This window comes from Leptosomus discolor, chromosome 1, assembly GCF_034619465.1.
Source record: "Leptosomus discolor isolate bLepDis1 chromosome 1, bLepDis1.hap2, whole genome shotgun sequence".
Classification (NCBI taxonomy): domain Eukaryota; kingdom Metazoa; phylum Chordata; class Aves; order Leptosomiformes; family Leptosomidae; genus Leptosomus; species Leptosomus discolor.
Window position 1 is genome coordinate 160,483,414 of NC_141391.1, and position 72,089 is coordinate 160,555,502.

General features: G+C 43.4%; 1 protein-coding gene across 1 annotated transcript; it reads left to right on the forward strand.

Moving 5' to 3' along the window:
* The first annotated feature begins 3,872 nt into the window (after positions 1-3,872).
* ISX (intestine specific homeobox) lies at positions 3,873-46,692 on the forward strand. The gene is made up of 6 exons (XM_086461612.1): positions 3,873-4,173; positions 19,668-19,958; positions 28,447-28,689; positions 41,178-41,329; positions 45,566-45,682; positions 46,456-46,692. The coding sequence occupies exons 1-6, from the start codon at positions 3,873-3,875 to the stop codon at positions 46,690-46,692; spliced, it is 1,341 nt and encodes a 446-aa protein (XP_086317738.1).
* The last annotated feature ends 25,397 nt before the right edge of the window (positions 46,693-72,089 follow it).

Sequence of the window (72,089 nt, forward strand, 5' to 3'; positions counted from 1 at the left end):
GTGTAGCCAAAACTGACATACACTGCAAAATCATACGGTTCCTTCTGAGAGATTATGTGCCATGCACAATACAGTAAAAAGCATGGAATTAGATGTGACCGCACTGGTGGTAAGATTTGCTGGACTGGGAGCTCTTCATTTAGAAGATTTAGGCAGGTCTGAAATTTACTCTAGTGCTGCCTGTCCATGTGGCCTCAGCTAAGCCACTTCAGTTGTGTTTGTCACTGAAGGCAAGATGAGTGATGGCTCTTCTGCCAATGCTCCACAGACTTGCTGTGGAGGTAGAAGCCACAGCAGCCTGTCAGCTCTCCCACACCAACCTGGGTCAGAGGAGCGACTCTAGTACAGGCACAGCACCCCATCTGTGAGGCTTTTCTGGTCTGGGGCTTTTTCTAGTGGTCTCTGCACAGTACTGCCCTGGGACATTTCAAGGCCCTAGCTTGGTCAGGGATCTAACCAAGCACTGCTTTGGGTAAATGTTCTTTTAGAAATTAGAAGGATAGTCAGAAAATTTAAACAGGGGAGACATCTCTTTCTTGCTATGGCTTCTCTTGTCTAATTAAGCACTGATGGCTTCAAGGCTAGGACTCTTCCTTAGTGTCTGTGCAGTTACAGCGCAAGGGAGCTTCAATTTCAGTGGCAGCTGCTAAGCACCACTGCAATACATGATAATTAGTATGAATTAATTGTGTATACCAAAGAAACCAGCTGACTGGCAGGCCCTATGTACCCACTTCTGAAAAGAAGATTAGGCCCTTATTTTTCTCTCTGTTTATAAATACATACAAAAGTGTATATACATATTTATTTTCCACAGAAAATAATTCAGTGACTGATGATTTAAAAAATCACAGAATCACAGAATCACAGAATCACATTATGGTAGGCGTTAGAAGGGACCTCTAAAGATCATCTAGTGCAACCCACATGCTAAAGGAGATTCACCCAAAGCAGGTTGCACAGGACTGCATCCAGGCGAGTTTTGAATATCTCCAGAGCAGGAGACTCCACAACCTCCCTGGGCAGCCTGTTCCAGTGCTCTGCCACCCTCAGGATAAAGAACTTGTTCCTCACGTTGAGGCAGAACTTCCTGTGCTCCAGTTTGTGCCCAGTGCCCCTTCTCCTGTTACTGGGCACCACTGAAAAGAGCCTGGCCCCATCCTCTTGACACCCATCCTTTAGATATTTATAAGCATTGATGAGGTCCTGTCTCAGTCTTCTCTTCTCCAGGCTGAACAGAGCCAGGTCTCTCAGCCTTTCCTCATAGGAGAGATGATCCAGCCCCCTAATCATCTTAGTAGCCCTCCGCTGGACTATCTCCAGTAGTTCCCTGTCCCTCTTGAACTTGGGGGCCCAGAGCTGGGCACAGAACTCCAGATGTGGCCTCACCAAGGCAGAGTAGAGGAGGAGAATAACCTCGCTTGACCTGCTGGCCACACTTTTCTTAATGCACCCCAGGATACAATTGGCCTTCTTGCCCACAAGCCAGCCACTGCTGGCTCATGGTCAACTTGTTGTCTACCACAACTCCCAGGTCCTTCTCCACAGAGCTGCTCTCCAGCAGGTCAACCCCCAGCCTGTACTGGTGCATGGGGTTATTCCTCCCCAAGTGCAGGACCCCACACTTGCACCTATTGAACCTCATTAGATTCCTCTCCGCCCAGCTCTCCAGCCTGTCCAGGTCATAGTAAGGTATACAAGGCTTCAGATCTGGAGAGAATGAGAGGAATATTTCTAAACCATGACATTTTCAGGATTTTAAAACTGAGTCTTCCATTTTCTCAATTATTGCTGGAACAAACATACTAGGCTTTCATTACTGCTCAAGTCTTTGATCCATTAAGCTTTTCTTTTGAAAACAGAAAAAAAACTCAGTGCAAGGGGAAGAACTGGAGATCAGCTGCTACATAAGCAATTAAAAAAAAAAAAAAAAAAGATAATCTATATCCCTGGAACAGGTTTCCCCCAAACCTAATACCCTCCTTCTGCTTTCCTAAAACATACAGCTTGAAGCATTCTTTCATTTGTATTGCCTTCTGCAATATTCTGCTTTTGTTTTGGCCTACTGTTAATCTAAAACTTGCTTGCTCCAGTAGTCTGGACCCAGTTTTGAGGAGTGATGCTTCCTCACTGGCAGAACTTCTTTCTTCAATAAAAGAGGATGAAACCATAGCTAGAAAAGTGGTTACAGCTCTGCAGCAGTTTACTAATGACATAGTCAATAATCCTGCACCAAACAAATATTTATGCTTCTAATGCAAATACTGTTTCTGGGCTTTGCTTACTCGTTCTGTTGCCAAGACACCTGAAAAGTATGGGACTCTCTTACATCCCAAAGGCAAACAGTATCACATTTGTTTTCCTCAGGGAAATTAAGTTCTCAGCTCATGTCTTTACTCCAAGGTGTCCAAACACCATCATCTTCATTTCCCATTTCAAGTGCTGAAAAGCAGGCAAGGAGACTTATGCTCCTGATGTTTTAGTTGCTTTTTTGTCTGGGAAGATGATATGTATTTTGTCCTTGTGTTCCTCTGATAAATCTGATACTACGGAAACACTGTGACAGGAAGAAGTACCTCAGTTGCCTAAAGAATAAGCACCTAGTTCTCAACACCAGCTAAAGTTAGCTGAAATTAATGCCACTCATAGTCACTGCTACTTTCTGGGTAGCTCAAAGCTACCTGTTATAAGCTGCTCATGCTGTGCCTGCAGTCTTGCTTCAATCAATGCAACACCTTGCACAGTGAAACATGACCTAGCTAGAGGCAGAACTGGTTTTCGTGTTCTTTAAATCAATGAATTCTGCCATTGATTTTCCTTAGGACCAAAATATTTCCTTATCTTTAGCATAATGACATAAATATGGCCTTGCTTTTAACCAGCAAAGTCTGTGCAGCCCAACAGGTAAAAAAAGAATGTTAGAAATAAGCCTGGGATAGAGTGATTATCCTCATTCCCATATGACTTTCCAGCAGCCAGAAACTATGTTATTTCTTGAGCTTGTAGTTAAGTGTACATCACTCAAAAATTTACAACCTTTGTTTGGCCTAATGCCAACAGTTGTTGTTGTTTTAATTTCATTACATTTGGGCTTTCAAGATTTCCTGTGGCAGTGAGTTCCAGAGTGCCGTTGTCTCTTGGATACTTATGGTGCTTCTTTTAAACCTGATAATAAATTGTTCCCTCTCTCCAGCGAACCTTCTTCTTCATGAAGAACCATCTTCTTCATGAAGTTTCTAGTACTGTATTTTCCACACCTACCCCATACATTTTTTCATTCTGCCAGGAGACCAGAACTGCAGATTGCATTCAAGATGCGAGCACAGCAAAGGTTTGCATGGTAACAAAAAGTATGTGTTTTATCCTGTTCTCTATTTCTTTCCAAATAATTTCTAATATTCCATTTGTCTTTTTGACCACTGCTAGCTTTGAGATGATGTTTTTGAAGAACTATGTGTAATGATTCCCAAATCTGTCTTCTGAGTGGTAATAGCTCATTTAGAGTCTATCACTGTGAACGTATAGTTAAGGTTGTTTTCCTCCATGTGCATTACTTTGCATTTATTGACACTGAATTTCATCTGCCATTTTATTACCCAATCACTCAGTTTGTCGAGCTCCTTCTGCAAGCCTTCACAAACAGTTTTAGCTTTGACTGCTGTAAATAATGTGATGTCAGCAGCTGGCTATGCCAATTCACTATTCACCACTTTTCCAAAGACAGTATTTAGAGGCACACTGTGCCTGTGGGACCACACCAACAACCTCCCTCCTCTCTGAAGCTGCCCCTACCTTCTAAGGTCTCCAAACTGACGGTCCCCAAATTGCCCTATATCTCGGAGGCAACTTTCCCCTGCTCCTTCTAAAGACCCATGGTCACCCACAACTTCACCCTATACGTTATAGTTTGGACGCCGCCCAAGCACCCCGAAGAAGCTGCTTCCGCCCCTGGCGCGGGGGCAGCCCTCCGCGCCCGCCGAGCCCCCGGTGCCCTTCGCCGGCGCGGCTTGGCGCAGAGCAGCCCATCGGCAAAGCGCCTGCCCGGCCGTGCGCACGGCTCCCTCTGGCGGCGGCCGGCAGACATGGCTGCCCGGCGGGACCCTCCGCCGAGTCGGCATCGAGCACCGCCGCGGCGCCTCGGCGTTACTCACGGAGCGAGCAGGAAACAGAATGGTAGGCAGGAAGGAGGCAGGGAGGCTGCCAGGCTTGCGGCTGAGAGATGGCTGCGTGATAAACCCCCAAGATTGCACGGGCGGTGAAGGAAGCACTCCGGAGTTTGAAGTTTGAAGCTTTTGGAGAGGAGTTGGTTAGTGCCACAGTCCCAGATCTCTGATAGCAGTGTCAGTCGTCCCCTGCTGCACTCGCTGTCATAGTCCTTCCCAAGCCATGGCACTTTCACAGAGCTTTAGAATTTATGTGGATCCTAGCAGCAGTGGGAAGTTAATGATGTTACAGGAAAAAAAAAAAAAGGAAAAAAAAAACAACAAAAAACAAAACCCCAAAACACACCAACCTGTTTGCTGTTCTGTTCACATCTTCCCCAAAGGGAGGTGGGAGAAGAAAATTAAACAGAAGCTCTTGAAGAGGAATAGCTAATGAACAGGGAGCCCAGGACCCTGCCAGGGTAGTACTTTTCACCAGGGAACTTGTCTGCCATAACTCAGAGCTCAATCCTTTTGTTAGCACCCTGCTAGCTGTTGGCAGACTAGCTGTCTGTACTGTACAGTGCAAACTGAGAAAAGCTGAGAATGAAGTAGCTTTCTAGTTAATTCTTCACTTGCTCAGAGAGAGGGCACTGAGAATGAAGGGTTCATCTCCCTCACTCTGGGCAGCACTGTGTGTTGGTGCAAAAGCCAGTGCTGTAAAAGATAAGTACTTCATCAGGCTCATGCCACCGAACAGGACTAAGTAGTCAGTTTGAGACTCTGTGTTAACTGAGGTAGTTCCATGGGTATTAGAAGCAACGTCTCAGTACAGCAAAGTTCAGCACAATCCTGCCTGGAGGAACCAGCATGTTTGAAACTAGCCTGTACATCTCTGCATTGCATGGTGCTGACATGCCCTGATGTACCTAGAAGGAAGTTCAGATACAAATGCTTAAACTACAGCCATGGTTTAGCTCTCATGTTAGTACAGCCCATTCCACCAAAGGCAGCATGAAGACATAGAAGATTTTTGTAACATTTTTGCTTTCAGAAGATCACTGCATTAATTGAGCACCTCTCATCTTACACTCAGAAGTGTCTCCTTATTCTATACTTTTACAGCAAGTAGCAGAGGGAGGTTCTTTGGCGCTAAACGAGAGGTGAGCTGTAAACTCAGTCTAGTGCCTTGAGAAATCCAGGTGGAAGCTACATTTTGGAGAATTAAACAAACACAGACTGCAAACTCGGTGAATAATAAGACTACAGTCCCCAGGCTAGTAGAAAATTGCATCAGCTTGGAGCAGGTTTCCAAGCCCACAGCTTCCAACCTTTATTTGTGACTGCAGGCTACATGCTTGGACTCTGCATGGAGAGGACACACTGCAAGGTTGAATGCATCATGATGTGAAGGAGGATCTGTGATGACACAGAGCCATTCCCTTTTCCTCTGACCTAGCACATGTGCAGTTTGGCCTGGGTGAAACTTCAGGTGGCATATTAGCATTGAATCATCCACAGTCAGAAAGCTTTGTAACAGTTGTTATTGTAAGCCAAAAAGCAAAACCTCACCTCATCAATATTCCAGACCAGCCAACACATGAATCAGGTGCATTGCACAAATCGCAAATGGCTACACTCCTTTTGTCCGTGTTCCTCCAAATGCTCCCACTGCACTGTATTAGTGGAGCCAAACCCTAGTGCTTTTCTGAGCCATGAACTTAGTCTATACCAGAAATGCAGGAAGTCATTAACCTTATTTTCTCCACATGTGAAGGTCTCTAGTGCACTTGAAGTCCAGTATTTGAGCTGCGGTCCAGGGATGCTCAGCCAGCATCCCAGGCAGGAATCTTCACTGCATGGATCATAAAAAGCACACAGATCATTTGTTGGTCATGTTTTGTCATGCAGAAGGTGTCTAAGGAAATGCTTTGTCTTCCTCTCTCAGGAAGCAAATAAAAATACTCTCAGGCTGCACTCATCACAGCTTCCTCATCACAGACACAAGCCTGTGCAAACTCTCTCTCTCTCTGTGTCTTTAAACCACTGTCTATGTATTTGGTCTTCTAAAAGGTCATCAGGAAGATTTGTCAACAATTCACTGTGGAGACAAAAGGGGGAGGAGAAACTGACTGTTAGCACTAAAAAGCAACTGCAAACTGGGCAGGTACAAGTCAGTTTAAGCAACTAGCTTTTACATGAGGTTTAAGGTGTTGTTTCTCTATCTCCCTGCTCCAGCTGCAAATAGAAGAGATATGCAAACTGGATTAATCTTTGTTATAAAAAAATGGAGTCTGGTAGGGTCCACAGACTATGGACCCTTGCACTCTCTTTGGACTGAAGTATCCTGGATTTGATTAGATCAGTTACACATGGTGAAAAGTTCTTAATGGAAAGATTTTTCTGGAAGGCAGAGATTGTCTTCCTTGAGGGTGAAGCAGGAAATAAAAATATTATGCTGCAGCTCTCCTTGATTCTCTGCATGCCCATTATCCAGGGGGGGATATTAACTGTGCAGAGTCACCTGTGGACAGCATGCTCCACATGAACAGCTACTGTATTTCCACATCCAAAGAGGACATCTGCATGGTGCTGCATGGTCCCAAGTGGGACATTGTCTCTGTTGGACATTGGTTTGAATGTGTCTGCACTGACATGGTCTCTCACCACATCATCTTCTCTATCACATCCTCCCTGCATGCTCTCTACCCTATTTCAAATGCATTCAGTACCAGCTGTCTTACTGTTTTTTCTGAATTGTGTTATGCCATCTGTATCACTATTACCTTGCGTTATCAAGAGAAAACGGTCCTTGGCTATGTATAACTGTGTTTATTTGTGTGTGTACAATTTTTTTACTGCTGTGTAGCTGTGATGTATTAAGGTGGAGCCAACTGAATATTTAGCCATTTAGCTTGTTATGCCTGAGGTTGATTTTTATTGGAATGTGATATTTCTATTATAAACTATAAATCCCAAGTCCAAAATGTGCATCTTCAGAACTCTTGAATTCAAAATACAGTCTCAGAAAATTAATACTTCAGATGCATTTGGTAGTTCTAACACTTGTGTATTAATGAAAAAGAATAGACATACTGCAAGCTTGATCCAGCCACCGTTTCAATCAATGGGACTTTTATGGGAACCAAGTTGGGCCCTGAACACACAATGCTTCAACTTTTTTTGAATGTTTAAGTGAAAGTATAGATCTTCCAGTATAACCAGGAGGATGCTTGAATGTAGCATTCAAACTCCTTGACAGTAGAGTTTCGTTTATTTTATACAATTCCTAAATAACCGAAACCAGAATATGAAATGTGATCTAGAAGTACTTCCTGTGTCACTATTGTTAGTCAAGCGACAGATTACATGTACTGTTAACTGAGCACTGATTTAAAGGTGACAGATTTAGAGATGTAAAAGTAATGTGAGTTTGCACTCCATATTCTTCATAGTTCCTCAAAGGAGTAAAATAAACTTATTATTTAAAATAGGAGGTGATGGGCAATTATAAACTGATTCTTAACCTCATCTCACCTCTACCATTAGTGTACTAGCATGTAAATGAAATTTAGAAAAGCATTACCAAAAAAAAAAAAAACCTGACAAAGCTGACAGTGACTGTCTTGTGTATGCACCTAGTCATGTCGACAGTATAGCTATGGCAATTAGTATGTGGTGTCTGCAGGGAAGTTCCTATGGATAAAGCATATTCAAGACTGTACCTGCCTTTGCAGAGCCAGACGACCAAATCTACATGATACCCAGGACAGATTAATGCACAGGCATGTGCCTGGGGCTCCAGCTCTGTTTTGATGACAACATCATCTCTGTTTTCATTATTGAGAAATGCTTTTAGCCCTTCTGGCCATGAAGGAAAGCTGGAAATGGCAACCTGCATGTTATGGATAGAGCAATGTCTGCTTGAATCTGCGGTAAGCATCTATCAGAGGGAAGGGCTGTACCTAAACCTAAGGGGACATTATGGGGACTTTTTTTTTCCTAAATAAATAAAGAAGACAGAAAGTAGTTCTCATTTATAAAAATGTTGTTTCATGAATTTCATAAAAAGAGCACTGACAATCTGAAAATGTTTTCATTTTTCAAAATTAACTCCCATAATAATACAACTAAATGGAATATTTCAGCCAGTTAGTTTTATTTTTGGCAACCTAAGCTGCAAATAAGCTTCAGTATTCAGTCAGAAACGAGACTCACTGTGCTGTTACATTACCACTAGTATAGGCAGGGGTGGGGGGAGAGGGAGACCCTGCACCAGCTGCCCCTAACAGCCCTCACCCATCCTTGACCAGATTTCTCTTTGTGCAATGGGGCTTCTCAGTGCCTTACTCTGGCCATGCACAGCTGAGCTCCTCTGCAGTCTGTTGATGGGGGGGGGGGGGAGGTAATCTTCATTTTCTCCTCAGAGCAGGCCATGGAAACATTTACTGGATCAGAAAATAGAACTACTTTTGTATCGCTTTTCAGTGCCTCGCCAGTGACTGACAGCTCATCACCAAAGGAGGCTGAATGAGCCAGGAACAAACCACAGAGAGGGGTGATCTACCTAGCAGATCTCGTCTCTTGCATTCCTGGCTGAAAAATGCCCCTTCGTCCCTCTCAGAGGCTGTCTGAACCAGGCAATCGTCATCTGCCACCTCCTCCTCCTCTTCCCCTGTCTGCAGCAGTTCCGTGGTGCCACAGCCGCCATGGGTTTAGTACCTGCTGGGAGTTGCAAAGGACACAGACAATGGACCAATATGAGCAGAAGGAGGGGGTTTGGGGGCCACGGCTAAGGAAGAAAGTGTTCATGCAAATGAGTCACTTTTCAGGTAATTCATCAGTCCTGCCTGTAAGACAGATCCTCCCACCTTCTGCAGGAGTCTGACCATCTACAAAAGCTTTTAGTATGTCCTAATGCATCTGTTTCTTAATATATGAGCAGAAGCAATCTCAAGTCTGACACTGCCTTAGCTTTCCAGTACTTGACTTTGCAGCTTCAGCTAATGATGCTCTTTAGATGGACTTTCTGGTATGTGATTTTATGGATAAAAACCAGGCAGTGCACTTGAAGAGAGGCCAGGTTGGCACACAACTACAGAAAGGTTGCTTTCCTACTACAAACTGCAAGGGAAAAAAGAAAAAAAAAAACCCACAACTACATAGCCCCAAAAAATTTTATAGCCTGTGGCAGCAGCTCATCAGAAAATACAGAAATATGTTTAAAATGCCTGTGGTTATAAAAACATGGGATGGCTTCTTGCAGGAAATGTATTTGAAATGTGAGAAAACAGCTCCCCCACCCAGGGGAACCAAGCTTTGGGCTTTTCTGCCCCAAAGGCATAGGCAGCTTTAGCAGCTGGAGCTAAACTTTGGCTAGAGTGTGTGTAGTTTGTGGGACAGACGCACAGAAGGACCTGAAGTCAGCTTCAGGTCATAAGTGTCCTTTTCCCTGAAGTCTGGATTCTTGTGCCACTGTATGAGTGGAAATACCATGACTCAGAGAGCAACTTAAGAAGGAAAAACACCCAAACCATACTTTTGCCCTGTTATCGGACAATTTATTCCAGTATGCCACTCAACCCGACAGCAGACACCCAAGTGCCTGTGTAGCTTTGCAGTTGTCCTGCCCTTATCCAAACCCTAACAGTGACTTGCTGCTCCCCCTCAAAGGTTCTGTAATTCCCTGAGCCACAAGAGCCCCTCTCTTCCCCTGCCTCTGCCACTTTGGCACTTGGACTTTCTATGAAGGGATGCAGCAAGGAAGTTCTTAATGGGCCCCTGTGGGATATCACAGGGAAGTCCAGGAGTGAGGAAACACATCAGGCACATAATTCATGACCTGCCTCAGGCAGAAGGGGGCAAACAACAGCAGCAACAACAACAAAAAAGCTCTTCTCTCTAGAGTGGATTAATAGGAGCTCCCACTGGAGCCCATTAAACAAAACAAAATGCTGAAAGCCTAGGAATATTGTGCACTTCATCACTTTCTCAGGGTCCCCAGGGAGAGGACAGGGAAAGTTGCAATGCTACCGAAGTGGAGGGAAGGAGCCTGGGAGAGGGCTGGCTCAGGAGAGGAGAGCACTGCCAGCCAAGAGGGGCTCTTTTCTCCTCAGTAAGTGGATGAACATCTCCTTTGTGTGCCTGCAGGTGATATTTTCCTTCTCTAGTCTGCACATAGATACTTTGTGCTCTCCCAAGATTTTGCAGGGCCTCAGTGGACTGTTTGCTCATTTTGCTATTCTGCCATCTGGGCAGCCTGACATGACTGTCCCTGGCAGAGGTTGAAATTTTGATGTATTGTCTAAATTTGGAAATGACATTTTCTCCAGGTTTTGTAAGCAGAACTAACGAATCACTACAGTGCAATCTCTTTTACTCTCTCTTCATGAAGTTTGACCTGAATTTTAGCACTGATGAAGATGATGTGTTAACAGGACAGGCTGCAAGGATGATATCTCCCAGTCTGCTCTGCTGATGTATCTTGCTCCTGCCCAGTATCTTCTGCTATCAAGACTTTTTTGTCTACTGCTCTCACTCTTCTGTCAACAAAGAATTTATCCTCCTCTTGGGACTCCCATTGTATTGCTTTGAGAACACATCTTCATGCCCTCCTGCCATTCCTGTTCAGGACCTACAGAGAAATTCAATAATACAAACAATCCCAGATCCCAATTCATCCTGAAATAGTACTTAATGTCTCAGCAGGCAAGAGGCTGTTTGGCCCATCAGGGCCTGGATCAGGATCAGCTCACTCCGTACACTTTGTGGGATTAGCAGGGTTTGGGATATTTGGCATGAAAAAGCATGAATGATTGTCACTTTCCTCATTAATTTCTTTCAAACTGCATATCTAGGTGCTGGGAAATCTGAAGTTTAGAGAAGACAGGACAACTCTCAGCTTCTCTTGTGTTTTCTAGAACAAGGACTTTACTGACCAGCCTTTAACTGATTTTAATTTCTGGCTTTCTTTATAGATATTGTATGCTCTCTATAGCCTCTTCTTCCTGGTATCCAGTCATAGGACATGTGGAAATTGTTCAAAGGTGAGCCAGTGGAGGTTTAGATTTGACATTAGGAAGCATTTCTTTACCAAAAGTGTGGTCAAACACTGGAACAGGCTTCCTAAAGAGGTGGTAGATGCCCCAAGCCTGTCAGTGTTTAAAGGCATTTGGGCAAAGCCCTTAATAACATTCTTTAATCTGGTCAGCCCTGAATTGGTCAGGCAGTTGGACTAGATGATCATTGTAGGTCCCTTCCAACTGAAATATTCTGTTCTGTTCTATTCTATTCTATTCTAGTCTAGTCTAGTCTAGTCTAGTCTAGTCTAGTCTATCCTAGTCTATCCTAGTCTATCCTATCCTATTCTATTCTATCCTATCCTATCCTATCCTATTCTATTCTATTCTATTCTATTCTATTCTATTCTATTCTATTCTATTCTATTCTATTCTATTCTGCCCTGTCCTGTCGTCCTGTCCTGTCCTGTCCGATTCTAATTTCTGTAGTTCTTTCCCACCCTGCAAAGCTGCAGAAGCCCATATATGCAAAAAATCAAGGTTGTTCTTGGCTTGTAAATCACGGGGTTTGCTGGGTCAAGTAACTGCAGGAGAATCTTTGCATCGAAAACAGGTGGATAAGAGTATCACTTCACATTCTGGGATATCTTTTCACCATGGCGATCACTCAACTTAAGGTGGAAGACAAGGATGTAAGACAATTTTTCACTTCCCCACCTGGGGTCTTGCAGCCCTGGTGTGCTGTCCCACAAGACACACTGCCCTCTCCTGCTTGGCTTTGAGAGGCAGAAATGGTTCAAGCAGTGATCATCTAATACTATCTCTGTCAGCTTGGACTCTGAATTAATTACTGGTAACTAAAGCACTGTTTCACAATACTGTTTGCAAAGCCTATCAAGTGTAAGGGGTTGACTGGTTAAAATCCATGCAGGGTGTCAGAGCCAGTTGAGTATGACACAGTAATGCTTTTTTCTTTTGGAAATCAAAGCAATTTTAGAGACAGGTAAGGTTGGCAAACTTGTACACACTGAAATCTATGACCATCTCAGACAGAAGAAAGCCCTGTTATGCATGCAACATAGAATTTCTTTATTCCCACATAAATTATCTGTGCAATAATTGTGTTCCAAGATACCTCACAGACTGGACTGCTGGATTTGGTAAAAATAGCTATGGAAATAGAGGAAAAGCCTTTGAAAAAAGTGGGTTTAACAATATAATATGACTAGGAAGTTAACTATGCCTCCTGTTAATCAGGACAGACAGCAGCCTTATGAAAAGCATGTGTGATATAACTTCCTGAATATTTTTTGGCAAACAGCTGATTTTCCAGTCACATCTAGGAGACCAAGAAACTGCATTTGCTCTGCCCACACAGAGAACTACACCACCAGGCTGGTGTTGTTTGGATTCACTATTCAATAAAAAATACAAAAAATTATTAACATTCTTCAAATTCTTGAAACATGTTGTTCCAATATTTTTTAAAAGATTGTTTTTCCATGTTTGGGATTACTTCTTTATTTAAAAATAAATTATGGTGAAACAATAACTGAAAGTTCAACAGCAAGACAAAACATTTTATTATGATCAAAATTAAATAGGGTTTTTTGAGCTGAAGTTAATCAATGGAAGAAGAAACATTTTTTTTTTTTGAGTCCTTGGGAGTTTCACTTTTTGTTCTGATTTGGTGTTGGAACATCTCTTGAAATCATAAAATACTCCCAGCATGAGAAGGCTGCTTCCCATGAAACTATACCCAGGAGGTGAATGACTCTAGACCTGTCTTCTCAGGAATGAGACAATAGCTGGCAGCTCCACCCCATTAGTATAGTATAACCTATATGCTATATATGTTTTGCCAATTGTATGAGGTTCAACAAGGCCAGGTGTCAGGTCCTGCACTTGGGTCACAACAGCTCCATGCATTGCTACAGGCTCAGGGAAGAGTGGCTGGACAGCTGCCCAGTGCAAAAAGAATCTGGGTGTGTTGGTCAACATCTGGCTGAACACGAGCCAGCAGTGTGCCCAGGTGGCCAAGAGGACCAACAGCATCCTGGCCTGTATCACCAATAGTGTGGCCAGCAGGACAAGGGAAGCGATTGTCCCCCTGTACTCAGCACTGATGAGGCTGCACCTCAAATACTGTGTGAAGTTTTGGGCCCCTCACTACAAGAAGGACATTGAGGTGCTGGAGCATGTCCAGAGAAGGGCAATGAAGCTGGTGAAGGGTCTGGAGAACAGGTCTGATGAGGAGTGGCTGAGGGAACAGGGGTCGTTTAGTCTGGAGAAGAGGAGGCTGAGGTGAGACCTTATTGCTCCCTACGATTACCTGAGCAAGGTGGGTGTTGGTCTCTTGTCCCAAGTATCAAGAGATAGGACAAGAGGAAATAGCCTCAAGTTGCACCGGGGGAGGTTTAGATTGGACATTAGGAAAAATTATTTTACCAAAAGGGTTGTCAAGCATTAGAACAAGCTGCCCAGGGAAGTGGTTGAGTCGCCGTCCCTGGAGGTATTTAAAAGTTGTGTAGGTGTGGTGCTTAGGGACATAGTTTAGTGATGGACTTGGCAGTGCTGGGTTAATAGTTGGACTCATTGATCTTAAAGGTCTTTTCCAATCTAAACAATTCTATGATAAATGTTTCCCATACAGCCAAGACACTGATGGTCAGCTCAACCTCATTGACTTCTGCCTACTGCTAGGCTTACTTTGCTTGTGTGCATGTTTTTTCATGAGCACATTGAAGCAAGCTGTCTACCAAAACAAAAATGTCCAGTGCACACATGGTTAAGAACACAAGACAAAAAAGGTCAGTTTCATGCTCCCGACCTGTGCATTGCATGGTTGTTTTGAAGGCAGAGGCTTAACATACTCTAGACACCTAACTTTTAGATAATTAACCTAAACTACTTCTTGAGGCTTTCTCTCTTGAAAATGTAGATAAACAAGTGCCTCCTGAGTGAGGTTAGGAGCACCTCTCAGGCATTTACCTGAGGATAGCTTGAATTGCCCATTTGGAAGGCTAGTGTCCTTCCCATTGGCAAACAAGGCAGCTTGCCACGGCAGTGTTTAAAAGATTATCTTCTGCTGGACATCTCTATAATGGAAAATGCAGTGAAGGCCTAATTCTTTAGTTGCAGATACTGCTACAAAACAACAGCAGTTCAGCATAGCACTAGTGATTCATGGGAGGATTCAGTGTCTCCTCCACATCTGGGTGATGAAAAACCTTTCTGGGACATGAGAAGTTCATTTTCATACATCACTATGGGCATTTATTCACTACCCAACTACAACCAATTTGAAATAATGAGCTAGAGGTCATGGACTTTCTGTTTTACTCTGTCATATTCCTGGAGCTTTTTTTTTTCCTGAAGAAATGTTTTTATTTCTGTACATATAGCTTCTGTAGCCTTCTTCAGTAGGTGGGGCGAGAATAGTTGTTCTTCCCACATTTGCAAGTATGGGCTACATTAAGCACATTCCTTCTTTATTTTTAACTTTCCATCAGCCAAACAGCAAATGGATCAAAGCCAGTTTATAGCCATTCTGGACAGTTCTCTATGGCAATTGCTGTTCAGAGGCCTGAATTGCTATGAAAAGGACAACCTTTGATCTTTCCAGCCCTTCCCACATATAACAGCTCCTGCTGCATTCAAAACAAAAAGCCAGGCTCCCCATCATGGACTAATTGAAGATTTCTGATAGAAAAACCTCTATGAAGGGCTTGAGGGGCCTGGCAGGAGAGAAGCAGCATTATGAAATACAAGAATGGATTAAGCAAAGGATGAAGTTACTAAAAACCACCTCCAAACCATGTCATCGGTGACCTGGACTCAAATTGTTTGTGTGCTTCTTCTCTTGCAGTCCTGCTGCTGCTGCTTTTTTTTTTTGGCCTGGGAGAAGTATCGTCCTGAGTCCATTTCACCTTGATGGATTATGATGCCATTTAAAATGTCAATTGATAATAATTGTGCCATAAAAAAAAACATAATAAATGTTATCAGTATAAACCTACAGTGTCCCTTTTATTAATATTTCTGATTTATGAGCTTGTAGAGAAATCTATGGAGAAAACAGGGCTAATAAATCTGAGGTTAAAAGGACTCCAGAAGGCAGGATGTATGGGCTTTCTGCTAGATCATTGCCAGCTGTTGAACTTTGAGAAGATCAGAGCAGCTCAGATGTCACTGGGGTGATTGCCAGAGTCCAGTAAGGCATAAAGGATGGAAGACAGCCTACAAAGACATGAGGCTCCAGAGGTGATGTGGGCAATTTGCAGCTGTGCTGTTGCTGGCAGCTGCTGGTGCACCTATGCACTGGTGCCTCTGACTGCCTGAGCTTGTAGACTTGCTCTCAACGGCTGACTGAGCACAAGCCCTCGGAGATGAGGTGTTATGAGCTGCAGCATCCACGCTGTGCATGAACACTGGACAGCTCTGACTCTGAGTCACATGCAAAAGTGGGAGCTTAAAGGAGATGTTTCAGAGGTGTCAGGTGGAATATCATCCCGTTACCGTCTTTATCCAGATGAAGAGACCAGTGGGGCAGGAATAGTCATGCTTCCTGACTGATCGCATAAATACAATTCTTCTTGCTCTTCAAGACAGGCAATATAGGACAAAAAACTCCCAAGTATTGATCCCAAGTTGATTTCGAGTCTGCACATCGAGGATTCTTCACATTCTGAAAGCACATCATATTTTAAAAACCTCACAGGCGTTGCGGACCTCTAGATTTGCCTGTACAGGCAGGACAATGTGAGAAGATCAACACAGCATGATTTTGCTCTAGACAGCTGCTTTCTGGTGTAAAGAGTTGCCTTCAGAGCTCAGCAACCCCAGGGGAAGATGTGTTTCCTGCCTCAAGGAATTTATAGACTAAATTAGACAGGTAGCACAATAATTGAAACAAATGAGAGTCATCTGCATTTCCAGGTCAGGCAGAAATGTGAAAATATCCCCAAACCACCCTACAAAAGCCATCATGTTAGAACTTGGCAGAAAAACAGATTCTTCATTCTTTGGTAATTTAAAAGTAAATCATTTCTTGTTTTGAACATAAATAATTTGTTACGTTTCAGCAACTCAATCATTTGAAAAAGGGGGTCAACTGAACTATTTTAATTTGCAAGATGTTAATTTGCATTTCAAGCTTCTATTTTTTGCCACTCATCTTTATTTTAACATAATACAAAGCAAAGAAATTCCAAACTAGCAGTCATTCCAAATAAAGTATTTAATTTTTTTTTAGTTAATGAAATAGTATTTATCACTATTTTTCCATTTTTGTGTTAAAAAAGTATTAAAATGTTCAAGTCTTTGGTATTACTTAAACATTTTGATATCAAATCTGCATTTTTTTCTGAAGAAACTTTTGTAGGCAAAACATGAGATTTATGCATCATTACACTGCTGCTTTCTAATCCCTTTTCAAAAGTTGTCACTTATTCATCCTATTTCTTACTTTAGTGCTTGCTGTGTTTTTCTATATAGAAGAACAAAAATATATTTCTCAGTTGGCATTGCCTTCAGTTTTAATAAAAAGAACAATACAATAAGACAGAACAAAAATAAAGCCTTCACAAGGAAGCTTTCAAGTTGTAAATTTGCATGTGCGCATCTCATTTAAACACACACAGAAAATCAACTTGTCCCTGCAGGAAGGTTTAAAGTCACAGACTAAGACAAAATAGTTATGCAAACATGCACGGTTTGATTTCGCAATATTGGACTACAGCGTTGTCTCAGCAGGTGCCTACCTAGAGTGAGCTGATGGCAGTGGAGACAGGCAGTGCATACTCTCTGAATATGGAGATACTCTAGTCGCACTTCGTACATATTGTCAATGTGATCATTGAATAAAAGATATTTCACTGGGATAAAAACTATGCCTGTCACAGCTCTCTTTTCTTCAGAAAATTTGTAACATGGAGGCACATGTATTTCTTTGGGAGCTGGTGTGAGCGTTCATAGAGACATAACTGCCAGAAGGCTATGCTTCTTCCTTTCAAAATGGTGTGTCTTTAACTCAGCAAAAATGGAGCTGGAGCAAAGAGAAGGTGTAGGTTTTGTCCTGAGAGTCTCTAGGGTAATTTACTCAGCCAGTGACATCCAAAGATATGAGCCTTCTCATAAGGAATGTTGGGACCTATCAGACTTTCCTGTGAAATCATCCTCCTCCTCCTCCTTCTGCAGCAAAAAGTTAGCCCCTTGAACACAAAGAGGCTTTAATAACAAACCAAAGCCAAACCTTTCCACAGGACAGGAAAGTGTGTCCTTCCTTGGGCTTCACTTGACAACTGAAGTAGACAAATCCATGGGCTTCCCTCCTGCACCTACACAGAGCCTTTGGAAAAATCGACAGCAGGGGAAGCTTAAAAAACAGAGGCTCCTGGTCCCTACAGTTGGTTGCCCTGTGCCTGAAAGCTTTCAGATAAAATGTAACACAGTAAACATCAGAGAGTCCAGACACTGTCATATATGCTGAATTCATACACTGAAGGCTGGGTCAAGGACATTCAACTCATGACATCTGGAGAGTGAGTAAGATTTGAAGCCATTGCTCTACAGGAAGCCAGTAAAAACAAGAAGAGTGTCCCCTTTTTTATTGCCTTAGGCAAGCTGAGTAGGGAAAGTAACGCATTTATAAAAGAACACAGCAGGTTTCTCCTTGTGCTTTTTCATGGGTTTTGAATCAGGAATCACAAAGAAAAAGGGCAGTTACTAAATAGGCAGTTTTCATCCAGGGTGTAGATTCCAAGCATGTTTTCTTCCCTTCCCTCTGCACACAGATGACACACTCACCTCTTCTCAGCCCATAAATTCCCCACTCTCTCATTCTGCCTAAGCAGAGAAAGAGGAGACATCCCTCTTTATATGCCCAGACAGAATTACAGGCACCAGCAGCAAAGCAGGAGAGGACAGCTTGGCCAGAGTAGCATCCCCCTGCGCACATCAATCGAAACAGCAAGGTGTCCTCTGCTTGTGGAGAGGGCCACAAGACCTTTTGCACCCACGCAACAGCTGCCACCTCATCACACAACCAGGAAGATGTTTGCTTTACACAAACAGCTCCATTGAGCCACTGGGCAGAGGGATACAAAGGGAACAAAGAAAAGCACTTCCCACTCTCTACCCCATGCATTTCATCAGTGTGAAAGACGCTTGCTTGTCTACCCTGTCGCCCGGGGAAGAAGCTTGATTAATAAAAGCAGGTAATTAAATATTCTTCATCACAACTGGCTGCACCATTTTTTACCTCTTTCATTGTTCTTTTCCCCACCACCCCCACTGCTTTTCCAGTATCTTGAATCTGGAAAAAGCCGAAAGCCTTTCATCTTATCAGGTGTGGTTTATTGCCCCCTGGTTACACAGTAATTTTGGTCCCCGCTCCATGAAGAGGTCATATGATGGGATATCAGCTCAAGAATTGTCAGTTCATTGGACAAATAAGGCAGGGCCTGCCAATACAATTATAAGAGCCCGATAAGGAAGGTGCAGAGGAGAACCAGCAGGAGAGGGAGACACAACCATAGCAATTTAAAAGGTGAGGGGCAATTCCAGAAGGCAAGAAATGCCAGTGGGGGCAGGGAGAGGGAAGGAACAGGAGTGTATCTAGCCACACATTCCTTCCAAAATAAAAATTAACAAGAAGATAGAAGTGGCTTAGGAGAGGAATCGCTGGCATTCATCCACATTATCCAGGAAATCTTCTCCCGCTGCAGTGGACGCCTGACTGGTGGGATGATTATCAAGCTAGTTAGCCTCATAGCTCAGGAGAGAAAGAAAATAATGTTTTATCCTTGAGTGTATAGGTGGGAGGTAGCAGGCACTAATTCCTATTCCTAAGCATGTTGCAAGGGCCATCTCTTTTTCTCTTGTGACTGATAAGATGGGATGATGTTGCAAAGCACCTGTTTGGAAAGTTGAAAGGGTTTTCAAAGTAGAAGAAAAAAGAATCTGAACCAAAACTAATGGCTGGAGGAGATGGCTGAAGGATAACCTGAGAAGTGCTTGTGAGGGAGGTTTCCATGTGTGACACCTCCTTGTATGTGAGAGAAGTTTACAGGGTGTCTCTTTTGCTAGTAAATGGGACGAGGGACAACTATCCATCCTGCCAATTATTTTCTTAACTCTGTAATAATGCAAATCCTGTGGGCTTGTAACAGATTTCAGCCTGAAAGCTGAAAAGGAGGATAACTGCCCCACAAACAGGATTTACTAACAAGAAGCAACCTTTCCCAGGGCATTTTTCACCCCGGTATGCAAGGACCACACCTCCTCCTGGGACGGCCATGCAATTATTCAGAGCTCCGTAAATCTGAGCCTTCTGGGGGATGTTCTGCAGTGGGTGGGGTTGGTAAGACTTTTCACCCCCACTTCTAATGCTGTCTTCCTTAGACACGGGAATGCAGGGCTTGGTCCCAAGCTGATCAGCAGAGAGGATCAGGCACGTGTGCTCACTTGTGGGTCACCTTTGTTTCTCCTCCCCGTGCTCCTGCAGGTCGGCTGGGCACGGGTGGAGAGAGACACACACGTTCCCAGCTGCATGTTTCTCGGGGTGCACCGAGAGCTGGGAGAGCAGGAGAGGACTCTCTGCCCTGTGGTCACTTTGGCAGGAAGATGATGGACCCCCAAGTGTGTGCCAGCCAGGGGAAGCCGAGCCTGTCCTTTTCCATTGAGGAAATCTTAAAGAAACCTTCTGCCAGCACCACCCTAAGCAGTGAAACCAGGAACAGAACTAACTACACTAAGAGACCTCCAGCCCTAAAAGCAGGGTCACCACTGGCCTTTGGTAAGTACTAGTTTCAACACTTAATGAAAATGCTCCTTTCTTTTTAACCCCTCAAGCTATCCCGCTTGATTACATAGAATTTTTATTCTTTAGCTTTCGTAGGAATCTGGGATTTCCCTAATCAGGTACAAATCATTCATTATATATATGGAAATAGTCTTTAAAAAATCATTTGCTTTCAACCTCACAATAGACTGGGTTCTGCTGCCTGCCTTTCCCGGGATTTTGTATATTATGAAGCCCCCGTGTCATTGGAGAAATAGGTATGCAACCTGAACTGTTATTGCAGGTACCTCTCTTCAGTAACAGTGAGAAGTGCTTATTGTAAACAAAACAATATCCTGCTGTCTTTCTCTTTAAAAAACAATACTCTTGTTATTAAAAAAAAAAAAAAAAATGCTTGTCATAAGGAAGACCAGGCATTCAAACTCAGACTTAGGAAGGGTAGCCTAAAACTGCTGCAACTTAATGAAGTAGCTGGAGTTATATCAAGAGCTGACTGTTGTCTGGAATTACAGCCAAATCACATATCAGTACCATTTTCTGATAAATCGGACCACTCATCTTCAAGCAGGAGAAATGGTCTGTAAGGGTAATGGTAGCTAAAGAGTGTTAGAACGCAGTTGCTGGAAGAAGAAAAGAGAAAGCATTTGTGTTTAATCATTTCTCCTTATCATCATGGACACTAGGTCCTTTCATGAACTAAATAAAACCAGCTAGCAGAAAACCAGCATGACTTCAATCTTAGCAAACCACCAAGTGCATTAGCCTTTTTGACTTCAGTTTCCTTAGTTTAGTTACTTTGGCCTTGAGAGAACTTTTACCCTCACAGAAATTGTCTCTTTTTTTCCTTAAACAAAGACCAACGGCCAACATTTCTGGATTGAGTATTTCTTCTTCTTTTTTAATCTACATCTTCCATGAAAAGGAGATGTTTTATGTATACAAACACATCCACTTAACTGAAAAATGACCTCTAGTTTTGACAGGAAATTTTCACTCACCTCTGGCTCAACTGCTTTCAGCAAAGCTTAATGCTACACTTTATTTTTTTGTAACACAAGAAGATCCTTTCATGAACAAGGATCTCATTTCCCCTGACACTGGATGAACCACCCAGTAGTACAGACGAGAGTCTTTTTCCAAAAAACTGGCAGTCCAAGTAACCATTGCTTATTTGCATAGTTTCAGCTCTTTTTATATCCAAACTGGATACTGAACAGGACTGGAAAGCAAACAAGACCTAAATTGGGAAGGTAACTACAGTGAAGTGAGCACCACAGTCATTCATGTAACATTAGTCACCAGTTGGGCTCGAGCCCAGTCCCACTAACGCTGCCTCTCAGCCATGCTTTGCACAGGATTTGCACTTCCCTGTTCACCTATGACACAGGGTAACTTCACTCACTCTGTACAGAGCTTGTTTCCTCTGAACCATGGGGCAGAGCAAGCCCACAACACAGCTCAGCCGTGGGAGCCCCAACCATTGGGGCTGAGTATACAACTGCTGCCTTTATGCCAGTACCTGCGGCTTTCCACAGAAACCTGTGTATGGGGAAGAGAGATAGCGTGCTGCTGAGTTTTCACAGAACCATAGGATAGCTGAGGTTGGATGGGACTTCTCGAGGTCACCTGGAAGTCCAGCCTGCTGCTCAAATAAAGGGCAGCTTCAAAGGTGGACAAGGTCGCTGAAGGCCACAGCTAGTGTTGCTTGGCTGTTTCATGACTGGTACTGTTGGAGGACCACAGCATTTAGAGGTTTCCTAAAGCTGCCAGTGCAGATCAGACCTGAACAGCAGACCCAGGCCATGTTTTAAATACTGTCCTGAAACAAGTGAGAACTTGGTAGTTTGTAGGGGTGGACAAGGACATAACTGATGCGGGTGCAAGCGTAATGGGGCCCATGTGCCAAAGGAGCCCAGGTGCCAGGTTGCAAAAGGGGGGAAATGCTGGTGTGAGCTCTGTGGGAGTGAGTTCTTGTGAGCTGAAAGTCCTTTCCAGAGGGCCCATGGCAGTCACATTGTGCCACTGGATCCAAAGTGAGACAGATAACACCACTGAAAATGAAGTCAATGCTGTTCATAACATGGACCATAGAACTGTATTTTAACAACATGAGGTTCTTCTCTGGGAACAGAGAAGCGTGGCAGAGGCAGGACCTTTTTATATTAAGTCTGGTTCACAATCAATATGTTGAAGCCCTGTTTCACTGCGTGTCTTGGCTAAGCATGCCGTTCCAAACACAAGGTCTGACAAATCTGTATGCAAGACATGGTGGGTTCCTCAGATTGCATTACTGCACTGCCAGTACTGTCTTATCCCAAATTGCTCCACCTGAGAGTACAGTCAGTTTTTCACCTTGAAAGCAATGCAGGCAGAACAGCCAGGCCTTCCTTTGACTTTGCTTCATCACCTAGCCAAAGAGAGACTGTAGCTGTAGCAAGATAATACAGTGAGTTTTCTCTCCCCTGCTAGAAAGCACGGTTGGATTAATATACTTAAGGCAATGTAAAATGTTAGCTAATGACAATAGTATATACACATGAAGATTCACTTAACTGTTGCTGGAACTGGGATAATGGGAAAGCTGTAGAAAAATTCCAAAATCTTGTACGTTGCTTTTGCAATGGATCCAGATGTTTAAAAAAGAGAATGAAAATGAAAATATTTCACTGTTGGTTTCTTACTAATGCCAAAAAGATACCTAAGCTTATTACCCTTTGCTTTCCCAGCAGAACTGCAGATTTTTTGCAGGTAGTGTTTATTTATTTCCGAAGTGCAATACCTTATGCTGTACATCTTGGGATAATTGCTGTATTTCATCAAAATCATTCAACTTCATGCCATATAACACTGGCATTAAACAAGTTGCGTAAATAGTAAGCCATATCTAATTATTTGGCTCAGTTCTGGCCAAGGTCAGCAAACTGAAATGAGCTAGGGAACTTGTTGGAAATTCCAGGATGGGACACAAATCCAGCTGCTTTCCCAGAACAGTTCAGTATCAGCAAAGAAGGAAGTACTATAGGTCAGGGCTGAGTTATATCTTAGCATAGATTTTAAGAACATTTCCCACAGCCCATATGGAATGTATCTGCGCCAAACCATGATCCATCTGGGAGTAAGAACTGGTGCCACAGACATACTCGTGGCTACCATAAGGTAAAAACCCAGGCCAGAAATTATCATCCAGCTTGTCTGCTGATCTAAGCAGTCTAGGTACCAAGACCACGCTTGTCCTGAAGTCTCAATCTAGCCATTAAGAGCTGAAGAGATGGGTAGGACCAGAGGACCAAAAGATGCAGAACGTCAGAAATGAGGAACATAGACAAAGCTTACCCTGGAGTCATTTCCCAAGAAATCCCAGAGGTGCTGGACTAGATGACTTCTAGAATTTGCTTCTAACATAAATTATTCTATGATTCTTTGACAAAAAGTGTGTTGTGATGTAGCCTGTCATGGAAAGCTAGGGCAGGACTTGATTATCTGTGAGAAAATCCCTCAGCCTCACTCCTAAGTCAACAGGGGTTTGCGAGTGTAATTCCAGTGGGACTTGGAATAAGGAGTGTGCAGTCTTCCCAGGAGTGTATGACTTCACAGTTGCAGTATTAGCCATTTGTGAGTTTACTGTACAAACACAATTACCAGATGACCTGGAACTGCAGCTGTTGATCTGAAGTCTACTGCAATTTTTGAATTTTTGAAAGACTCTTACCAATTTTAAAAAGGAATAGTGAACAAGAAGACATTTTAGTATTCAGTCTATGTTTTCCCTCTCTTCTCTTTGTCACAGTGCCTAGAAAGGGTAACCATGGCCTTTGCAAGGGACACAAATAAACATCCAGCAAGTGCTGATCTCCTCCCTAGTGCCAACTCTTCCATTTTAAACAGAGAAGACTTGCAGGCCTATTTCAGAAGAAATCCTTCTGAAATCCCTGGGAACTTGATTTCAGTGTGCTTGAAAGTACATCTGAAATAACTGTTCATTACTCCCCAGTTTCTGCCAGTGAGGTTCCACCAACAGGAGGTCCTTTATCAAGTTAAGGAGAGCTTGAGATGAGGATGTTACACCTGGGAAATTAATAGTAAAAGCAGGAACAGATACAGTAATTTTGTCATTCTGCCTATGTTATGCTCTATTATGTTAAGGGTATGCAAATTAATAGGAATACAACTGCCGCTTCACACACAAATGTCAATATGATTGTTTACTTCACCCTTATCAACAATCCACCCAGCTTTATTGCAAAAAAGGAAACAACTGAGGGAATGTAACTGAACAGATACCACCTGGCCAGTATCACCAATTCACCCCACCTATTACAAGGGAAAACAATCCACCTAAAAAAAAAAAGGTATAGAAGAGAGAAACAGCACAATAAAAGCTGCTTGCACTTCTCAGTGATAGACTCTTCTGTGTTCACAGCATTAGTAAGACCCTAAAATCATAAGCCTTATGCATACAAAGGTCTGTCTCTCTCCAGTGATTACACAAAAAGGCTTAAATGGAACCTAGGCCATCTGAAATAACCTCCTGCTTCCAAAAAGAAATCTTACTATCTTGTCTGATATTTCACATCTTTTCCTTCACAATTGAAAGTCAAGCCAAAAAGACCATTTTGAGCCATTAGTCAAAGTCATTTCTGTGCGTGACAGTAACAAATATCTCATGTTGTGCCAGGCTGAAATGTCATTGCCACCCCTGAAAAAAAAAAGAAAAAAGAAAACTGCGTTCCCTGGAAGAAATTTCACCCCACGTCCATTTGTAGGTATTTTTCAGAGCTATTTGCTGGAGTCACATGAATATGCACCGAAAAATACTGGCTGCCCTAAAGAGCTACCACTTCAGGCAGTCTTCATGCTTGTTCAAAATGACAAGCACCAGAGAAGGTTACAATGCAAAAATGCAAACAGGATTAGACATTGGGGCTCCTAACTCATTATCATCTACCTTCAACCTCATCCTTCAGAAAACTTCCTAGATTTTTCCAGCCTCTCTTTAAGGTTCATGCCACTCTAATCTGCTGCTTTGATCTCAAACAGCAGATCCTCCCACTCTCTTTCACCAGTTCACAGAGACATTGGTATTTTCCCATCTGCCTAGGACAGTCTTCCATTCCCTCCTGTTTTATCTTCTTCAGCTTATAATTATTCTATCCATGCTCATACATAAATTGCGCTCATCACTGAGGTATGTGAGCATCTCAGAGAATAATTTTGGGGAGGAAAGTGGTGTATGAAGGATGAAGACATGTGAAGAGTCTTCTATAATTCAGAAAATGCCACTCTCATTCTTAGAAAGCTTTAATCACTGCCCATAAGAGCACCTTGTTCAGGTACCCTTCTGTTCTTCAATACTGTAGGATATAAGCACCATCAATTCTGTAAGAGACTTATTTTCGCAGTATCACATTTAGCAAGGGATTGCAACTCATCCTCAGTTTAGGGATGGAGATAGAAATCCTGAGCTAAGAACCTATGCCTACACTGATATCCTCTGAGTTCTTGAACAGAATCGCAGACTGTTAGGGGTTGGAAGGGACTTCGAAAGATCATCTAGTCCAACCCCCCTGACACAGTAGGACCACCCAGAGTAGGTCACACAAGAATGCGTCCAGGCAGGTTTTGAATGTCTCCAGAGAAGGAGACTCCACAACCTCTCTGGGCAGCCTGTTCCAGTGCTCTGTCACCCTCACAGTGAAAAGATTTCTCCATATGTTAATGTGGAACCTCCTAATGCTCCAGCTTGCACCCCTTGCCCCTCGTCATATCATTGGACATCACCGAGAAAAGCCTGGCTCCATCCTCCTGACACTCGCCCTTTACGTATTTATAAACATTAATGAGGTCACCCCTCAGTCTTCTCTTCCCCAAGCTAAAGAGACCCAGCTCCCTCAGCCTTTCATCATAAGAGAGATGTTCCACCCCCTTAATCACCTTTGTGGCTCTGCGCTGGACTCTTTCAAGTAGTTCCCTGTCCTTCTTGAACTGAGGGGCCCAGAACTGGACACAATATTCCAGATGGGGTCTCACCAGGGCAGAGTAGAGAGGGAAGAGAACTTCTCTCGACCTACTGACCACACCCCTTCTAATACACCCCAGGATGCCATTGGCCTTCTTGGCCACGAGGGCACATTGCTGGCTCGTGGTCATCCTGCTGTCCACCAGGACCCCCAGGTGTCTTTCGCCTATGCTATTCTCTAACAGCTTAGAACAAACCACTCAACCCCAGCCCCATGCTAATGACCACTTCCGGGTCTATCCTCCTTTACTCACAAGTATTGTTCAAAACCCCACCTGTTTTCTCACCAGAAAACTCAAACCTAGTTGATTCTAAAGGAATTAAATTATCTCCATTTTGCACAATATGCCTCAAACACAGAGGTGGACCTCATACCAGGTTTTTAGGTCAGCATGGCTGGACCCATGCAATTGTGTTTAAAGTTTACCCAAAGACTGGTGATAATTTGAAAAGATAACATTTGAACAGTCATCCTTTATTGACATAAGGCTCTGGCTAATTTCCAGAGCACTTGTATTTTCTTCATGTCAGTGTCAGCCCTCTGTAAAATTCCTGATGTGTGAGCTTTTATTGAGGGCAGAATTGGGCACTTTGTCTCCAGATGTTATAATGATCATTGCTCCAAGGCTGGTTACAAATAGAACTTGTTATTTGTTCAGAAAATAAAACTCTGACAAATCTAAAAAGTTAGATGCTTTGCCAATGCTAGATACTGCACCAGAAGTAAAATATATATTAAAAAATCAAGTTTCTTCCACTACAACCTGTTGAGGTTCACACCTGCTGCTATTTAGATATGAGAGGGGAACAGCCACAGGTGCTGCAAACCCCAGAGCCTAGGTGTGGGTAACTGCTCAGGAGCACAGTCCATTATTGCGTTAAGATTTTAATGCTCTTTGGTGGTAATAACAGACAAAACTGTGCTGTCGCATTTGCTTCAAGGTTATGCTAACCATGGAACCTAAATTCTCCAATGGGTCCCTTTTGCTTGTGTGTTGCCTCTTACTCTGCCTTTACAAGCAAAGAAATCCAGGCATGGAAGAAAACTAGATCAAATTCTAGGTTTGCCATTAAAGCAGCACAGAACCAGTTTTCTTGTCTCTGAAGAGTCAAGCCTGAGCCTTGATTGCCTTTACCAAAGGCAGCACATAAAGTACTCAGAATTGGGGCTTATGGTGAGGCTTTAATGTAGAAAAGTGTGTGAGTATTTGGTGTACATGTTTTGGGATGCTAACAACCACAGACAGCACACTGCCTTGAACCACAAGGCTTCCCAACGTAGAATCATAGAATCATTTGGGTTGGAAAACACCTTCAAGATCACCAGGTCCAAAACATATTTCAGTGAATTCAGGCTTTGCAAGGTCCACTTACCTTTATAAGGAAGAGCAAGGACTCGTACTACATTCATGAGGGCAGAAAACTAATCTTTGAAAAGATAAAAGATAAAAAGATAAAAGATCTTTGCAGTGCCTCTGCTACACACAGATATGATGGTGTTAAGGCAGCATCATGGCAGAAGAAAGATTGTGGCTTCTGTGACCATTTTCATCACCTCTCAGGGTCAGGTGTCCTAGCAAATGTCACCACTGGTTACTGCTGAGGTTACCTTCAGCTCCCGCTGAGACTGTTTATAATGCCTGTGCTCAAATCTAAGCTAACCTTATGGCTGCACTTCATGAAAATGGGCCAATACACACTTCTCTTATGTTTGTCCTGTCAACAAGAGCATGCAGGTGATTTCATGAAGATGAGTTGGCTGTCAGTACCTTCCTAGATAGCACCAGTGTCACCTGTCACAAAGGGAAATGTTGACAGCCTGGGAAAAGTCTGCCTTTATAATTATCCAACACCTAAATCTCAGTCACAGGCAACCCAGATGTAAAAGAAAGGACAAATGGACCTTTGGGGTCCCTTCCCTAACAGGGAACCTTTAGCCTGTTCTCTGGCCCGTATTCCTATAGGGTAGATGTACCTACAGGGACATTTAAGAAAGGACCAGAGTTTTAAAAGCATTTGGCATTCAGCAAATTTCACAGCAATCTTGCTGACAGATTTTCAGAGCAGCTCCACATCTACTGTACTTCTGAGTTCTTCAGAAGAGGCAGCCACCAATTTGGATACTGACAGGAAAGCTGAGATTTCTTGATCATTTGATTGTGTGTACTTACTTCTACAGTCCTTTTTTTAAAATCTCCCACAAGGACCATTGAAAGTTTTAAGGTGGAAGGAAGCAGAGAACAGGCTAGATTTTGGGGTCAAATTCATCAGGATCATGCCCTGGAACATGGGGTTGTCTTGGCGTTGATGCTCAGCACAAAAGGATTAAGGACACTTCAAATATGATCAGGTTTGAACGGTGAAGTATCTAGACCACACACATGCTTCTTTTTTTTCGTACAAACTAGAAGGTGCACTGAACAATGGTTGCTTTATTCAAAGCTGTCTTGTGCTTGTCCTTCACAGATTCCAGCAGCAGGAGTCAGTTAGACTGTGACTTACCTTCAACCAAAACGCTTCTCCCTGATACGTGTGCTACACCTATGGCCAGGGCAAAGAAAGTGCAGACAGCTCACTGCAGGAGGCCTAGAGACAGCCCAGCTTCCCTCCTGAGTGACGACACAGGATGTGAACACCTGGAAGGCAAAAGAAAACATGAGGAAGGAGAAGAACAGCTATGTGCTTTCTCAGTGGACCATCCACTTCATGGTGAGTGCCTCTATAGCCATACTTTGTCTCAGAGTACACAAAAAGACAGCTGTTATCTTACAGTGATGTACATGGCAATACCTAGCAACAGATGTCACAAATATTTCTACTGCTAAGCTCCTGGCTGACTCACAGGGATGGTTCTTCAGTCTTGCCATTGAAAACATGGAGACTCAACCTTTGAGCTAAAGATCTAGCTCAGGCCTGCCAACCCTACCAACTTTAGTGATAGGGACTGCTTCAGGTGCTTATTGCCCTCCTACTTGCGGTGGCAATCTATGGAGTTACCATGTTCAGCAGCCTTGCTCCCCAGGTTGTGCAATGCCTGTTTCCTGGTAAATGGACGTTGCACAATGTGGGGAGCAAGGCTGCTGAACATGCCGAATCAGCTCGAGGTGTTCTGTACACCTTGGACTCACTGTAAAGTTGATGAAGAGGTCATCAGCATGCGCACAGGCAAGCTGTTGATGTGCAATAAGTCTGACATGCAGGATGTGTCAGGCACAATTTTAAAGCCTGGCCATGTTGGTAGGTCTGTTAATTTCGTTAGTTGTGAGCACTGGTAAACAGCAGTCTATCTCTTAGCCAAAACAAAGGACAATACAAATATACTTTGCTAAATGTGTTGCACAGAGACTTTAAACTAAGTAGGATGCATGGTACCTGAACAAGTTCCTAACAGAGAAACTGCAATTTATTAGTAGCATGTGACAAAAACTGCTTTGAGTTCTTTGAATTTTAGGAAAGGTTAATACAGATGATCATACCACACTCCAGAAAACAGGTTCTCAGTAGCAGCACTGAGGTGTTTCCTGCAAGGTTTGTTATTATTCACTCCTTTCTGAAAGAAAAAAAAAAAAAAAAGGCTATTTAAAGTAAGTCCATTAAAAACTCCTAATGGGCTTATGTGACCACAGATGCAGGGTTACTCAACTGGCTTCACTGAGATCCACACATCTTCCTGAGTCCATACCCTGCAAGTTGGCAGAAGAAACATTTCTTTCTGTGAAATACATTTGAAATAAAAACTTTGTTCCTGATGCTGCTGTTATGGTATACATGAGTCTTGTGACAACCTGCTGTCACCTCCTCCTCCTGCATGAGACAGTGTCTGTCTTGATGCAGAGAGAATCCTTGTAAGAGAACCAGATATTTTAGCCTGCCTCTGCCATGTTAGCTGCACACAGCTGATGGCAGCAGGGCAAAATCACATTGCCCCATCACAGAAGAGCCAGGGCTCTATGCATCTGGCACTCAGAGTTGCCTGTGAGTGTTAAAAAGAAGTATATTTCATGTGGGAAGGAGTTCCTAGCCATGGGAATCATACTGGAGCTAGGAAGCGGCTTTCCCAGGGTGACATAGAAGGGAGGTGGCTGTCCCGACTCAGCACTTAGCCTCATTGACCAGCACAGTGGTTGCTATCAGCTTCGTCAGCAAAGCAGGGGGGAAGCTTGTAATTATCTGCACAAAATTGAACCAAGCTGAGCAGGTCCTTTCAATGACAACTTATATTTTAAAGGCATTTTTTCAAAAATCCGTCTGTTCCCTGGTGGCAGTGGGGTTTTGAAACCAAGCAGAGGTTTAATGATCTGCCATTTTCTAGGCTACTTGTTCCCGCAGTTGCTGAGCCTTTGATAGAAACTGGCTGAAGGAGTGGGGAGGATCCTAAAGCACTGAATTGGCATTTTTCCCATGGTGCACAAACAATGATGTTTCGGATCCTGTTCATGCACTGTGTCATTCTTAGCAGAGAGCTGGAGGCCTGGGTTTAAAATCCTTTCCAGCATCATAAGCTTCAGCCTCCTTCCTCCACTTTATGTTAGGGAGGAAGAGCTGGTAGCTCTTTTTCTCCTGCCTCTGGCTGTGGCTGGAGTCACCTTTCACAGACGAGGTCAGCAGCAACACCTGCAGGAGAGATAGACTGCATCACCCCTGGAAGGAGTCTGTAATCCTTACAGCTCAAGCTAATAGCAAATTAACTTCTGTTTCCATGCCTATCGATTGCCGTGCTTCAGACGTGCTTTTGGCGTAGTAGCTATAGGCCAGTTACGGGTCCTCTAATGAGGCATCCAGCCAGTGCCAAATGCCCATAGCATATGCCCTGGAGGTGTCCCCAGGACCTCCCTCACACTCACACTGAGGATGCCTACAAGCACCCAGCAGAATGGCATCAACTGCAGCAGCAGGAGAGGTTTCTGTTGTGAAAGATACGAGAAGTCTTTGGCTGATCATTCCCTCACTTCTTTCTCACAGCCCTCCTCTATCTATATAAAACACCTGCATAATTTGTGTGGAAGGGCACTACACTCTGACTAAGCATACACATCTGTATAGTTGGTAAGGACCAGAAGAAACCAAGCATGCTATACAACCACCTTGGAGGCAGGAGGTCTGGGGTTTGTCTGATGCTTTTTCGAACGGGAGGAGAAAGATGAGAAGGAGGTTATGACAATACGCTCTTCATGAGCAAGTGGCCCGAAATAGCAAGAGCACCCCAACTGTGACCCTGACTGTGAATTTGGAGCATATTTCCAGGAAACCCTGTAACACTGTAGTGTTCCTAAAAATGTGTGTTTCCCACAAAACAGCTTCTGTGACTAAGAGGTTTAGAAAGGCAGTGTCGTTTAAACTAAATAGATTTAAGCTCTTACCACAAACCATTTACAGCAAGCAATGCCTCTTGCACTTTGAACTTAGAGGCTGCATTGTAAGCAAAAAAAAAGAGAAAAACCCTCATATGCTAGAAATACGCTGACAGTGGCATGTAGTTTTGCAAAGACCCCATTTGAATTTGGAAGCCTTTGTTCTGAATGTTGGGTGCTTTCATCTGTGGCCTTCTGCATGAAAACCTCAGCAGAACTTTTTTGGAAAACGTAGTTCTTGGGAAGCAGCACTGATAAAACCCGTTTTAGAAGGAGACCATTCCGAGAGAAGCCTTACTTTGGAGCTGTGGGTGCAGACTCTGCTTGGGCCAGCTTTCTGTGCAATGATTAGTTGGTGCCATTCTGCTATGTGTAACCACGATCACTGCCAGGGTCTTCAAAACTTAAGAACAAGCAGGGCAAACTCTTGTGGCTGTCGGTCAGCATCACAGCAACATGGCCATGGAAACACCTAATTACTGAGCTCCCACTTTCCTTTTAATTCATTCTCTCTGCTCTATGTGACATACTTCGGACTTGACCAGTTCACGATGCCAGAGCCTGAGAAGATTACATGCCCCCATGCCTGCCTGACTTACAACAGCTCCTGCTGGAGACAGCCACGTACAAGATCCCAGTCTGGTTCAGATCCTCATGGGCAATTCTTTTGCAACGTCTTTTACACATGCTGGATCTGATTGCATACATTTGTGTGTGCACACTGTAACTATTTACATCCAAAGGCAGTGAATGAGTGTGCCCAGCATTGCACGTGGGTAAGGGTTCCAGTCCTCTGCTCCAGCAAGGGAGCACTCAGTGCCTTGGAGAAGCCAGATAGCAGCATCAGCTTAAGACACTGGCAGATGCCCAGTCTTGTGGGATTTCTTCTCTGGGCAATAACTCAAATACAAGGTAGATCAGGCTTCAATAAATGGAGCAGTCTCACAATTCCAACAGAAACCGGGGGTTTCAGGCTGTGGAAAAAAACAGGGCTATGTTATTTCCTGCAGCTCATGTCTTCATTATTCCTCATGTAGAGGGGGCTGCCATAATGAGTCAACATCACCCAAATATTTCCATAGCAGAAATTCTCTTCACATTGTTGACTGGGAGCTCAGAAATCCTTTTATTAATCTAATTGTTTTATTATTATGATAGAATCTTTGATCCCAAAGCATACTGACAAATTCTGGTGGCAATTACCATAAAGACAACAGGAAATATAGAGATGATCTTATTTCTGGAGAACTTCCAGTAGAAGTCATGTCCCCTCTGTACTGATGCCGGTTGCGGGCATCTTTAGCTTAGTGTTTATGTTTTCTCTGAAGCCATATATTCATTTATACTGTTCATTTGTGGACAATATGGTCAAATCCACCTACCTCTCTGAAACAGAATGGTTTATCTCTTGCAGAACAGTCTTTTCACCAATATGCTGACTTACCTTAATGCATTTATAAAACACCCAGGAGACAATGAAGCACTGTATAATCACAATCCTGGATAAATATCGGCTGCCTAGATTACACTAATGGGACTGCAAGAAAGGGCACAAGCACCCCATTGTCCTGTAGAACAAAAGGAAGCAATTCTAAATGAAAAGGAAAAGCAGGAAGAAAAACTAAATGCCTATATATATAATTTTGCTACCATTAGCTGTCTTACCAGTCTTCTGTTTGTCAGTGTGAATAGTCCCTGCAGCCCTGCATCTCTAAAGTACAGTTTTCCTATATACATTTAGAAATGCAGCAGACCATTGACCTTGTTTTGGTGGGTTTACCTGAGGCATTGTTGAAGGCTGGTTCTTTGTTTTTCTCCATCTTTGAAGACTGACTGTTTATATCACACCCTGGATATTAAATGAAAGGCATGAGATCTGAATCCTTTACTCCCACCCTTCAGACTCTCTTCATATAGAAGTCTCACTGATACAAGTAAGCACTGAAGAAAGCAAAGCTGTCAGCTGTTGGAGGACTATAATAAATTCTGTTTGTGTTTCTTCATGTTTTTGGGGGTTTGTTTTTTTTTAGTTAAAGCAAATTCAGTGCTTTCTTCAAGCAGCCCCTTCTCTCCTGGGAATTTTTGATCCAAAGGGTACATTACACAGGACCCGAAGGTTATTTTGTTCCCGCTAGTCAAATCTGTGTAACGTGACCACTTGTAACGTTGATGGCACATCTTGACAAGTTTATTTCAAAGGTCTTACAAGTACTTATTGGCTTCTCCTAAATTGTCTGAGAACTTTTCATTACATCCCCAGGATTTGGTACTTTTAATTACTGTTCTTTAAAATTGAGGGCAGGCCTTTTACCTACTGTATTAGCAAGTGCTTTATGCTGAAATGGGAAACAGCAAAGGCAACATACTAAAATAATGATGGAATTATGCTTTCTTGGAGGGAGAGCAGACTATGAGGCAGGGATGTAAACAAGCATGTCTGATTGATGTCTAGATGTTTGCAGGAACAAATAACCACAAAGAGCAGGAATAAAGTTGAAATCAGGCTGTCTGCATAACCTGCAATAAGCTCAGCTTTCTCCACAGGCAAATGGCTGTATTCTGACAAAGGAGGTTAACCAGAAAGTGTGGGGAGAGTGGTGGGGAACCTGTTTTTCCTTGGTGAGAATCGTTATTAGATTAGGCTGGTGAAGTTTGACAGCAGCTGAATGTTCACAGTAAGTATATTTCAAGCTTGAGATTTAGCTGAACGGGCAAACTACATACATACCTACCCCAAATCTACTTTGACCTGAAGGAGTTCATGAAGGTGCAGGTCAATTAGCCTAGGGACAGAACTGCTATCAGGTGATGGAAACTAACATATACCCCTGTCATTTGGAGTCCCTCAAACCATGGCCTGCATGCTTCTTCATCCAGATATTTAGCTGACCACTGGCTGTGCCAGAGCTATGCACAACACCATTTCAGCACAGCAGCATTTGTTAACACTGTCATCATTTTGCTGGCAGATCGGAAGGGTTAAATTCACCAGGGGCTCAGGTTGGTGGTGAGCACTATCCTTCGCAATGAACTGTCCACATGAATGGTTTCATACATACTGTCTACTCCTTGCCAACTCCTCTGACAAGCAGACTAAGAAACTCCCCTGGCCTCCACCATACAGCTTGCTTAAACAGGTTTCTACACTGATATTTTTAGCATTCCTGCTCACACTGCCTCAAGTTTGTACCTCTCTGCATTTCAGCCTTGCTGTCAGGTGATTAGGTACTGTGCTCTGCGCCAGGGTGGAAACAACTCTCTGTCAAGGAGTTGTGGACAGAAGGGAGGAAGTCAGGCCTTTAAACGTTCAAGTCATGCTGCTCTGTCTTAACTTTGGCAACGCTTGAACAGCCAGTAGCTGGATGCTAAATGCTGCGTTTTGCTAGCAGGAGGCTCTATTCGGAGCACATTGTACCTATCCAATTAGGATCAGCCTTGCTGGCTGTGCCAGTCCTTCTTAACAAAGGCTGAAAAACCACTTTAATAAAGATTAACCACACTGCTATACTCCCACCTAAATATTGCAGTGCAAGCTCTTTTGAAAGCTATGAGCCACCTCTCTAACTAGAAGAAGAGGGACTGACATGGGCATACCTGTACACAGACAGGGACGTTTTGTCCTGATGCCATCAGCACTCTGTAATAACTATTTGGTAGAGTTGCAACTGGCTTTTTTTGCTTTGGGCTTCACTGCCATTAGCAGAATGTGACCACAAGAGAACAACATTCAGAAAAGCCAGGAGAAGGAACTGGCTGGGAGACCCACATATTTGTAATTGGTTGAATTAAAAAGAAGAGAGAGAGGAACTTCTTTTAAAGAGGCTAAAATGGAAAAACAGAACTTAACCAGATATAATGAGGCTCTTTTTCAACACTCTTGAGTTTCATTCTGAGAAACAAATGATACAGTCAACTTTGTTACACAAAGAAAAAAATATTTCTGAGGTTATGAAGTTAAGCCACTTGCTTGCTTATGTAACTGCTTTCTCTCTTCTTGTCAAAGAAGCAGCAAAATCTTTGGATCATGTTATCGCATACCATGAGAGGGTGTCTGTCCAGAAATGACAAGGAGGATTGCAGCAAGATAAACTGATCCCACCAGTTTTCAGCTACCTAGATTACATACTCCAAAGCAAATACGTGCTAGCACTGACTTCCAGCCCTTCTCTTGGATTTTTAGTTCCTTATCCCTCGAGTGTAAGCACCCCTGTAAGGAGACCAAGTAGGTTTGATACAGTCTTAACCTGGTAATTGCCCAAGTGCAAACAGCAGATGCAATTGCAGAGATCTTCCTGAGGTAGTATTTATCTAGCTCGCTCAGGTATGCAGGGCAGCTGAGAAACAGCAGTGCAAGGTGCACCATAGGCTATTTGCCTGCTACAGACTGTAGTCCAGGATGAATTTGTCCAAGTATGGCATTGCTGCAGCTGAACATCTTTTACTTAGCAAACTCAGGTACAAGCAGTTGTTTTCGATATTGATTTGCTTATACCTTTAATATCATGTAACTGTGTTATATTGGATAGTGGAAATAAGCCATAATAAGCTAATTTAAAACTGTGTAAATAAGCAATTGCAAATCAGACTCCTTGAGCTGTCCATAGTGTTTAGTGCTTTAGCCTTAAATTCCCTTACTTTTTAGGAAAGGAATGATGGAGGGCTTCAGTCCCTGTGGGTATTTGGCTGTCAGAGATCACATAATAAAGTTGTGAGGGACCTCTGGAGACCATCTTGTCTAACACCAATTCTAAGCAGGGCCAGTTTAAATCAGGTTGCTCAGGCCTTTGTCCAGTCAAATTTAGAATGTCTTCAAGGATTAAGACTTCTCAGCCTCTCCAGGCCTGCATCAGACTACCCTAATGTTGAAAACATTTTTCCTGTTGCATAATCAGAATTTTCCTTGCTTGCAACTTGTACCCATTGATCTCATCCTTTCACTGCACACTTTCAAGAGGTATCTGTATTTCTACAAAGTTCAAATGGTTCAACTTGCTCCGAGTCTGACCTAGTAATAAAGCCAGATCTGCAGAGGACAAATTGAGCCTGTTACTGAATTTAAAGGAGCTATACTGCTTTATCAGCGTGAAGAATCTGGCCCTTCCAATGTCAACAGTAAGGCAATGTATAGACAGCTGTATCTCTAGGCATCTGCAAATGCTGACATATTTAGCTGCCTGGTATTTTCAGGCTTGGTTTCAGCTAACCTGCAAATGACTTTCACAGAGCATAAAAGCACAGTTGAATGTCCCCAGCTTTTACACAGAGAATAGCTCAAGAAACTCAGACAGAGTCTTATTTCCCCAGAGACTCTAAAGCCACGTTTGTAAAGCCAATGTTACACTTCCAACACTTTCTGGTCTTATATCTTCCATCCACATTCTTTATTAGACTGTAATTCTGCATGCTGTTGTTTGCTATGGGATCTCTAAGCTAAGGTCCCAAGGCAAAGGGAAGTATCAAAGCTACAGTCAGAGAAAGTTTCATCTTGCAAGAGAAAATGTTAACACAGAGTACCAGATTTTTTGTATTATTTTACAACGTTTTTTTGGGAAAAAAAAAAAAAAAAAAACACCAACAAAAATAGAATGACTGATTACTTATAGAAAAAAATGCACTCTTCTAGATTTCCTACTGGCAAAAGCTTTGATTAGTTCACAGGAGTCTATTTTGTTAGCAATTTAATTTCATTTCCAGTTGAAATCAAAGCCTGTCCTTCAGTCTCTACTGGCCCATAGCTGACCTAATGTTATTGTATTTTGTTTAATCTGATGAGTTTCAGCTTTGAAAAATCTGGTTGCAGCAGGATTGACACTTCTGAGCACTGTGTAGACCATTCCCTTACATAAGTCTCGTCTGTAAAAGAGTTCACCTTTCAAGAAGGAAAAATGTGGATATAGGAGTGAACTGACAGGGAGTTTCTTTTGCCCATCACCAAGTTATCTGTGTCATTTTCAAACCAAAGAAGCTTATATGAGAACCCAGAAACTCACAAGCCTACTGTCTCTGAAGCTATGCTCTCTAGACCTGGATGTTTCTTAGGTGCCAGTGGGACATGATATAGTAAGAGACTATCTGGCAGATCTAATCCACAATCTCCAGCACAGTTTAAAATACTGTGTGGTTCAAGGCAATGGATCCAGCTCTCAGGTGCCCTAAGATGTCCCAGCTCAACTAAAAGTTTCTTCCCAAACTTACACCAGCTGTGCACAGCCTGTGCCTTCTCATTCTCATATATTCTTTGTAGGCTAGACTTTGCAACTCCTTCTAGACTTAGGATCTTCACTACTGAGTTTGTTCCATACCTTGGCCCTGTTAGAGATGGTATTGCATTGCTTGCAACAGCTGATTTCTTGAGTTTATCTAGGTTGATTAATCCAATGAACTCTGTACGAAGTGTCCTGCCAGCACCCACAACTTCTTAAACAGATATCCAAGAATAGATATCCACATTATCATCTCCGACCCTGGAGTGTATGAACATACTCTCTATGGAGAAGTCCTCCAGTTAGTATGGTCTAATAATGTAAACCATACCTTTCTAGCTCAGGTAGCAGTCTCTGGTTTGAGCACTAAAGTCTTGCCTTAGCTTTGATTCCCCATTACAGAGAGGAGATGATATCTGTCATCATACGTGCTTACAGGCAAGAACTAATGATTGCTGCTTGAGGTCTGTGATGAGGTCTGATCCAGCTGGTCTCTGGCATTCACTTCAATCCCATCATGGTCCAGTTCAGTCATCCCAATACTGTAGTCTGGTTAATGTATGAGACAGAAAGGTTTATACTGGACTAAATCACTATTTGCTATATTGTGATGGAATACTAAAATGCATCTTTTTTTAAATTATTATTTAATGTGACAACTTAGGTTTTAAAATGTGGACAGTTTCTTTCTTGCTTTGCATAGTCATGAAACTATATTTCAGTTCATCAATACAATACTTTTTTTTTAAAAAGTATATTGGTATTTTTTTGCTAATTCAGAAATCTTCCAGGAGGTAGACAGGTTTGTTCTTTTTCTCCTGAAGGCTTTCTGATTGCTAGAAGGTACATAGACTGCCTGGGTATACAAAACCTGGCAGGACAAGAACCATGCCAGCATCCCAGACGTTTATGTACACTTGGGACCGCGGGAACAAGGAGGTGGTTACAGTTTGGGCTTGGATCTCTTGCTGCACTCTGGAAATGCTGGAGGTAGGCTGCAGCTTCTCCCAGGTTTGTGGAGCCAGTCTTCTACCCTGGATAGAGGCAGGAGCTCAGCTCAATATTCAGGGAGACATACAGGACATCTCAGGGAGGCCTCAAATTTCTGAGACCATGACAAGGACAGGGCAAACTTAGTTGTCGTCAGGATCTGCTATACGAATTGCCCTGTGCTAGAGAAATATAAATATCATACATTGGAATGATACAAATATATTGGAGACATTCATTACTGTATGACAGAACATGATGTGCTTGACAAAATATCAGCTTGGTATTCAATCTTACCTGTTTGCAGTATCTCCCGGGAGGACATGGAGGCCATCCCCCACAGAAATGTGTGAGGTGAAAATCTTCTTGACAAGAGACAGCATTAGGAACCATTAGCTCTATCATATCTACATGTCCTGAGATTAGTATTCTCAGCACTGATATTTCCCTTTTAATCCATATAGCAATAAATTCCCCTTACAGACATTGTTTTGGGAGGTTCAAGTAGATGCAACTTTGTAATCAGGGCTTCGTAGGAGAGGGTGCCCATTGCTATCTTCAGCATAAATGCACAAATATATTTCTCATTTCAGATCTCTGCCGCAGTAGTGCCAGCAAGATTCAATGTAAATAGCATTTTTCTCTCAGGGCTGAAGCCAGTGCTGCAGTCAAATGAGCAGTACTTTGATAGGCTGGTGAAAAGTCTAATGATACGGATTTAAATGTGTTGGACATCAGCTTTATTAGGTTGTTCCTGAGATATGGGAGTATTGAGAATGTTTTTGATAAATGATGCTCCTCAATTATTTTTGCATGACTGGTTTCCTTTCAGAGTATCCAAAAGGTTTAGAAAAGATGAAATATTCACTTACTTGTCCCCAGGTATCATGTTGTAGGCATCTTCCTACCAAGTCAACAGACAGAATTGTTTATTCCTTATTTTCTGCATCAACAGAGTCACAATGAAGTTTTGATTACACAATGAAAAATACCGTTTTCTTGTTGGCACAGAGCCAAATTTATATTGGCCAAGGCATTTAGTTACTTTTTTCACTGCTTTAACCCCCAGAAGGGAAAGTTTATGTTAATGATTGAACAAAAGGGGGGGCAGGGAAAGTACAGTCTCTTTGAGGGACTAAGCTAATCTTCTCTGGTTAACTGTTTCTATTAGGATGTTTCCCATCAGACCATGGAAAACCAAAAGCAGTTATTCAAAAAAGTAATTTTCTCGAGCAACATGGTGACATTGCCAATTACTTCAGGTCACTGAGGAGCAAGCTCATCATAGTCACTAGCGATATTAGAATTTTTATGCTCCTATCAGGCTGCAGTTTTCCAAGCTCAGTAGAAAAAGCCCTGTGACTCTCAACGCTTGGGGCATAGTTTCTTGTGCTGGTCACTCAACGTCAGCCGGAAGCTACTCCATTCATGCATCAGAGAGGATTCTAGCCTTGGGACGAGGCTGACTTCCACATTCTGCAGATCAGCTGCCTTACAACTCACTTCTGCTGCTCCTTTCTCCTCTTGCAAGACATCAGCCCTTCAGCATCGTTTCAGAGCAACCTAGACCTTATTCTAACTTATACCAAGAGTTCACAAGCTAAATTAAATACCCTGGTGTAGGAGGGCATATTCAAAGCAGTGTATGAGTGCTGAGGGAAGTCTTTAGTGTGGTCACACCACAGCAGGTGAAGGAATGGAGCAGTCTAAGAGTCCGCTTAGGAATTCATAGCACCCAAAGTTCCCCATATGCTGCTCCATGGGTTTTAAGACCTTATAGTTCTTAAGGTTAAGCTTGTTTAGAAAGTCCTCACACCCCAACAGTGCAGTCAGAAGAATACCATGTTTTTTCTTTGTGAGGAAACATTTTTAATGCCACTGTCACACTGAAGAGAATCTGCTGGCTATCACTAAATACTGCCAAAGGAATGGCATGGGAAAAGAGCAATGGTCAGTCAGTCTGGTATATTTGACTTCCTTCCACACTGTTCACGCATTTTGGGTACTCTTTGATCTTGCTGGCATGCAGGAGGAGAAAATTAATCAAAATCAAGAGTGACAATGGAATACAATAATACCTCAGAGGCTGAGGAAAGCTTAATAAGACCAATATAACAAGAAAAGATAGGGACAGAAAAAGCTATGAACTGAAAGAAAGATGGTGATTCGTTACAGGCATGAGAACAGCACCAAGCCAAAATGGAGTATCTGCTCTTTCATTCCATTTACATTAAGGGTTTCTTCACAAATAGTTCATAATGGATTGTAAATTAGCAATAGATGTGTGCATGTGACAGGCAGGAGCAAAAAGGGGTCAAAGGTTGGTCCAACACTGAAGGACTTCGCTGACAAACCCATTGCAGGGCTTGTGTGATTAACATACATAAGGTTTTGTAGCTGTTGACATGCAGTGCATCCATGGAATTAGCGCTGCAAATAAGCACTTTTGACTCACTCCTTGAATGATAAAGGATTTCATTCACATTCACTGCTGGATCAGGAGACAGTCACCTATGGTAAGAACATTTCTAGAAGGTGCTTGAGGTGCCATCTGTAAATTACTATCAATTACAGAAATTGGTGTATCTGAATCTTCTTGTGGCCCTGTGGCCATTTCCTATAAAATGTGATACATTTTTCCTTGTTTGCACAGTTGAGAGGAAAGGGAAACGGAGAATCCGGACAACGTTCACAGCTGAGCAGCTCCAGGAACTGGAGAAGATTTTCCAAGTGACTCACTACCCAGATGTCCATATTCGCAATCAACTGGCAGCAAAGATAAACCTCCCAGAAGCCAGAGTTCAGGTACATTATGTCTCCAAAAGGCTATGCTCACTGCACCAATTCTTTATTCAGAGAATATTCTTAATAGTTTATGCCTGGGTGACAATGCTAATGAAATACATGACCTCTCTGTTACCTCACAGAGGAGGCCGGTATCACTGTTCTCCTTTTACAAATAGGGAAAAAAGTATTTGTCACCCAGCTGGGACTAACCAAATGGGATTAATCAAAGAGTTAACAGGAGCTCTAAGCATACTAAATACATAGCAAATAGCAGTTACAGATGGCTACGAGCAACCTGTTGGACTCTGTAGCGACAGAGTGGCCATTTATGAAAATATTTATTAATCATTTATCAGCCTTTTATAGACTAATGTACATCCAGCACAAACTGTCATCCACATCTATCTTCTACACGGCCTCAAAAAAAGTGAAAATAACTGTCCAAATGAAAACAATTTTTTATGTTCTGTATTTTGATATCACAGCCTATAAATGCCCTGGTTGTAATTTTTAGTGCATGGAAACTAATTCCCCAGCTGTAGTCTTGCTGACTGAGCTCAAAATTGACCGCAAATGTTTACTGTATGTGAAATCTGCTACATTAAAATATACATACCATTGTGTACTGGAATTTGGTGTTGTTTACCAGGCACTGTTGTGATGATGTTTGCACAAGGCAGTTTCCATATTTTCCATAATGCTAGAGTCATGAGTGTACTTTTATGCACATATCCCACTCTAACAATCTAAGTTTAACACAGAGCAGTTTATTGACTGTGCCATGCCTGGGACTATCAACTAACCATGACGATACTACTTCATAGTTAGGTGACAGGGAGAGCTGGAACAGCATAGCCATAATATGCTCATTAGCAATATCAGTGCACCCACATCGTGTTTCCAATGGTATAAAGCACAAGCTGGGCTACTAGTCAGTGTTTCCAATAGAACAGCAAATCACATGAAACACAGGACAATCTTCTGTTTGAAAAATTATTTATAATCTGTAGGTATAAAAATAAAAGAGTTATCATGGGAAACATCAACCTGAGATGTACACAAAGGAAGTAAAAAGCCCCTCATGGATGAATTGCAGATGGCAAATTCTGAATTCAGACAGTGCTACACATGACACAGGAAATTCTGCGGTTTACCTCATCTTGGCTGATAAAGGGAAACCAGCCACAGGACTAAAAGTTAGCAGTAACAAATTACAAGTTGTTATAATTTTGATTGATTGCATTTGCTACATATAAACAAAATAGAGTGCAGAGAATTCAGATATGCTCTTGGTACTTTGAAATAACAAAGCTAAAAGCAGTATAAGTCAAATCACTTCAGAGGGATAATTTAACTGGGCAAAATAAGTGAACAACCATTGGGTAACCAAATGAAACACTTCATAACTGTGAAAAAGCTTGTGTTCTCCACTCAAGAAACAAAGGTATGTTTACTGTGAAACCGTTTAAGTGGATAGATGGAATTATATCCCTGCATGTGTGCATGCCTACATGCAATAAAAAATGAAGAATGCTGAATAAGTAAACACTAGAAACAAGAACTTATAAAAAATGAGTAAGTAAAGCATAAGGATACAGACTAAAGCTTTGGTCAGAAAAATTAAGTATCATCAGAAACTCAACAGAAGTCAGTTAAGAATAAACAAAAAAAAAAAAAGTGAACAATTATATTGATCTGTTACTTTATAGCAACAGTGGGACTGTCAAGGATAGTGCAGAAAAGGCAGAGATGTTCAGTCATAATTTCTGCATTGTCCTTGGAAAGATGTCAGGTAAGGTGGTAGTATTACACGATGATGATGAAACACTTTCCATAAGGACAATGTTGAACAGCAGCTGCTACAGACAGATATTTTTAAATTCAGACATTTAGGTGAACTTACCTTCAGTAGTTCTTAAAAAGCTACTTGAGAAGCATTTTGGGTCACCAGTGTTGATATTCAATCAGTCCTGGAGCACAAGAGGCATTCCAAAAATCTAGTGGTGTGTCAGTATTCAAAGGGTAAACAGGACAACCAGATAATGACTGGCCTGTCAGACAACCATTGATTTTTGTCAAAACAGTGATAAAGCCGATATAAGTCTCTGTTAATGAAGAATTAAAGGAAGGGTAATACATTTAATGCTTATCAACACTGGTTTATGGAAAACAGATGTTGTCAAACTCATCTTTTTATGATGAGATTATCAGTGACAGATAAACTGAAAGAGAGTAGATTTAGGTTATATAAGAAAGAAATTTTTTATGATGAGGGTAGTGAAACACTGGAACAGGTTGCCCAGAGAAGTTGTGGATGTCCCATCACTGGAAGTGTTCAAAGTCAGGCTGGACAGGGTTTTGAGAAACCTGATCTAGTGAAAGATGTCCATGTCCACAACAGGGGGGGGTTGGACTAGATCATCTTTAAAAGGTGCCTTCCAGCCCAAACCAGTCTATGATTCTATATATTAGGAGACTGGAAAATAATGGAAAGGCTGACTCTTTAATACAGCAAGCTCCAGATCATTGGTCATGTGTCAGCAAGAGAACAAGAAACAGACAGTCTTACAGAGCAACAAATGGAGGCCATTCCTACAACATGGGGCAACCACTCTCCCTCCACACTTTAGTCCTTGTTTCCTTGGACAACTTATTGACCACTGAGAGGGCAAATGAGCTTTTTGTGAAATCTCAGGCAGGATTAAGGAGGCACTTGTCCCTGGCGTTACCACTGGTGTGGCTTTCATGAATACACATGGGAATACCGTGCTCTGCCTCAGTGCCATAGCTCAGGAACACTGGAAAAATGAAAGTTAGTCATGTGCAGAGCATAAACGGTATCAGCAGCTTGATATCTGCAGGAGACAGAGCATGGAGGAATAGCTTTAAATCCCAGTAAAAGAAATTCAGGGTGGGCACTGAGAAACCATTTTAGGGGTAAGGATGTTGGAGAGCTGGTTGGGCAAAAAAGAGCAGTTTGGTTGGCGAACACAGCTTTGCCTTTATTTTTAAAAAAGTCCCTGAAGTGAGGACTTTATCCCATGTGCAGGCTTTGAAAATAGCACTTCAGAGTTGAATTTTGGCTTCAATCCCCCCTCTGCCCTCAACCACTTTGTCGGTGTTAAAGAAGAGTAATTTTTATGGTGCTGTTTCACCATATAACTCCTGCATGGTAGAAAAGGAACAGAGCAGTTCATACAGACTAAGTAGTTCTCAAACACATGCAAACCCAGATAAACAAAACTGTCCTTTCAGTAACCTCAGATACTGCTAACTATCGGCAGTATAGCAGAGGGCTCCTGACATTCCCATTACTTCCTGAGCAAGAGATGAAGAAATAATTGAGCTGCTCATTATTTGGTTTAAAATACATATATATTTACATCCAGTAGCATCCAGTTTTGATCACTAACACCTTGTGCTCATGTGAACCACTCACTTATATTCAAACAGAAACTACAGCTAGAGACAATAATGGAAGGGGAATTCAACTTTTCACAGAAATGAAGCAAGACGCAGTACTATGGCTGCACAATAAATACTTGTGTGCCTCAGCCAGAAGCCAGACTGGTCAAATCAGCTGGCAGATGAAAGAAACTCCCTTGAGAAAATTAGTTCTCAGTTTCCCGGTGCAAAAGAGATGGCAGATAACATACTCAGACTGCTGAGTGATCTAGGTTTCATCTCCTCGGGTCTTTTGCTTAGGTCTCTTACGTGAAATTCAAAATATTACCAGCTAAATATAGGAAGAACCCCGTTATTACAGCTCCACTGGTGACACATTTTTATTGCAGACCAGCAAAACATCTAGGGCGTTCTTTTCCCAGTCTATTCACTTGGGAACAGGGTGAAAGAGCCCTGTCATGCAACAAATCGCACATCCTAGGGAAAACAGAATGCCCTGTGCCTTCACGGCTGCAAAGCTTTGACCGCAAAAGGATTTACTTTCCCAGGAGAGCCATGGTAGACCTGCTGCACTCTGTGACACTGTCCTTTCTTGAACAGGGAGATCCTAGCTCTTCTGTGAGCTGCGAGAGGAAAGTGCACGATAGCCCAGAGATCCCACATGCTATGTAAAGTGTGAAAGGTGATATGTCGAAGCCAACGTTTTCCTTTAGATTCAGCCCCTGTTTCTGCTGAGCTGGAGGTCAATGTTTTTGGATGGTTATTGACTAGGAAAAGTAACTGGATGTGAGCAGTTCCTTCTTCATCTTCTGTTCATTTCTGTTCCTTTTCTTTCTTGCCTGTATCCAGATCTGGTTCCAGAACCAGCGAGCAAAGTGGAGGAAACATGAAAAGTTTGGCAACTTTGGTGGCCTTCAGCATCTGACAGAAGTTGATTTCATTCCTGCTCCCAAGTCAGATATCACAGTGAGTATCGAAGGCTATGTATAAAGCCACTGTGGGAGAGATAGCTACCCTTCACCATGTCACCTCTTCATGGGACTATCCCAGAGAAGGAGGACTGGAAAAGACAAAAATGGTAGTGCAATGAAGAGAAATCCCAGAAATATGGTCAAATAACACATTTCTTCATGAAATTAAACCTGGTTTGTTAATATGCTGTGAGTGTCTCCTGCAGGATGATCCTTCCCCGTTTTACTTCTAAATCATTTCCCTGTGAATCATAGAATCATTTTGGTTGGAAAAGACCTTTAAGATCATCAGGTCCAACCATCATCCTAACACTACCAAGTGTACCACTAAACCATGTCCCTAAGCACCACATCTATACTTTGATTCAAAGCATCTTTACCATCAGAAATTTCCTGAACAGGAAGAAATATGACAGCCACAAAGCCATGTTTCTTTATACACAGTATCTTTTTACAACATCCAGCCTTTGTTAGGCAGACAAGTGCTTTCTGCCCTTGACCAATGTCCTTGCCAAGTCCAGGACAGTTAATATTTTCTAGGCTGGCACACAAGCTCTTTCCCTTTCAGGAGTTTTTCATGGCTAGAACAAAGGGTATTTTGCCTTGCTCCCTGGATGACAGCACACTACTGGGTTTTAGGGCGTCTATTCTTCTAAACTTTTCTTCTTAATTACTGAGCACCAGGGAAACAAGTAAGGTTGATCATAAATTGTATCTAACTAAAAGTCTGTATTGATTCACCTGAGACTGCATTTTTATTCTTGAAAGGCTCCTAGCTCGATGCCAAGAAAGCTCACTGCTACTATCCCTGCCGTGGGATACTACTCACCACTGCAAGGGCAACTGACAACTGCCTGGCTGCCCAGCACACTCTCCTTCGTCCCCCACCACTTGGAGCTGCTGCCCTTCCCAAAACCGTACTTGCTCTTCAATGTCCTCCCCGCTTATGGCACACCACTACCCCACAAGCTGGAAAGGAGCAGTATCTGTGCCAGCTCCACATAGAGGAAGATACAGGGGAGTGAGGGACTTCGGGGGCATGCTTTTCTCACCTATGACCATTTTTGGGGTGTGTGGTTCCTCTCCTCAAACACGCCTGCTGGGACAACAGGTGTCCTGTGGTACAGGTCAGCTGGCTGCAGGAGTGCCACCATGAGTTGTTGCAGCCTAGAGAATGTGGGCAAGAGCCATCAGGAACCAGGAAGGAGCTCACCATCTGCCTGAGCAGGAGCATGCTCTGTGAAAACCCAATCTCTCAACGGAGAGCCTCTCCCTGGCAGGACAGTGCATCAAGCGGCCCTGAAAAAAGGACTGGGGTTTTACTCAGCCACGAGATGACGCTGGGTGGCCCTATTGTGCTGGTGGCTTGGGGCAGGCAAGCTGCCTGTGGTGAGGTGTGCGTAGCCCCAAGGTCCAGCCAAAAAGACATTCCTCCACAGTTTTAGATTGTTTTCCTCATACATTCTGGTCCTCATGAACTGGGGGGGTGGTGTGAAGAACATGTTTAGGTCAAAAATCAAAGTCCCAAGATACTTCTTTTTTCCAAGTAGTCAATGAGGGAGGAGGGTGGGTTTGATTTGCTGTCTGCGTTTTTGACTTGAATAAAGGGGCACAAACATAATTTGAGCTGAGATATGACAGTCTAAGAAGCGTAGCAGTGCTGAGCTCTGGATTCAGTACCGTGAGTCTCTGGGGGCAAGAGAATTCTTCAGCTGGTTAATTAAAATGCTTATGAGGAAGCCTCTCATTTTTTGACCTGAATTAAGAAAGCTCCAAAACTCCATCAGCAACAGTAATGAAAACAGACAGCCTGAGTTTAATCTGCTAGACATAATAGGAAGCTATGACCCCACAGTTTGGTTTAATTGTTGATCAATAATGAGATCGGCCTGCCCACTTACAAAATGTCTGTATGCCTTATTATTTACATAATAGTCATCTCTTTCCAACACTGGTGCTTTTTTTTCTCTACTTATTCAGGGTCCGGTCCTGCTTCCACTAATGTCTCCACTGACTTTCACAGGAAATGCTGTTGGAAAGCACTGTTTAAAGGGTTGCATCATCTTCTGTCTCGCAGCTACAGCACATATTGCACACTGACAGGGGAAACTACTGAGCAAAGCCATTAAAATGTGATCTCCCTCCCAGACATATCACTTGTAAGGGTGGCCACTCATGACAGAGTCCAAAAGCAAAGTAAATCATGACCCAAAGGCTTGCTGGTGAGGCTGTCCTGTGCACATGGGAGTGTAGGTAGGTTAATGACACCAAATAGGTTGCTTACTTAAGCAATCCCTCCAGCCAGACTGCAGCTGCTGTGTCTTCAGCCTTCTAGCTGATAATTACTAGCTACATAGTGGAGCACAGTGAGTCAATAGCTTTCTTATTGTCTTGCTGGTACCAGCTTTCCATGTACTTCAGATCTGGGAGACCTGTAAGCTAGGGAGTAGCTGATTGTTTCAGGGAAAAAGATAAATCCTACCCCACATGGGTTTTATTTCTCCAGGCCACAACTATTCAGCAGTAGTCAGATATACTGTGTCCTTCCTCCTACAGGACTTACACAAGGCCTTTTTCCCACACCTGCTTGGATCTTTACTCTTTATTTTCTTCATCCCTGTCATCTTATGTGTCATCTGAAGGACAGTCCCGTCAGATACAGGACTAAACTTCAGCTCCAACAAAGGGGTTTAAGCACCTAACTGATTAAAATCAGCAGGAACTAGCTATGGTGTTTACCTCACGCAACTTTAGGTGACTGCATTGCAGCCACACACACCTAAATTAAGCACACTGGGTTCACTTTAAAGAAGAAAAAGTGATCACACTGAAGTTTCTAGATGAAGTCCACACATTAGTGCAGTTTCCAGGGTGAATTGTCCCTATGAAATTATTAGCTCAAATATAGACACTGATATTATCATCTAAAGCTAAGGTGGCATGACTCTCTGCACAAGTAGACCAGGGTTGCAAGCCACCACCTGCATTAGGACAGCTTATCCTTGCAGGAATATTTGTGTAGCATAGAGGAAGATTCTGGGATGAACATAATGTGACAATATTTCTTGGACAGGATATGGAGTGTTTGAATTTTACTAGTCTTTTAATAGAAACCAGGCAGCTTTCCAGGATTATAGCTTACTTTCTGTCCACTCTACGTGTCTGTCTGATACCCCATGGCCAGGGTTCCTACACATCATGATGCCTGACCAGAATCTGGAAGCTCTGCTTCATGCCTCTGAGGTCCTCTAGAAGCCCTATTTTGGACCAGAGAGGTGAAAAGCAGAACTGTTTAGCCAACTTCATCAACTTCATCTTAAAAAATCAAAGCCTTAAAATTCCTTTTTTTTGCTGGCAGGTGCTTGGGGGAGTTGTTTTGATGTAGAACAATTTTGCTTGGGCTTTCTTGTTTATTTATGACATTTCAGAATTTCCCATTAAACAGCAAATCTAGGCTTCAGGATATGTGTAGTATCTCCATTCATATGCAGCTGGTCAAATCCCAGAAAGACTTAATACTATTAACCTTATTTTTCACGAGTTTCTTAATTTTATTCAACTAGGTGCAGCCACAACAAATTAGCATGGATTGGGGCAGTTTCTGACACTGCCATCTTGTTAAACCCCAACACCTCCTAGTCTTCCAATTTTCATCCCATCTCATCTAATAGTGGCATCTTTCCCTTCCTCTGCACCCCTTACCTACCTTCAAAGTAAGAAGTAAGAAAGTCACTTGTTTCATGGCTGTACTGATCCTCAGGATGGTATTTTTGCATAGTTTTATACTCTGATGTTTCCAGAAAATGATGAGTTGGGCACACCAGTCTTTGAGACATCCTAAAGTCCACAGTCCTTCAGACACATAGGATTGCTTTCGGCATAAATGTATCTTAAACCTGCCAAAGGGTTGCTAGAGGAACATCATCTGAGGAAGCTGACCACACACTAGCAAGACCTGCATATAGAGCTGCAGGCATAGTTTCATCCTAACTTCAAAGTAATAGTTTGTGGTATTCCCTGAACAGGTGGCTGGGCAAAAAAGGAATCAGATTTCTCATCACCTCTGTATGGCTCCAGCTGTGCTGCCTTGGAGTGAACTGGTCCATCTGATCTCCAAGAACATGTGCTACTTTTGTCCCAGCCAGAAACACCCTGACCACCTCCCAGCAGACTCATCCCACTTCTCAGACAAAAATGTGTGGTAGTCATCTCTATCCAGAGGGCCTGGCAGAGAGCTTGATCTTAAATACAGTCATGATAACATTTTGTTCCCTTGGCGTGTCTGAATCACTTCTCCAAGGCAGCAGCAAAGAGAGGCGACAGCATGGAGCTACGTGCTCCCTGTAGATGGACATCCCAGAAGGCTGTTGCCACAGTCCGCTGGATCAGGTCACATTAGCCTAACAGCCTCTTGGAAATAAGTCATGGGAGAGCACCGTCTTGTCCTAGTCCCTGACAAAAGTGAAATGTCATTATTTACGGTAGATGCTTAGAGGTTTTGCCTCACCTGATTTCAAGTGACATAAATGACAGGGTTTACAGCCCCCTCAGGAGAGACCCCTCTGCAGTCTCACAGTTCTCCATAACACTCTGTTTACATTTTCCATATGACAGTTTCATCCTTTAATCCCTCATTAAACCCCCTGTAACCTGAACAATTCCTCTACCCCCGGCTTATGGCCCTGATTGCCATTTTTACCCTGACTTTTCTCACTTAGCCAGGCCACCGATTTCAGGGAAATTAGTCCTCTTCGGCATGACAAAGACGTGATCCTGCCAATGATGTTTGCACACCACAGACACCTGTGAGCCCTCAGACTGCCCTGTCTTGTTCTTTAGCTCACCTAGCTATCTGGTGTCCTTAATCTTCTCTTGTAAATCCCTCTGGGACATAGATATTGAGGGCAAAATTCTCAATTGGATTAAAAACAATTAGATGGATGACCAAGGTCCGAGAAGCGACGTAAATTAGCACCAATCAAGAGGGCGGAGACTGGGACAAAGTCCAAAGGGGGTGATAAATATGCATGGGGGAGAAGGGGATGGGGAGTGTGGCAAGTTGGCAGGGTTGGGACCAGCTTTGCCCACATATCAGCTACCTGGGAGAAGGGGCCCTGTGCTGCTGAAGGGGAAGGGGGCATGTCTGCACAGGAGGAAATCTGGGCTTAAAAAGCATCCTACATAAAAAATGGATGATAAGGCTACCTGACTCTTATTTAGAAAATTTACGTGGAAAATTTGCTGCGTTATCAGACTGAAGAGTGGGCAGAGCAAGAAGACACGTGTGCAATGATTGCTCTTCTGATCAAAACTCATTTGGGGCGTATTTTTTACTCTTAACTTGAGTTTCCAAGCTTTTAACTGTATGACAGTAAGAGAGCCTAGTGGCCTCTAGAAAGCTTTTCTGTTATTGTTGCTGCTGTTTTGTGGGGGTGGCTAGAAAAGAGAGATGGTGTTTGAAGGGGATTGTTTACTTTTAAAGGTTTCTTTTTTCTTTTTTTTTTTTGCCCTGTGATTACCATGTGATCTGATCACAGTCAGAAAGAGAGCGTGCAGAGAGGGTGCTGCCTGCTCTGCAATTCCAAACAGGTACATCTTAGACCTGGGGTCAAAAAAAAGCTGTGATTTAAAGCAGCCAAACATCTGGTTCTTCATGTGTGTTGATCAAGCTCTCCATCCTTTTCCCACTCTGCTCTGACCTGACTTTGCTCAGCAACTGCAAAGTGTCCTTCCTCTGTTACCTCACGTCTCCCCTTAGTCTGGACTGCAGGTCTTACCTAAGTGCTTACTTCTATTTTCTTGCTCTGCTCCCTTTTTGCCCCTTGGTAGGTTGGTGTATTTTTGCGTTATGAGAAAATGCTATCACTTCTAGCTCAGGAACCAAATGAGCCCACATCTGTGCATTTCAGGGAGATCAACCAAAAAGACTGGGTGTAAATTAAGGTCTTAATTCAAAATATAATAATCAGTGAAATAATTCAGGTGGGCTTTTACGCAACCAGGAGAGCTTGGCTCTTCCAAGAATGCCTCTTGTGGCACTTCCTCCTTGCTTGTGTCTTCATGCAAACCTGCTCTGTTCCTGGGCCAGTTTTTACCCCACCTCCATGACATGTTCTTGCTGCTGCTGAAATCCACCATTTACATTGTCTATCGAAAGACGCCAGCACAGACTAATTTTATATTCAAGTGGCTAGCAATAAAAGTCACCCCCTGATCTCCTGAAGCCCAGCAGAATGGAGAGGGTAGGAAGGGAAAACGCCTTTCGTTCCAGCTCTTCAGAATTTGATCAAAAATGAACCTGGTGTCAAAGCCACAAGGTGGGTTTAGATTAAAAGCTTTAAAAGGAAATACAAACCGTTTTATTTTTTCAATCAGCTCAAAGAAAAAATATATGTCTCTCAAAGTAGCGAATGATTCATTATTCCGACAGTTGTTTTCATAGGCATTTCAAGGAGAGGATGTCCCCTCATGGGGTAGCTTGCACTGGCTCTGCAACCCTTTCTGGGACCAGCATATCAGGCGGTACATGTTGGCCACCTGAACGATCTGCAGCCTGTTAAAGAATTAAAGAGTACCAGCCAGCAACCACGTGCCAGGAATCCATAGCAGCTGTCCCTTTTTCTGCATCTCAAAACTCTCATAGTCACATCCTTTGCCATTATGTTCCTCATCTTTGTCACACGGCTGATGTCGAGCTTATGGGACAGAACTCACTGTTGATTAAATATAGATGCTGCTATTTATGGCTTTACAGACCCTGGGCCTTGTAAGCTTTTAATGGTTTTGAATGCTTCCAATAGCAGAAAACAGCCGTTCTGTCAACTCCTCAACAATAGGAAAAGCCAATTTAACACTTTTCTTTCTTTCTCTGCAGGAAGCACATTCCTGACTCTAGGACAGTACCCTTTGCTTAGTTAGTCACTCCTGAAGCTAGGAAAACGTTTAGGTGTCTCAGCAATATCATCCTTGCCTGTCACTAACTTTCCACTCTGTGAAGCCTTGTTATTCTCCCTCTGCTTTCTTTTGTCTCCCCCACACATTAACAGAACAAATGCTACTCCTACTTTTGCTTTATTCCCTAGGCTAATCTCTTTTTACTGCTCTGAACTTAATTAAGGCTGTCCTATACAATGCTGCCAGGATTTTCCAGGCAGGAATAAGTGAGCACTCTTGTAGCAGCACCAGGCAGTGTGAAAAACCTCCTCACTGCGTTGAAATGGTTACTGGTGTAGGGAGCTACTCAGGAGAGGCTTTCTCCTTTGTTTGCCTGGAGAAGGAGTAGATAGGCATCCGGAGTTCAGGGTCTACCATATGATTCCCAGGGTTATCCTTCTTATAGTCAAGGAAAAGCAGATCCCCACCAACAGGTCTTAAATCTCAGCCTGCGTTGCAGGCGTTTGGGCAATCTTTTATTGATGTCATTTTACAGCACTCCTCAGTGCAATTCCCCTGCTTTCAGACACTTCGAATTTTATCAAATTTTAACTTTCAAAATTTAATGTTTTTCTGCGTTATCTGTCTGCCTCAGGCCAATGTCTCAAATCTAAGCAATTCAGCCCTTGAGGCTGGGGAAAGTGCGCTCTTTTTTGCTCACAATGACAAAATTCTGGTACACTTTTGAGAATAGCACTTGGAAAAGGAGCTTGAAATCTGGCATGAAGGTGGCCTTCTCTGTTAATTGTGCTCTTTGCCATCATTGTCACTGTCATCTGGCCAAAGTTTCAGTCTTTGAAAAGCCTCAGTTTGCACAGGCTTATTCTGTGTCCTTCAGATTACAGCAATTACATTCCTGCAATGCTTATTCTGATGGCTCAGCATGACTTGCTCCACAAGCTCAGTTCTTGGCTTGCTGTGAACAATATGTGGCCCAGACTCTCATGATAGCCACCAGAGCCCTTTTCCCCTGGTTTCCGAATGCCCCACCAGCTCAGTTGCAGGATCAGGTTGGTAGAGCAACCTGCTCAAGCCCAGTAGCGGGAGCACATTCCCCAGGGAAGGTGGGATGGCTGGGAGTGGTTGTGGGTGGAGAGGGAAAGCAGGACAAGGACTGGCATAGGCAGAAGAGGTTGGCTGGGCAGGGAGACTCTGCTGAGGACCCAGCGAGGTGCAACCAGAGGTGATGCCAGTGGGTTCACAGAGCCAAGATGAGTGGGTAGCAGCAGATTGCACAGGGACAAATAGCAAATCTGAGGCAGACTGAGGGGTGGGTTTGGCCCTACCTGTTCCTAAGGGATGCTCAGCTAGTGGCTTAAACTGGAGGTTTCACTCATGCAAGGCTTCTCTTCCACATGCCTGGCTTGGATCACATTACAGCACTATTTGGCACTGCCTACCTGCAAAAATGAGATCCCCAAAATCTGACAGTGGCGAGCCAAGCTCAGGAATGCTCCCAGCCTTTGCCAGCCTGTGCCTCAGTTCCTGTCTGCAATATAGGGATTGCATACTCTTGCAAGACATGAGTCCATGGGGCTCAGACACCCGCAAGGTGGAGCATTGCTGAGAGCCCGGTGGGCTGGGAATACTTCTAACACCAGAGCAGGCAACAGCTAAGGCGTGAAAGCTCACAATTAATAGCAAAACAAGTCCTACCTAAGGCCTGTTTTCAGTACATGCTGAAACATGTATCCTGTTTCCAGGATGTACATGCAATGAAGTCTGATACTGCAGAGAAAAAAAACATTGTGGAATAGTTTAATTAAGGACTCTGTCACAATGCAAGTACAAAAGGGGGCAGAGCTGAGGATTCACTTCACCCTCTTGGGGTTTTCTACCCTTTTTGGTGTCCAATTTAGCTACCCCGATAGCTTTTTCTTTACTCAGCTTTTGCCTGTGGTGTTCTGCAGAGCATTGCTGGAGAGGAGTGAAAGGTGAGGAGGGTAAGAATCCTTTGTGCCACACAGAGCAGAGAGCTGTAAACCCTCATTGACTGATGGAAAAAATCTTAACTAGACTAAAAGGTATTTTATTATCTAATTATATCATATGTTACTAAAAAGAAGCAATAGAATAATATGACTTGTGAGAGCTGTGTCAAGTGAGACAGTTGTGGTGTCTGCCCAGCTACCAGAAACCCTCCATGACCGAGACTAACATTTTCCTCCTCTGTGCAAAACACTCAGTCACAGTCTCCTCCCTATGCCTATTTCAGAACAAAAAATCAGAATATCCCTTCATCCTGCACAAGCACCTGCCTCCCTGAGTAGTCACAGTCTACCCACTTTTCACCCAGACTCTTTGAGGACTGGCTGAAGTCTGAGGTGGATGCAAGGAGTCTTAGGCCAAAAGGAGATTCATTTTCAACCTTCAAATATCCAAAATGGTCCCCAGGTATAATGAGCCTTTGCTGACTCTTGAAACCCACAAACTACACATAAAACAAGTCATTTCCTACGATTGGTCATAAAACAAGCAGGGTGCAATATGGCAAACACTGCCTTCTGATCTATACCTTGTAAAAATCCACTGTTCAGCTTTTTGTAACTGGGTGCTAGGGATGGCTCCAGGAAGGATGGGGAGTCTGGCTGTGGGAGTCTGGGTCAGTCTCTGTTGTTATCAACGGGAAAACATCCATCATCTTTGGCAGAACTAGAGACTGGTGTATACTGGGAAAAAACCTTCTAACACCTACTTACTGAATGAAACTACAGCTGGAGGCCCATTGATGTTGCATTGGGAGTTACTCAAGTGCAGACCAGCATTAGCATAGCATTCCAGGATTTAATATCATTCCAGACAATTTATTGCTCTCCAGTATTACAGCTGCTGTCCTTATTAAAACAACAGCATGTGCTGGCATCTCATATCATCTGTGTTTAGCTGAGTTACCTTAGAAATGATGCTTCAATAAAGTTAAATTTGTGCTCATGTTACAAGGAACGATAGTGCTGAAGGAGTTACGAAAATTAGTTCTTCCTCTTCTGGGAAGCCAAGTCTTCTCAGCTCTTATAGCAACTGTTGCAGCACACAGCACTAGCCCCGAAAATGTTTTATTGCACTGTTATGCAATAACTGCTTCTTACTCAGTATAAGTATTCACTAGAAACAAAATTAATCCTGTGCCTTCGTTTTCCATGGAGAGGATGCTGATCAGGGAGACAAACCTTGGTCCTGCTTCTCCCAGCAGACTATCCTGTCCACTAGGTCCTGGTTGGGCTTTTTGATGTTTGCTGTCCTTCTGGCCCCACAACCTCTGCATTCCCGCCTGCACTGTGACCCAGCCTGAGAAGGGATTACCCTCTTCCCCCACACCAGAGCTGTGCATCCCATCTTCCTCCAGTGAGAGAAAACTTAGGGAGCGCATCCTGGTGCATACAAGCTGTAATCAATAGGTCTGAGGTCCAGCTGTGGTTTTTTGCCTTGGAATTGCAGTGGTGGCACAGATCACACCCTCAGTGCCGGTGGTGGTACATACCCTCAGCTATGCTGGCTGCTCCCCCCTCTGAGACAGATTATGCACCACCTTTAAGTGGCAGGGTCTTTTGGACTTCTAGCATGCCTAAACCTCTCCATAGAGTCTACAGGGAGACTACCTAATTCAAGCAGCCCAGATGTGGCCACAAAACTATGGCTCTGCAGTCTCTATATCAGGCATGGTCTGGATACTGTCCTCAATGTTACATATATATCCTAACAATACTTGTCTTCTTAGAAATCTGCCTTCACCATCCAGCATGGTAAATAAGGGTTGCAGCACTATACCTTTTCACTCAGGCTCCAGAACACCTGCTTCTGAATCACACATAAAGAAAGTGGACAAAAAAATCTTCTTTAAAAAATTAAAAATCAGAGGAGGATAGCTTAATTAAAAGATAAACACAAATGAAATCAAAACAATCAATGGTAGTTCAACTCTAATTGAATTTTATCATCAGCAGAGCTGCTGTTGTTTTTCCCTTCCTCCCAAAATGAGAAGCTCTGGAGAGGAAATCTCCCTCATCAAATTTCACATTCAGTCGAATTAGTCTGGGAATCCTTTTCATTTAAAAAAAAAAAAAAAAAAAAAAATCAACGAAAAAAAAACCCACCTTGAAAGAAAACGCTTCAGTTCTAGCCAAGGTCCTTAAACCAACCACCCTGTGCTAGACTGTTCAGTGAGGGAACTGAAGGGTGTCAGCACTAATCATCTGCCCCCGTTTTCTGAGGGTAAATTTGGCATGTGTCTCAGAGCCGGGGAGAAGAGGCTCTGGAGTCCTCCAAGGAATTGGATTGTAATTCTGATGTGATGGCATCAGCTAATTAGCAGCTCTAACAAACCTCACCTCCAGCCCCTCTCCGGATTTTTCTCCAATTATGGCTAGGAGTGAAGCCTGCAAGAAGGGGAGGTGAGGTGGGGAGAGTTGTCCATAGTTATTGAAGGTTACGCATCTGCAAAGAATAAAAATGACTGCAGTATTTAATGACGCTCCTGTTTAATTCTGACAAACAGGAGCATTAACATCCTGCAAATAGGGACAAATTAACGTGGAAGATACTAAGCAGAGACAAGCCCCAAAGCCCCTTCTCTGGCCCTTTGCACAGAGCTAAATTTTACCATTATAAACGTAAGGGACTTGGCAGCCTTTGAACATGATTACTCCTTTACATATGTGTGTGACTATAAATATATAATTTCCTTGACGTTCTTCTTTATTAAAATTCTTGACTACAGAGGTTTTCTTGCTGCACTCTTTTCTCATACATATCATGCAAAGCAGCAAACACTGTTTACCACAAAAAAGAATAATCACTTACATGCCAAAGGCAGAAAACACTTTAATTGCTGTTGTCCTCAAAAGAGTTTTCTGCTATGCTCAGAAAGTTAGAGTGTGTCTTTTATCCCTCGGTGGCATTGGAAAACTCTCCCACTGAAACCAGTGTAGTCCGTTTTTCATTGAAATCACAGCACTTTCCAACTGCCATAAAATGACGCTATTTTACAAGCACCATAAAATCGCACAGAATTTTACAAATGCCATAAATGTGGCCATGCAAAGAGTGAGAAATGTTCAAAGTGTGGTTCCTTCTCTTCCAAATAACTGTGACACCCCTGTCACAGCACAAAGCTTTGGAACAGTTATATCGCCACACATAGCAATGTAAAGTGCAGATGATGACACCAACAAATGCTCAGTGCTGACACTTAAAAGAACAGCTGTAAAAAATAGCAGTCCATGGTAAAAAGAACAGCATCAGCCATTGACTTTATGCAAAATATTATTTATTGTACAAACATACTGGGCTGCAAAATATAGCTAATAAAACAAGTGTTTTGCCTGCCTGCTGCTTCCAGAATCACTCACAGTCTCCAGTAGGCACAGTTCCCTAGGGGTGATGAAAAGTATTTTTTAGCAGTAGACAAGAAACTCTTGATGAATTTTTTTCTCTTTTGCCAGCAGTGAAGACCCACCCTTGAAAATCTGATTTTAACTCAATAAACCCATTACAAGATCCCAGTGTAAAAAAATTGAAAGCAGGAGCACAGGTGCTAAATAAATCAAATAGATTATATCTCCCAGGGATACGACCTGTTCCTCAAGCTCCAAAATAGCCCAATGGCATGCCAACCTTTTAACACAGCATGGAGCACAGGCACTAGTTGTGCTAAATGTCACCTCACGGTAAGCTGGCGTGACAGTCAAGGTATGCTTAATTTTGGCCAATGCAGAGCACTAACCTGGCGAGACACCAGCCAGGTTCAGCCTGCAAGCTACTTAGGCACACTTGCCCAGGAGCTGCATCTGAGTAAAGGTATCCTCCCCTTGGCTCATGTGGCCCACATACAGCTCCCTGGACACTGCCTGCCTGCGCGTGCCTGTGTCACACATCCTTGCCTGTACTTGAACCGAATAAAATTTCTCCCTGCACGAGCCATCAAATTTGAGATCTATGTGCCAATAAAAATAGACTTGAAAAAACTCTGGGAAGGTCAGGCAGGCCTCAGAGTTTCTCTGTTGATAATGATGAGTCTTGCTGACTAAATACAATGCAATCAGAAAACCTTCTGGTGGTGTCCAGACCACACTAACTTCTGAACAGAAACCAAAGTCCTTTTCCTTGGCTGATCCCCAAAGATTCTTGTTTCTCAGGGCCTAGGCTGGTCACCTGCATCCTGCTCAAGGGTGAAGATTCAGAAGATCTAGATAAGCTTAGCAAAAGGAAAGTTTCTCCAGAAATGCCAGCAACCAAAGAGGTAAGTAGCTGGTATATGGATATTACAGGGTTACAAGTTACCCTGCATATACTCCAAGAAGTAACTTGCTGTACTTTGATTTACTAACTTCTTAACAGGTTTGTATCCCCTTTCACAGGGCATCATCCCCCTGTTCAAGGAAGCCTTTCGCTAGAGAGCCAAGCTCCAGGCTGGGAGAGGGAGTGGTGGACATGTTGGGAAGAGTTTGCCCCCCACCAGCTCTTTCCTGCAGAAAGGCAGTCCACATTCACCAAGAAAATCAACCACCCACACAAACTTGGAAGCATTTTGCACAATTTGGATGCTGGGTTCCCTTTCCAGTGATCTCACTCTGGCACCACTACATGGCCAAGGATCCTTGCAAGTGGGGGACAGTGTTTGCTGGGTGCCTAGGCTCCGCAGAGATGTACAGCACACTGGCCATGGACTACCACCCACCCTCTCTGTGCCTTCTTACACAGCACTGCTTCAGCTCAGCTTTTCTCCACAGACAGCTGCCGCACCTAGGAAAATTATCAAAGTACCTGAAACCCACCAGGGTGCTTTCAGGGTTTCCTACAAAGCCTCCTGGAATTGCCCTGCTGTAAATTGACATCTGACATTTCAGGCAGAGTCTTCTGGGAGCACTGGGGAGTTAGAACAGAACAAGGGGATGACAAAGCAAGTTTATGGTTTGAGAAATCTAAGCAAAAGTGAAGCAGTGTCCTTTCTGGATGGTCTGTCTCAGCCAGACTCCATTTCGTCCACTTGAGGATTTCTTTGTTGGTTGGTTTGTTGGGTTTTTTTTTTTCTCTCCTTGTTTTAAAATGCCGACACATTGACAGATGCTTCCCATATATTTCCATCCTATGGTGTATTAAATCTTGCTGCTGAAGCAGCTACAAGTCCTTTCAAGGGATTATTTCTTTCATTGTTACACCTGGTCATCTGGAAATCTAAGGGGAGAAAGCAACATTCTCCACTGGCTCTGTGATTAAAATGATTTATCTTGCCACATCTCACAGCATCACAATGAGCAGAATACCACCACCCTGTGTGAATGCTAGCTCCCACACAAGACTCCGCTAATGGCTTCTTTTCCCCAAGCAGGAATGGCTTCAAAACCTCAGAGTTTTCTTCTGAGGCTAGAAAAATACCTGATGCTCAAAGCCAAACTCAGATGGAAGCAACACATTAGGTAGGAACTACATTAAAAACTCAAAGCAACCTTGTTCTCCCTTATTAGTTGGGTAGTGTAAAGGCAGTGTCTGGGTTGATGACAGCAGGAATGTGTTCATTAACCGAAGGCATCACAGCTGCCTTCCTATCACTGAGCTCTGCAACTGCATGCAGTTCTCCCACCCAGAATCAATGCTGCTTCAGTAATAAGGTTTAAACTAAGCATTGCCCCATTTATGCTATTATAGACTAAAGTTTTATCCTACTTTTTACATCATTTTTTTTCCCCTTTGTAACAAAATTCAACTAAGAAATCAAATAACTTTAACACTTGCTCTAAGCAATGGATGCATTGCCCACCACAGTGCAAATGCTCGCATGCTGGTCAAAAACGCCCCAGAGAAACCAGATAAAACCGTGGTCTCCTGAATGTTGGAATTTTCCTTTGCAAAATAAATATTTTACCATGCGTTGCCCCACATCCTGAGTTTTCTGCCATCTGAAAGTCATTAAGTCTGGTATTTTCCCCTCAGTAGAAGCAGAAATTGTATGCAGTACATCTGTGTTTCCCTACACACCAAGAAACACATGCCAAACACAGCCTGGCCCAGAGTGATCCTACCTCTTGACAGATGCTGTTCCTAAATATCTCAGCTGGTGAGGCAGAACACTTATAGGGGACTGGCAGTCACTGGGGAAGTTTGGTGCAATGACACACACCTTAAGCACTGCCAGGAAAGAGCATTATATGTGATATACACCCTACAAGTCCTTGCTTTTACATTCCCTGAGCAGCACCGCTTACAAGCTGTGACCATACCTTAGAGCCTGGCTCCACTCCAATTTTTTCCCCAGGAGATGTCTGCTCCTGTAGCTGACAGCACTACCCTGCTCTGCCCATTAGGTGAGAAAATGGGGAACAGGGAGCTTATTTCATCACATTGCTCATTGCACAGGCTTTACTATCTAGGAACAGCTCAGGAGGATCACAGCTCCCTCTCAGCCCAGCCCGCAGACTAGGTGCTAATTATAAAATATGCAATTTAGCAATGACCTACACATGCCACACACTCCCCATGGAGCTGCACTTAAGGCTCCTTGGCAGTGTCAGGGTATCAGGAAACAAAGGTTGCAAAATACAAACAATGTGGATTTCCACAGAGGCTGGGGAGCTTAGCTTAGCTGAGCTGGAAGGAGTGACTGGTGTCCATGCCCTGCTCCTGAAGGTAAGTGCCTCCTAAACCTGCTGAGCAACATCGATCTATTAAAAAGCTCAAGAAGGCCAGTTAGGTCAACAGACTAGAAACAGGTATCTGACTGACCAGGCACGCCAGCAGCCTTTGCATTTATTTTTATTTTATCAGTCATCTGCTACATGACCCCAGTCCTACACTGTACATGTGAGATGAGGGCAGAGAGACCTTCCTGCTATCTATACAAGACAATCGAGTCATTTAGCAACAATTAGGCTCCCGACCAGCTTAACTCATTTACAATTATATGATTGTATAATTCTGAGAGTTCTAAGATATTATATGAGTGAGATCATAAACCAGTCTCGGTGTTGGTGGGGCTGAACTGGAGCATGGAGCTAAATAAGGAAAAATAAGGCGGCCCATATAAAGGTTTAACCCTCAAGTGCCTCAATAGGAACCACTGCTATACCATTTCAGGGATAAGCAAGAAACATTACCACACTCACCATCCCCTTTCCAGACCAGTGAATATAGTGTGAACAGCTGAACAACTTTTCCAACTTCTGCTTCTGTGTCTATACAACAAGAAAAGTTTTTTTGTCTTCTTTAATGAAGAAACAGGTAGATTTTTCAGTTCCCTAAGAAGCAGCATTGCATAGTGCATTCTTAGCATTTGCTGTAAGTGTGATGCTATTTCCATTCATCTATCTGGTATTTTTAAAGCATCAGGACACCAGGACCCCTGGAGGTGCTGTGGATGGCATTTAACCTCATAAATGCAACTTCAGGCTCTCTCAACAGGTTTTGCTAAGACATGAGCTCCATGTTAGTTTCTCTAAAGCATCCCATACAGAGTCTTTCCTGGTTGCAGAGGGAACTGATTTTTGTAGGCTAAACTGACCCATTGCAAATTGCTTCCTTGGGAATCTACCACAAAGAGCCTTGCAGATGAGGTGATTAGATATCTGTTCTCCTGCCCATAAGGGTTTCTTGTTTTCTCTTTGTCAATGTGTTGTCCCCCTGTATCTGACATCTGCCAGGCTAGGAATTAAAGCCCCGACAAGCCCTTGCAACAACATCAGTAGCCCTGGTGTGCACCACCCATCTCCACTTGCAGGTTCTGACTTCCATGGTGATAAGAGCTACTGCTGAGCTGGTGAGGTTTGATCTCTTGTGCTGTCAACAGCTCACTCACTGGCTCATGATGTCCTGGGAGGCAACAAGGATGTGGATGAAATGCTGCAAACAACTGCTTCAGCTGGTACTAAATTCATTCTACAAACATTTGCCCTGAGTGCATGAGCCATTGTGTCTGTGGTGCATCTTCTTGGCTGTTTATGAAGCTGCAGGAGCTGTTTTTTCCCAGTTGTCTCATGCAATAGTGCTTAGAGAACAGAGCTGTTCCCCTTGGGAAATGAGGCTACCTGAAGATCCTGGGGGGATGCAAATTATTGATGGCTTTGCTTGTCTTCTCACAGGGTATGGATTCAAGGCATCTGACTGCACTGAGAAATCTTATAGCCAACTGGAAGATTTTACTGAAGGAGGGTAAAGGCATATATGAGAAAAAGAAGGCAAAACCACAGGTAGACAATTAATGTCAGGAAGAAAGTAGTTATGGGGTTAATCAGATCTCTGACGAACAGGGCCAGGCCCTCCCTTGCTCTGCAAGGGAACAGTTCTGTCAGCACGTTTCAGTCTGCTTGCACCCACGAAAACCAGGCTCAGGATCTTTTCCCAGGAAACTGTCCTCTCTAGATTTACCCTGCTGCACCAGAAGCCCAACCCATCAACCTCCCATCCCAGGCAAGCAGCGATTCTGGGTCCATATGTTTCCCAGCAAATGATCCTCTCCAAACAAGGCTCAGAGGTGCTACAGCCAGGAGCACTGGCACATAACAGAGGACGGCATGCAGAGAGAGGGACCAAGGCCCTCCAGGCAGCTGAAATGCAGACTGTCCATGACTTCCAAAGAACTGGCCTTTCAAGCTTACTCTGTGTCTAGCACCATTTCTCTGCAGGCAAGACTGCATAAACTTTCAGAAGAGGTCTCTGTTGGGTGCAACATGGGGACAATCCACAGAGGTGCCCTTTTTCCTCCAGCCAGTGACCCTGTGCTTACTCTCTGTGATCTACCCTTGTGGGCAGAGGAAAAACAACTCACACCAGGAGTTAGAACTAAAGGAAGAACGAAACAGAACAGAGCATAGGAAAGAAAGGGGAAAGGCAGAGGGAATGAAGCATGAAAAAGAAAGTAAAACTGCCAAAGTGTTAACTGCCTCCAGAACTAAAGCCTTCTCCAATGTTTTTGCAAACAAACCTAAAAAGGACAGCCTGGCCACATAAGAAACCCTTTGCCTGCTCCCACCCTCCCCAAAGCAGAACAGGAATGCTCTCTTCACTTTCACCAGTGAAAGGTTTCAACACCTTTCTGAGCCACTGCCGGGCCGTGGCATCCTCTAAACCCCCCTGGCAGCCCATCAGAAATCTGCTCTGGGCAGCTCGTCCCCCACCGCTGTGTTAGTGCAGAGAACAACACAGGAACGATAACGCATTTGTATGCGCAGAAGGACTAATTGGATGTTTGCTGGAGGATTAGCTGTTTGGCTGCCTGCTTCAGCACAGCAGGTGTCCTGGAGTGTGGAAATATCACAACAACAAAATGGCAGCCTGTTTCAATAACAGCATAGGCCGTTTAGATAAGTTTTATGCATGCTATTATGACAGGGAACCTCTTAAATTCTCGGGAACAACATGAGTGTTTGATTGGTCTTGAGGAAGTGGCAATATTTCTTCAGATATGCCGGTAACTGGGGCTTGTTTGGGAGCACAGCCTTGATTCTCTGTAAGTAGGTTAGATTGCCAAGGTTAGTCAAGAGGTATCAAGGACCAAGAAATGCTAAAGTTCTTGTATTGCATGGATTGTAGCTATCTCCTTTCTGCTAGCCTGAGAAATGCTCCCTGAACAAATTGAGATCTTTTTTATTAAAAGTACACTCTGTTTATTAGTACCTCTCACACCTTCTAATAATTTCTTTAAAAAATAATTACGAAATGAAGCATAGGGCAAAGTTATTTTCTTATCCAGTGAGCGACCTTATAACTTACTATCTGCCTCCATCATTAAGGCAAAGTTCAGGTGGGATGTTAAGTAATGCAGCAGCAGAACTAAAGCTAACAACAGCTGTGGGGTTCCTATGTGGTTCCTACCTCAGTGCTTTGGGCTGACACCACATGGCAAGATGGACCTGGAGTTTACAGTCAGCCCTCTGGCATGCTTCGTGTGATTTCTGAGGCCTAGATTTTAGTTGCTTTCATTCTTAAACCCATAAGCGACAGAGGCACAAGAAGACGGGCTCGATCTCTTAAGGACAGTACAGGTATTTTATGATTTGGCATGGTGAAGACATTTAGCAAAGCTGTTGCCCAACTTGAAATGGATACATATAGTAAGCAGTAGTTGCTAGAAATGGCAGAAACTGCAATATGAGCAACATATACGTAAGCATTTTAACGATAACGTCATCTAAGTCTACTTGGAGGGGCACTAGATGGCAATAAAAATAGTGACCAGGCCTGCTTGCACCACCCATTTCCTTCCAGGTAATGCCAGCATCTCCAGCTGTGATGTACTGTGTCTTTCATGTTTCAAGTAGAAAGTTGATTCCCTCTTCATGTGGCTGGAGGGGCACCATACAGAAATTTGGATTCTTGTCTGTGCAGTGACCTTTTCAGTCAGTCCTGTCTACTACCCCTCTGAATAACCTGACCCGTAGAAAGCACGCTTAAAAAGCAGTAAAACTGAACAAGCCTTGAATTCAAAAATACAGGTGAAGCAGCTGTGAACAGTTCTGGGGTTTCGTTACTGATACCATGTCAATAGGGGATTTGCTGTTTGTCATAGGAAACTGCCAGGAAATGTATCTAGATGCTGAACTTCTGAACTTCTCCTTTCACCTGTTTTTGAACCCTGCTAAATGATTTTACAACTATTATTGCTTTATAACCCATGACTGTAAATTCTTCCATTAGATTTTATTACTTAAGGATAAAAATGTGTGCCTGGGGTTTGTATTTATATTTAATAATATGTGTATGTGCTCACACACGAAGTGACTGATAGATAAGATAGAAGGGACAAACGGCAGTTTGCATCTGAGAACTGCGGCATCCCTCACTGGGAGACCATGTCAGGGCTGCAGCGCAGAGATCTGAGACACCCAACCCCTAGTGACCTCTTCAAAAGGCCCTCGGAGACCAGGAACACTTTGTGCTGGTAAAGAAATATCAGCTTCACCAGCCTAAAGCAATAAGAAAATTATGAATCTGGCCCTAGAAAATCTCTGGAATGCTTAAAAGTATCATTTAAAACATTAGTCTCTTTTGGTTTTGTTCTCTTTTCTGAGTCTATAGGGCTAACAATTTCAAGCTTTCCTCCATTATCTGAAGGGCTAGGCTCTCTTCCTTTTTAACAAACCCTGAGATTATCCTGTAATAGCAGGACTCGAAAGGCTACAGCTTTATGAGGGGAAGAAAAAAAGAAATAACCACTGTAAAACAACTGTGATAAAAATTACTGGAATTGGTATCATCCAAGTCCTCAATGACTGTTTCTTCTATATGCACTCACTAACTTTCATACGATGAACTTTGTAGAGAAAAAGCTGTTTCCTTCCTTTGGTTTCTTTTTTCCAGATCATTTTTTGTGGGCTGTTTCCAATTAGAAATATCAAGAAAAGGTGAATATTTCTAGCAGGCTCTGGCTAGGGAGTCCTCAGAGTGCTGAAGTTCAAGCAGGAATTTTCTTTCCCCACTCACTTGGCAGGGAGTCAAAACCTTGCAGGGTACAGATGGGAGCCCTGGGCAGGAGAAACGAAGGCGGACACCTGGAGCAAACTGCGGTGTTGCAGCTGCAGACAAACAAGGAGGATGTGCAGGGAAAGCACAAGAGACAGACAGCCTGACACACAACAGGTTTAGCCTTCGCTCACCTGACAATGATTTTGCCACTGCTGGGACAGGGCTAGCTTTGCTTCAGGACAGCTTGACATCTTTCAAAGGCCTCTGCTTTGCCTCTTTAAAAGGGTACCTGCAGGGGCTCTAGCCTGAAATACCCACTTCCACTGACTGAGGACCAACTGTCCTCCAAAGGTCTCAAAGAGCTCACTTGGGAGGGAGGTCTAAAGCTCAGAGAAGCTCACCTTCAGACTGAGAAACAGCTACCTGTGAAAGGGGAGGGAGGAGGGTTTCTGCTCTTCCCAGAATAGTTCTTTCATTTCTGCCAATATTTTTTAAGGTAAAATCAGGTTGAACAAAAGAAAAGGGTTTCCATACGAGGCTTACAAGAGAGGAGAAACTACAAGAGAGCAGAGAAACTCCACTCCCTGCTGGACAAAAAACATCTAAAAAAGGACAGGAATCTGGATGAACACTGAAAGTTTGGAGACTGGTTCAGGGTATTTCAAATTCACCAGCACAGCTCCTGTTTCAGATGATACAGAACTCGTATTTCACAGTTTGCTCCATGCTTCTCCACCTCATCTGTCTCTATTACTCAATTTTTCCAAGTAAAACTCTAAGGGTTTTGCTCTGCAAAATGAAGAATTGGTTTGCAAGATCCCAAAAGACAAAAAACGTGCATTGATGGCATTTTTTAAATGGTATTATCACTCTGTTTTAACAAAGTTTAAGGCAATTAAGTCCCTATGAGCCTCAGGTGGCTGATTTCCTGATTACTCAGCCAGAGGGAATGTCATTGAAACTGCAGCAATTAATTAATTAACTCACACCAATTGATTGGAAGAGTCACTCCATTATAAAGCACTTGCTTCAGTCTCTTGTCATTTTCTGACACTGCTGGGAGTTTTTTTTAAGGATTTCCTGAGGTTTTGTTTCAGCCCAAACGCAGACTCCTTTTAAGAGTTACAGTCAAAGCAATATGACAACTTTTTCCTTGCCTGAGTATGGAAAAGGCCTGGGCATGCAAATTAGGTGAGAGAAGTATGCTAAGATTATGTGACTAAGTACCTAGAAATTGGGAAAAGCCAACTGTAGGGCTGCACATCCAGCTAGGATCGATCATACTGACCCGTGATTTCTTGCCATCAGACAGCAGTGCAGGGAGCAAAGCGATGGCATTGCTGCCAGATTCAGTTCTGCTCCTGGAGCCATTGCCTCCTGCAGCCACTGATTTCATCTGAGACAGAGCTCCCTATCCACTGCTGGGGATGTTCAGAAAGTGTGGGGAGGCAAACTGGTCAGATGTGACAGTCTGTGCAGCGAGGACATCAGGTTTTACCTCAAGGATCAGCAGAAGGATGGGGCCTTTGTCTCCAAGCTCCTCGCTCCTCTCCGCTGAGCTCTGATAATTGCGATTACTTTCTCTGGGAAGTTATCTGAGATGCACAGGCGCTCGTCTCCTGCCAAGAAATAGCTGTGTCAGGACCGTGTGCCATAATTTCTCTCTTTGTTCCTTTCCCACACTGATGGCAGATTTCAACTTTTTGGGCTCTTCTCCAGCTGCTGTCAGATTTCTTTGGATTTTAAACAGATTCCTTTGGTTTTTTCCCTGCAGAAAAGGACAGCACAGGGAGCATAGGCAACAGGGATCTCCAGTACTGATGGACTTGCTTGCACTGTCTTAGGGACACCACCACATCACTAAGCTGAGATGTCTCCAGGTCGGGCAAGGACTATCAGTGACAAAAATACAGTGCATTTCCACTGGCTTTGGCTTTGGGGTTTTTTTTGCAAGCATGCAACCAAAAATGTTTCCCTCTGATTTCTGCAGACGGGTGTATTTTTTACGTGGGTGGCGTGACTGGAGAACCTGTCCAGTCCTGCAGCACCTGCTCCTCCTATCTGGCAGCTGGAGCCTGCCTCAGGGTCAGGCAGCACTGCAGGCAACTTGCAATCGCTGCTCGCCATCTCCACTTCTCCCCCTTGCAGCCTCATGCTTTGCTTTCACCCCCACAGCCTCCTGCTGATGGTTGAAAGACACAGAGTTCGTTGTCTAGGTAATACCCTCCTGCAGTCACCAGGTCCTCCACAGTGACCCTGTCAGTGAGAAGATCCCACGGGCTGCCTCACGTTGTGCCTGGGGCTGAGGCAGAGTGGGATGCAGCTGTGATGTTGGCAGTGGCTGTGGTGCTGAGGACTGCCTGCTCTCCTTCACAGACCATGCATCCCACAGCAGGCAGTCCTAACGGTGCTGATTATCACCCTCTGAGCCTTCTCCCTGCTTTCACTACTCTAGCCATGAAACTCTGATGGTACATAGTGTATTACTGCAAGGCTGGCTGATGGGGCTTTGGCTGTCTATCAAACAAACACCAAGCATTTTCCTACAGGTCTCGCTATGGCTCACAGTCCAGAGGTGATGGCATTCAGACTGGACAATGTGCTCCATGAGGTCCTGTCTGGTTAGTGTTTCTCCTCACAACCCCAGCTGTTCATCTCCATCCCTTCCCTACCATCCTTGGTGACTTTGGCAGCAAAGGCAGGGGGACCATCCTTCAGGGTGTGAATCTTCCTTAAACACTTTGGAAAGACACTGAGAAGGGTCCCTAAAGCTCCTGGAAATCATGGCCCTGCCATTTCAGGAAAATAACAAAAACTATCCTCCCTAAGGAGACAGAGGGTCACAAGGTGGCTTAGACACAAAAGCAGCAATTGTTGCTTTTGTGCTCTTGGCACAGCTGGGTGTTGTTGGTGTGTCTTTGTGGAAACCACCAAGGTCACATTCAGATTTGGGGACGGGTGCCCTTCCTTAGAGCCATGGCCCTGTGGGTGTCCAGTCAGGAGCTGTACCGGAGCACACTAGGGCTTCTCTCCAGCCCAGGGCTCCCCACAATGGGGAACCAGCTGCAGTGGGGAGGCTGTGTATGCATTTAGGGTCTCACCCTAAATTAAAGCCAGGAGCTGGGAACCACTTCTGAGTCCCAAAGCACAGACATAGCCTCAACCTACCGCTGCTGCAGTTCTCTGTCCACAAACCAGGGACTTTGTTTCCTCCCCCTGTGCTGGACCAAAAAGACATGCATGAGTGTGAAGGACTGAGCCAGTCATAAGGGGGATGCCTCAAGTAGATGCCTAATGATGTCATCCCCAGACTTCACACAGAGTATTTGTGATCAGTCCTATATGATGCCACAGCTGTGGCAGTAATGATTCATAGCACAGTTCAATCCAGGCTGCTTCACTGCTGTCCTATGAAACTGTGTTAAGCTACTTGCAGCTTAAGTCTTTCCTTGTAGGCAGCATCAGGGACTAATTAGTCTTTTTAAGTGTAATATGTCAGTGAGTGCTGAGCTCCTTAACTCATGACTGAACTGGTCCTGAGAGATGCATGGAAGTCTGTCCCATGAGAGCAGCATCTGGCACTACCTGAGGTTGCACTGACTGTTGCCAGTGATGGTCCCTGCTCCACAAATCAGTTCAAGCTTCCCCAATTCCCTCCTTACTCAGTTGCCTGCATGGTAACTAAGTCTGCATTTTCATGCCTGTTCCTAGTAAAAACACCAAGCCTGTGTAACTGAAGGTGACCTGCAGAACAAGAACAACATATGAGTGACAGTCATGTGGAGTCAGTAACACGAATGACTTGAAATGACGTCAGCCTGGGAGTCCCCATCTCTGGCAGTCACTTATGTGTCCTTGGGCATATGTGTCTCTACTTCCCTTGACACGGTTTATTGCTTTTAACCTCAGGTTCATGCTTTGTCTCTTTTAACCTCAAGCTCTTCAGGGTGAGGACTATCTCCAGCTTCATGCTTGTAAGGCTCTTAATGCAACTTGATCTTGTCCAAAGCCTCCAAGCACTCTAATCAAAGTAATAATAACAATCTATTCATGGAGCTGTATAAACATGATTTTTTTTCTGTCCTTTACAGAAGAGTGGCTGCCAGAGGAGAGTTACACTGCCCACTTCGAGGTAGGGTTATATTTCAGAATGCTATCACTATACTTAATTGATCATTTCTTTAGCACCAAAAAAAAAAGTCCCCCTCTACTCCACTGTCATGAGACCCCACCTGGAGTGCTGCATTCAGCTCTGGGGCTCTCAACATAAGTACATGGACCTGTTGGATTGAGTCCAGAGGAGGGCTACAAAGATGATCAGGGAGCTGGAGCACCACTTCTAAAAAGACAAGTTGAGAGAGTCAGGGGTTGTTCAGCCTGAAGAAGAGAAGGCTCCGGGGAGATCTCACAGCAGCCTTCCAGTACCTGAGGGGGACCTAGAAGAAAACTGGAGAGGGGCTTTTTACAAGGGCATATAGTGATACAGCAAGGGGTAATGGCTTTAAACCGAAAGAGGGTAGATTTAGAGCAAATGTAAGGAAGAAGTTCTTCACTGTGAGGGCGGTGAGGCACTGGAACAGATTTCCCAGAGAAGTTGTGGATGCCCACTCCCTGGAAGCGTTCAAGGCCAGGTTGAAGCAACCTGGGGGTTTGGAACTAGATGATCTTTAAGGTCCCTTCCAATCCAAACCATTCTATGATTCTATGTTTCTTTTCATCTAACCCACTGTATTTGCTGCATTGTCAAAAGCTATATTTAATTGTTATCTTTCTGTATCATAATAGCACTTAAGAACATCCATTACAGAGCAGGACTTCTGTGCTGTTGCATGAGCACAGAAAAAAAAAAGCAGTCTTTGCCCCAGAGAGAGATATAAATGGTTATAAACCCAGCGATAATTCATTCTTCTAACACTTTTGTGAAGTAAGCAAATATGATTATCAACCTCATTTTACAGATGGGGAAGTATGTCACAAAAAGGTTAAGTGATTTATCTAATACCATGCAGCATGTCAGCGACAAGAAAAGACTAGAACTCTTGATCCCAGAACAAGGCGCAGTTCTCTGGTGTTAACATAGGTCTTTAGCAGCAAAACCAGAAACGGGGACCAGAGTTTCTGAAATAACTGTTTAAAAAATGCCCATCTATTTTTGAGAGAGAAAACTATAAAAGAAGATCTTCCAAGATTATTTTAATCTTTTGTCAATAGTTCAAGTCCCTGAGCTGAGAAATCCTGGATTTCCAAAAACTGTTCTCAAACAAATAAATCCATGTCCTTCCAGTGTGCTGCCTCTCTTCCATTCCTCAGTTTCCCTCATTTCAAAACATCACATATAAAAATATTTATCTGAAGTAGAAAACGTTGACACACACACCCCTCCCAGATACTTGCTTCTCATTTTTCCTGGTAAGACCCAAGCAGTTACATATGCTCTAAGCAGCGTTTCAGAGACGTGTCCCCAGATGCGGCCAGCCAGAGCTGATCCCCAGGGCAAGCCAGCCCCATGCATGCGCCTGGCCCCTTCCCTGTGTCTGGTGTGGTGTCCTGGATGGAGGGGGGAGACCCTTTCTCACTGCTGCCACAGGTAGCCTGGGAGAGGGAAAAGCTGATGCTTAGTTTTGCACCATCACCCCTTTGGTGGGACATCTTGAGAGTCCTGTTTGAGGTTTAGGACCTGTATGCAGTCGGCTCCAGACCAGCATGCCCACACTTCTTCAGACAGCCATGTCCTCTGCAGTGTGGTGCTGAGCTATATTGCAACCCCTGTCCCTGCAGACAGGTTGTGCATCCTCAGCTCTAGGTGTGCCACTGCCACTTGGGAGGGTTATTTGTGCCTCTTTTTTCTTTGCAGCTGGCTGTCATCCTAAACTCATCTGGCAGCATAGCTGCAGACACATTCCTCTGCCACAGAGAAATGTTTGTCTGTTTTCTGGAACATGATTATTAATATTTAACTTGCCCAAAGTAACATCCCACTCCAGCTGGCAGATGTGAAACCTCAGGTGTGGACACGGCAAGGCACCCTGTCCGGCCTCCCGAGAGAATGAGGGCACGTGCTAGCCCTGAGGTGCCAGCGT

Excerpts from the sequence above, each read along its gene's own strand:
- ISX (XM_086461612.1), top strand. The coding sequence starts at position 3,873 with ATGGTCACCCACAACTTCACCCTATACGTTATAGTTTGGACGCCGCCC. Across the intron at positions 4,174-19,667 it reads AGCGAGCAGGAAACAGAATG|GTCGGCTGGGCACGGGTGGA; the intron begins GTAGGCAGGAAG and ends GTGCTCCTGCAG. Across the intron at positions 28,690-41,177 it reads AGTGGACCATCCACTTCATG|TTGAGAGGAAAGGGAAACGG; the intron begins GTGAGTGCCTCT and ends TTGTTTGCACAG.